Genomic DNA, 60,948 nt, shown 5'->3' on the forward strand with positions numbered 1-60,948 from the left:
GACAGGCTTGATCTGCTAGGAGGGGGTATCGAAGGCGAAGCCAAGGTCGATATCATCCTCAATACTCTCCCCAAGACTTTTGAGCATTTCCGTCTCAATGTCGTTATGAGCAAGGCCAACTATACTCTTAATGAGTTGTTGAATGCTCTAGTTTCGGCAGAGGGAGTCATGGGCACGCGCAATGGGAAAGAGGTCCTTGTTGCTGCCAAAGGATCTACTTCTTCGTCGAAAGGCGGGAAAAAGAAGTGGAAAGGTCCAAAGGGCAAGCATGACCATGAGGCTAGTGGGAGCGGTAAAGCCAAAGTTGATAGCCCTAGCGGCGGCGTGAACAAGCCGACAGCCAAGGGAAAGTGCTTCAAGTGCGGGAAGGTTGGGCATTGAAAGAAAGATTGTCCAGTGCTCAAGGCAAAGGGACAAGGTACGTCACAAGTTTTAGTAACAGAAACATGTTTAGCTTCGTTTTCTACTCATTCGTGGGTAGTGGATACGGGGGCAACTGACCATGTTTGTTACACCTTGCAGGGGTTCAACCCAACAAGGGAGCTGGCAAGTGATGAGATCACCATCTCCATGGGCAATGCATCGAAGGTCGCAGCTGTTGCTATTGGAGATTTATCTTTATGTTTTGGTGATGACATTTTAGTTTTGAGAGATATTTTATATGTGCCGGAGTTTCGGCGGAACATAATTTCTGTTTCAAAGTTGTTTTTGAATGGATATTCTGTTACTTTTGATGGGGGTGTCTCTATCATGAGAGATAACAAGATTATTTGTTCTGGAATTTTGAACAACTCTCTCTATACTATTACATGTCCAATGAATAACTCTGTCCATGTTGCATCTACATCACAAATTCTTCCAAATCCAAATAAGAGAAAATATTATTCTCATGAACAATATACACATACTTGGCACCTAAGATTAGGCCACATCAATCTAAATAGGATCCAAAGGCTCGTTTCAAATGGAATCTTGAAAGATTTTCAAGCTGTGCCATTTAGAACCTGCGAATCCTGTATAGAGGGAAAGATGACGGCAAGGCCTTTTAAGGCAAAGGGGAATAGGGCCTCGGATGTGTTAGAATTGGTTCACTCTGACTTGTGTGGACCAATGTCCACTAGAGCTCGTGGAGGGTATGAGTACTTCGTTACTTTCATTGACGATTACTCAAGATATGGGTATATTTACCTACTTCAACGCAAGTCTGAATGCTTTGAGAAATTTAAAGAATTCAAGGCGGAAGAGTGGAGAAGAGTAGGGGTAAATCTATCAAGTCATTGCGGTCTGATCGCGGTGGCGAATACCTCGGGAACGAGTTCAAGCAATACTTGTCAGATTCTGGGATTACATCCCAATTGACTGCACCGGGTACTCCCCAACAGAACGGTGTAGCAGAGAGAAGAAACAGAACTCTTATGGAAATGGTACGATCTATGATGAGCTATGCATCATTGCCTATCTCGTTTTGGGGATATGCCTTGGAAACAGCGGTTTATTTGCTGAATCAGGTACCGTCCAAATCGGTTCCTAAAACTCCTATCGAGTTATGGTCAGGGCGTCAGCCCAGCTTGTACCATATAAAGATATGGGGTTGTCCTGCATACGTGCTAGACAAGGAAGCGAAGAAATTGGAACCTAGATGCGAATTAATGCTGTTTATAGGATATCCTAAGGGAACGAGAGGTGGTTATTTTTATAATCCTAAGGATCAGAAAGTGGTTGTTAGCACCAACGCACGATTCTTAGAACAGGATTATATAGATAACCACAAGTCTAAGTCCGAGATTGTTCTTCAAGAAATCGAAGGCAATGGACAGGCGATTCCATCACCCCAGCCAAGTGTGCAAGTGAATGCACCACAGGACACTGCACAAACCATTGTCACAGCTGTACCACCACCGCTTCGTCGTAGTGGGAGGGTTGTAGTTCAACCCGATCGATTTATGTTCTTGGGAGAATCTTCGGATCTACTTCCTGTTGATGAACAAAAGGATGTCGACCCTGATAACTATAGACAAGCGATGAAAGATCAAGATGCAGATTCTTGGTACGAGGCCATGGTTTCTGAGATAGAATCCATGGGTGCTATGGATGTATACGAGAAAACCGAACTACCAGATGGCTTTTTAGCTATAGGTAGTAGGTGGGTATACAAGAGAAAGAGAGATTCGGATGGCGAAGTCGCAGCTTTTAAAGCTAGACTGGTGGCGAAAGGTTATACCCAGGAACAGGGTATAGATTATGATGAGACCTTTTCGCCGGTTGCCATGCTCAAGTCTATCCGAATACTCCTTGCCATAGCAGCCCACATGAACCTTGAGATTTGGCAAATGGATGTCAAGACCGCTTTCCTAAACGGTTTCCTTGAAGAAGGAAAGGACATCTATATGCAGCAACCTGAAGGGTTTGTGAAGAAGGGCGAAGAGCATCTTGTGTGGAAGCTTAAGAAGTCCATTTATGGACTTAAGCAAGCTTCGAGGTCATGGAACAAACGTTTTGACGAGGTCATTAAATCCTATGGATTTACTCGTTGTGAGAACGAAAGTTGCGTGTACCGTTTAGATGCCAATGGTGACGTGGTTTTCCTTGCACTTTATGTAGATGATATCCTCCTCATTGGCAACAATGTTGAGCTATTATCGGACATAAAGAAGTGGTTATCCGAACAGTTTCAAATGAAAGACTTAGGAGATGCAGCGTACATCCTGGGGATCAAGGTCGTTCGTGATCGCCAGAAAAGGATGTTGAGCTTATCTCAAGCGTCTTACATTGATACTGTGATTGCTCGTTTTAGCATGCAAAATGCCAAGAAAGGCTTGCTACCTTTTAGACATGGCATTCCTCTGTCTAAGGACATGTGTCCTAAGACGCCTAGTGAGGTTGAGGAGATGAGGAAGATACCCTATGCTTCCGCCGTAGGTAGCCTCATGTATGCAATGCTATGCACGAGACCTGATATCTGCTATGTCGTTGGCATGGTTGCAAGATATCAGTCGAACCCTGGACTGCGGTAAAGCATATTCTCAAGTACCTGAAACGGACTCGAGATTATAGGCTAGTTTACCAGTCAGACAGTCTATTTCCTTTGGGTTACACCGATTCGGATTTCCAGGCTGACCGGGATGAGAAGAGATCTACCTCTGGTTATGTGTTTACCTTGGGAGGTGGAGCCGTATCGTGGCGGAGTGCAAAGCAAAAGTGCATTGCAGACTCCACCATGGAAGCCGAGTATGTAGCTGCTTCGGAAGCTGCTAAAGAGGCTGTATGGTTCCGGAACTACCTCTTGGATCTAGGAGTGGTCCCTAATTTGCCTAAGAGTATCATAATTTATTGTGATAACTCGGGTGCAGTGGCAAATTCTAAGGAACCCAGGAGCCACAAGGCGTCAAAACACATAGAGAGAAAGTACCACATCATACGAGAAATCGTAAACAGAGGAGATGTGCTAGTAGAAAAGATTGATACATTGGAGAACTTAGCTGATCCTTTCACGAAAAGCTTACCGCAAAAGACCTATGAGAAGCATGCTCGAGGGATGGGATTGCGGTTGATGCCACCCACTTAGAGAAAAACTTTCAGTATAAGTGGGAGAGATGAAAGGAAGTTTTTGTAATAGCTAGTATTTAGACACATTGTATACTAAAAGTTTTGCTTTAGTATAAGTGGGAGATTGTTGGATTTGTATACTGAAAGCAAGAACTTTATGCTTGTATACAATGATTCCTGTTATTCACTATTCTTATCTCCTATCTGATTGTGTTCATGATTGCATATGTATGTTCTTTATCTCTGTATAAGTAGATTATATGGTGTGTTGTAGATCACAGAAGACCATATAATTGGAATAACCTTAAGAGATATAATATGATCACAGCCGAAATAACTCTAGGACAAGTTATTGGTTTAGGCTGCAGTATAGATGGAAGTAGTTTGTCTTGGCTACTTGTCTATACTGGTACGTCATTACGTATTGATAGGACCACAGTTTGAGATGTATTCTTCTATCTGACTTAAGTGAAGAATCAAGATCTCGGTGACTTATAAATCTTAATACTAATAAGTATTCAGATATATATGTTAACTCGTATATCACTTTAACTTACTATGGGTGAAAGTTATATACTAACTCGAGTACTCTGTATCTTGGGTGATAGCGGTTAATATATGATATTTGATTATCTGTATTAGTACCCGTATCCGGTATAGGATAATGACATCCCCTTAAGGAGCTCAATAAGGTTTATTACGCTAAACCCTGCAGGTTGATTAAGTTCAGGCGTAATAATAAAGATTGAGTGGTACTGCTTAAGGAATTATTAAGAGATTAATTAATTTAAGCTGTCAGAGCTCTAATTAATTAATGGATGTCGGATATTTTAAATACGGAGATTTAATAAGTCTAAATACAAGCCCCGACTCATCACCGGCAATAAAGGGGTAAGTCAGTATCGGTTCTCTAGTGGAATGAACTGATATTTATAAATTAATTATGGTCTGGGCTGACCATAGATAAATTAATTTATTTGAGGCCCATCTTTATTCCTTGTATCTGGTCCCTGGGCTGGCCCAATGTCTCCTAGCCCAAGTAGGGCAGAAATCGCCTATCACAAAGAAAGAAGCGCCCCATACGTATTTAATTCTCTATTAAAATACAGCTGTCAGCTCTCAGGAAAATACACTGATAAAATTAGGGTTTTTGAGAGCAGAGGAGGCGCAGAAAAACGTGAGAAGCTTTTCTGTCTTGGGAATTTCCATAGCTCGTTGTCCATCCAACGTTGGGAATTGAGCGGGATACAGTCGAGAAGATCAGAGCTGGAGTCTGAATCATTCGACGCGATCATCAATCATCTGTGCATCCAATTCTCAAGTAAGTATCTCCTAACACCTAAGTGCAGCTGTTAAATTCATAGGAGCATGTTAGGAATTAATCGTTGTATGATGAATTAATAATAATCCAAGAAACGATCATCGGGCAATCGAGTATTAATTCAATTTAATATTCCTTCACATATAGCACTCAAAAACATTCAAGTACAACATAATACTCATCATACCCAATCTCAACTCTTCTCTTACATCTTTAGACTCAAAATTCAAGGAAAACGTTTCAACGAACGCATCATTCAAATTCTCTTCTCATTTTCATGCTCGAAATTACTCAAATACCCAAACATGATCTTTTACACCATATAACTCATTATACATATATGGATTCCCTTTTTCTCATGTAAACTAAACTCTAGTGAAAACTCATGTATCAACATAAATCTCTTAATAAAATATGACAAATGTTCACAAAATGGTCATAGAGAAATTAGACCTCATTTTACCAAACATCAAACTCACATCATACAAGAACTCAAAAACTCATACAAACTAAACTAAGTCAAAATTTTACTTAGCCTACAATAGACCAAATCAAACATAATTAGACCCTAATTTCATGCTCAATTACATATATCTTAAGCCAATTCACTTAATAAACACATAGACAAAAAAAGTCCTAATTTTTACTAAACTAAACTCTTTGAAATTTATAAACACATATGAATCTTTAACCCATTCATAGATCTATCATTTTTAACCAATTTATCTCACATATAAACCATCAATTACAAATTAGAGCATAGATACACATATCCCTAATTTTATTAAACTAACTCATATCAAAATCATCAATTGACCTCATATACTCAATTTACTCCATCAATCATCATCATATACATCTCATGGACTCATCTATATCATCAATTCATAATTTAAATCATTGACTCAAGAGTTCCCATTTTTGGGTAAACTAAACTCCATCGAACTTTCACATCTCAAGGCACATACTTCACAACACACATCAATCATCAACAAACATCATATAAATCTCATTTTTCACCCCAAATCAAGAAAAGAAAAAGAAAAAATTTTGAAGGGGTGAAGACCCACTTTTTCGAAAATTTTGGAAAAAGGGAGGGGGTGATTTTCTTGCTTCAATCTTTCAAGAATACACACATACAACATCATTTAAGTTATTTCTATGGATTACATGATCCCTTACCCAACTTTACACCAAAACTTCACACTTTCTCACTCTAGCTTTGAAGCCATCCTTCAATGATTCTCTTGAATTCAAGTGGCTAGGAGGTGTTTATGGAAGATTTAAGGGTGGATTGATGTGTTTGGTATGATTTTTGAAAGCTCCGAAGGTCTCTCCAATGGTTGATAATGGAGGAAAGTGAGAGGTGAGGGAGAAGAGGTGGTGGTCGAAAATGGTGTGTAGGAGAAGTGAGAGAATTGTTTTGAGAGATATGAATTGATTTGGATGATCTTATGAAGATTTTAAATCTTAAGGAATATTTGGGCATTAATTGCCTTGATCTCTCTCTCTCTAATCTCTACACTCTCTCAATAATCTCTACACTTGGCAATTTGTGGTATTTAGTCACATGCTTGAGAAATTAAAATAATAGTGTGAGAAGGGTGATTAAATAATAATCACAATAATTATGGAAATATTACTCATTAATAAAATACCATAGCATAATTATTCATGTGACCAAATAAAATAATTATAGCACTAATATTAGTGCACTCACTAAATTATAATATTCCTCTTCGTAGGAAAAATAATTTTAAAAAAAATATTATGCTCGGAAAAATTTCCATAAACCGGCATCATTCGATTTCTCGGTAAAAATAAACCACACTTGCTTTGGAAACTTAATCAAAATTCCAAATGCTAAAGTCTCAAATAAAAATCATAATAACTTAGTCATAATGACACACGTAATAGAAATCACATAATCAATCAGTCACGTAAGTTCACATAATATCACGTCAAAGCAGTCGGCAACACAAACAAACTAGACGTCTCTCTGACCGACTCTTTTCATCAAGGTTCTCACTCTTTCCTTCATCGACTTTATGTCAAACTCATTATTCCTATTTTCTTAATAGGATAGTCAATCTCTGATAACTCGGTATCCGGTAATTCTATTCCCGGTAGTCGGAAATAAAATAAAATCTCAGCTCAATTCAATCAGCATCTCTAACTCAACTAATTTCTCAAATCTCATCACTCTAACTCCATCATTGGTTTATTCACTCGTGACTCTATTTAAAAGACAAACTGTCTTATCTGGTCATAAAAAAAAAAAAGTCTCGCATCTCGTCATCTCAGTACTCTTTATAGTGTTAAAACACTATCTCACAACATAGGGAAAAGTACGGGGTGTTACATTGTATCTGGTGTTTGAAGGTTTGAGGCCACCTGGTGCCTTCAGTGATGTTGATTTATCTTATGTTTGAACAACCTAGGCTGCATATATGGTTTCACAATGCATTAAGTGCTTTTCATTCATTCAAAATAGTCAAAATATTTCCTTTACAAAATGTAGTCACTGGTTTGCACACTAAAACATGCCATTGTTCTATAGGCATCTGTTTTTTTAAAAAAATAAAACTACTAGCCCTATATTCCTAACTGTAGGAATTCATTTAGTTGCCCTTGCTGTGGAAAAGGATATACCAACTTCTCCAACATCTTTGTCACCAAATACATTGGTGTATTTTCATACATGTAGTTAATGCACTCTTCCACCAATTCCATAGGCACTTCCAAATCCCTTGGCAGTTGGTTTGCTCTCATTAGTGCATCTTTCCCGATGTGTGGGATCTTGTATGCATTATGACCTCTTTGTTTCATTATCTCCACCATACATGACTGCAAGCTTAGAAATACTTTGTTTAATGTATGGGGAGATAATTGTGTATAAGATTCCTCAGCTGCCTTAACAAGATCGTCACAGTTGTAACACGCCAATTAGGCTTGAATGCTCTGAATAGCTCTAAACCATCCCAAGTCGTTCACATTTGTGCCCGGACTGTTTGGGTGTTGATGAACTATTTTATATCGAATCCTTGCACAGTGACTGCAGCCCTAAAATCAGGGTCTGAGTCCTGAATATGGGGTTTACCATTATCTTGCTGAATGTAGATTAGTTTACTTGCAATGAAGACCACTTTGCTATTATTGTTGGTACAATCTGTTTTGAAACTATAAAATGAAAGAATACTTTAAAATTCATTGCATATTACACTAGATGGCACTTCCACAAGGCATACATACTATAGTGTCTTGCCATACCTTGTTTATGAAGCAGTCCTTCATAACTTCCTTAGTGATTGACTGAATTGGCTTGCTTTCTAGTGTGCCGACTGGTCTGTTCTTGTTGTTCCTTTTGGCAGGAACTTGTTCCATAAATGAGAAGATTTCAATCTTCCCATCAAATATGCATTCCCCCATGTTCTGAAAATATTGGCCTACAAACGGCACATCTTACTCTTGCTGAAGGATATAGTCCACTGCAGATCGTTTCTCGGATATCATAATTCACCATACAACGATTAATTCCTAACATGTTCCTATGAATTTAAGTGCTGCACATTGGAGTTAGAATCACTTACTTGTGAATTGGATGCAGAGGCTATTGACGGCTGAATCGAATGACTCCAGTTCTGACCTTCTGAACTACATCCCGCTCAATTCCCAACGTTGGATGGACAACGAACTATGAGAACTCCCACAGAGAATTCGACCACCTTGAAATCGGCGCCCCCTACTGCTCTCTAAAACCTTAATTTTTGTGTGTATTATTCTGAGAGCAGATAGTTGTATTTATAGACAAAATACAGTCCTAGGGCCCCAATAACTGTAATAGGTGTCCCTTACTCCTCACTGGGCTCAGGAGACTTTGAGCCAGTCCAGGGATCAGATACAAGGAATAAAGATGGGCCTCTAATGAATTAATTCGTATGATCAGCCCAGATCAAAATTAATTCATAAGTATTAATTCATTCCACTAAAGAATCAATACTGACTTACCCATTTATTACCGATAATGAGTCGGGGCTTGTATTTAGACTTATTAAATATCCATATTTAAACTATCTGACATCCATTAATTAATTAAAGCTTTGACAGCTTAAATTGATTGATCTCTTTGTAATCCTTAAGCAGTACCACTAAAACCTTATTATTGCGCCTGAACTTAATCAACCTGCAGGGTTTAACGCAATAAACCTTATTGAGCTCCTTAAGGGGATGTCATTATCCTATACCGGATACGGGTACTAATACAAATAATCAAATATCATATATTGACTGCTATCACCCAAGATACATAGTACTCAAGTTAATATATAACTCTCACCCATAGTAAATCAAAGTGATACACGAATCAACATATATATCTGAAATCTTATTAGTATTAAGATTTTATTAAGTCACCGAGATCTTGATTATTCACTTATGTCAGATAGAAGAATACATCTCACTGTGATCCTATCAATACATTATGACGTACCAGTATAGACAAATAGTCAAGACAAACTATTTCCATCTATACTGCAGCCTAGACCAACAACTCGTCCTAGAGTCATCTCGGTTGTGATCTATTTATATCTCTTAAGTTTATTCCAATTATATGACCTTCTGTGATCTGTTAATCACCATATAATATACTTATATAGAGATAAAGGACATGCATATGCAATCATGAACACAATCAGATAGGACATAAAATAGTGAACACATGAATCATTGTATACAAGCGTAAAACGTTCTTGCTTTCAGTATACAAATCCAACAATCTCCCACTTATATTAAAGCAAACTTTTAGTATACAACACTATCACTTCTCCCACTTATACTGAAAGTTTCCTAAGTGGGTGGCATCAACTGCAATCCCATCCCTCGAGCATGCTTCTCGTAGGCCTTCTGCGGTAAGCTCTTTGTGAAAGGATCAGCTAAGTTCTCCAAGGTATTGATCTTCTCAACTATCACATATCCTCTTTGTACGATTTCTCGTATAATGTGGTCTTTCTCTCTATGTGTTTGGTCGCCTTGTGGGTCCTGGGTTCCTTAGAATTTGCCACTGCACCCGAGTTATCACAATAAATTATGATACTCTTAGGCAAATTAGGTACCACTCCTAGATCCAAGAGATAGTTCCGAAACCATACAGCCTCTTTAGCAGCTTCGGAAGCAGCTACATACTCGGCTTCCATGGTGGAGTCTGCAATGCACTTTTGCTTTGCACTCCGCCATGATACGGCTCCACCTCCCAAGGTAAACACATAACCAGAGGTAGATCTCTTCTCATCCCGGTTAGCCTGGAAATCCAAATCGGTCTAACCCAAAGGAGTTAGACTGTCTGACTGGTAAACTAGCCTATAGTCTCGAGTTCTTTTTAGGTACTTGAGAATATGCTTTACCGCAATCCAGTGTCCTGGTCCAGGTTTTGACTGATATCTCGCAACCATGCCAACGACATAGCAAATATCAGGTCTCGTGCAAAGCATCGCATACATGAGGCTACCTACAGCGGAAGCTTATGGTACCTTCCTCATTTCCTCAACCTCACAACACATGTCCTTAGACAGAGGAATGCCATGTCTGAAAGGTAGCAATCCTTTCTTGGCAGTTTGCATGCTAAAACGAGCAATCACAGTATCAATGTAGGATGCTTGAGATAAGCTCAACATCCTTTTATGGCGATCACGAACAACCTTGATCCCCAGGATGTACGCTGCATCTCCTAAGTCCTTCATCTGAAACTGTTCGGATAACCACTTCTTTATGTCCGATAATAGCGCCACATTGTTGCCAATAAGGAGGATATCATCTGCATAAAGTGTAAGAAAAACCACGTCACCATTGGCATCTAAGTAGTACACGCAACTTTCGTTCTCACAACGAGTAAATCCATAGGATTTAATGACCTCGTCAAAACGTTTGTTCCATGACCTCGAAGCTTGCTTAAGTCCATAAATGGACTTCTTTAGCTTCCACACAAGATGCTCTTCGCCCTTCTTCACAAACCCTTCGGGTTGCTGCATATAGATGTCCCTTCCTTCTTCAAGGAAATCGTTTAAGAAAGCGGTCTTGACATCCATTTGCCAAACCTCAAGGTTCATGTGGGCTGCTATGGCAAGGAGTATTCGGATGGACTTAAGCATGGCAACCGGCGAAAAGGTCTTATCATAATCTATACCTTGTTCCTGGGTATAACCTTTCGCCATCAGTCTAGCTTTAAAAGCTGCGACTTCGCCATCCGAATCTCTCTTTCTCTTGTATACCCACCTACTACCTATGGCCAAATAGCCATCTGGTAATTCAGTTTTCTCATATACCTCCATAGCAGTCATGGATTCTATTTCAGAAACCATTGCTTCTCGAGACGATTTATGGTATTTCGTATTTAAGTTAATTTCTTTGCCTCGTTTAAATTATGCTTTACTTTCAATTATGCAATTTCGTTTCTGCCTAGTTAGATTAGAAGCTTTTAATTAAAGTTATTTAAATTCAACTCGCTTAGTTAATTCCTTTATTTTATGCTTTTAATTATGCCTAGGTTTAATGGTTTATTTATGCTTAAGTATTTATGCTTTGTTCTTTTCTGCCTAGTTAATGATTCTTTCTCGCCTAGTTAATTTTAAGATTAAGTTTTTAGTTAAGTTTAAATTACACGCATTAGTTAATGATTCTTTTTCGCCTAAATAATTCTTTAGTTTAAGTTTCTAGTTAAGTTTAAATTCCAAGCTTTAGTTAATTTTACAGATTTCAATCCGATCTTTACTGCTTTCTGATGATACAATTAGAAGCCCTTTAAGATCTTCCTTGAGAAACGACATTGGGTTAACTTACCACTGCTAAAAAAAATACCTCTAGATTAACTTGCAATAGGACAATGACACTCTTCTGCCTCCGGCATTTAGTTAGATAATCTTTTCTGCTTCCGGCACTTAGTTAATCTTAGGCATCAAAATTACTTTACGGTTTTTATTGCTTTCATAGTTCTTTAAGTTTTCCAGATTTCATTCTAGTTAGATTTCAATTCAGTTTTAGTTAGTTCTTCGTTTTGAGTTGTAATCAAGTGTCAGATTCAATTCTCGCGAAGATTTCGGTATTTTATTAATTACGTTTATTTATTTGCTTTTACTTGAATTATGTCTTACTTTCAATTATGCAATTTAGTTTATGTCAATTAGAGTAGAAGCTTTAATTTAAGTTATTTAAATTCTTTTAATTTTTATTATTTTTTATAATAATTTATAAATTTTTTTAGAGGTGTTTTAGGTTAAAAACAATTAAGCATAAATCAATTCAGCAGCAGCAACCCGAAAAACTTCACAGCCAGCCTTGGCAAGCTCATCAGGCTCTAGCTATTACTGTTCTCCACAGTGGCAGGACGGTGGATAACAAAGTAGAAATACCCAACGCTGACAACCACGCGCCAGCTCTGCCAAGTTCAGCGCTGCCCAGTTAAGCCCTCCCAAGTTCAGCGCTGCCCTGTCCAGCCCTGCCAAGTTCAGCGTTGCCCAGTCCAGCCCTGCCCAGTCCAGCTCTGCCAAGTTCAGCGCTGCCCAGTCCAGCCCTGCCAAGTTCAGCGCTGCCCAGTCCAGCCCTGCCAAGTTTAGCGCTGCCCAGTCAAGCTCTGCCAAGTTCAGCACTGCCCAGTCCAGCCTTGCCAATTCCAGTCCTGCCCAGTCCAACCCTGCAGAGCCCAGCTCTGACGAGCCCAGCCTGACGAACCCAGCTCTGACGAGCCCAGCTCTGACGAATCCAGCCCTGACGAGCCCAGCTCTGATGAGCCCCTGCCAGGAAGAGAAGGCAGAACAGTGGATGCAGCCGAAAATGTGGAGGAGCAAAACTGTGGAAGTCTTCAAAGCTAGCCGACGTCCCAGCCCACCTCTGCCACCGATGATTGTTGATCCAACCCAACAACTACCGAAGCAAGGAGATCTAGGTAGCTTAATTTTTTGTATTGGTTTGGGTGGAGCTGGGGAGGTCTCGGGCATGTTAGACTTAGGTGCGACAATCAATTTGATGTTGTTTGATATTTTTTAGAAGTTGGGCAGGAACGAAGATGAGCTGATGTCGCAGCCCGATTCCGACACTAGTAATAGCGGGAACTGAGTATCGATACGACTAATAAAAGAAAGGGGGAAGATAGAAAGAATACATAGATCAACAGCGGAAGCTCATAAAGAAACATGCTAAAGAAAGATCTTCATAGTTCATCAAAGGGTATATTCGTCAACATCGTCATAACTCGATAAATATCGGGAATCTCAACATGAAAAGCAAAACAAGTATAGCTCGATTTTTATATTGAGTCAAAATATTCAGAGTGTGATAACAAAAGGTGAACCGACTATATGTATGAAGACATATAATCGTGAGTAAAATGCTCGATTTAATACAACATAACTTCATATCGCAACTCTATCGACAAAACAGACATACGATAGAGAAAGAAAACGTCAACTCGAAACATTCCCTACCAGCACCGCACCATACTCCCCCTCCGCTTATCCTGCACGTTTAGAAATACATGCAGGGCGTGAGTACATAAATACTCAGTGGACATATCGCCGAAAAACAAAGCTGCTCATAGAGCTATAAATTGAACTTGCCACACTTCAGCAATACACATGAATTATATCTTAAAGGAACCTGTGCAAGCAGTTAAAACTCAACATCATTAATAAATGAATGAAATGACTCAAATGACTACAGTCAAAACTCAGCAAGTAAGTACCACATCTACAACTCATCATCATCTCAACTCAGGTACTGAGAAGTAGGCCTCCTTCTCAAGCACCGTGACCGGCCGATTCGCTCAACGGCTCACAGTCACCTCAGTGTACACTAGCCCTGGCAGGATAGCTATCAACTGCCTAGGACCCGATCGTCTCATCTCAACAGTAGAGGGTAAACATACAAGCTCAACATCATCATAAAAAATATTGGCAAGTCAATAATTCTCAAACATCATCATAATCTCAAAACATCAAAACATCTCATCATCGTTTAAAACAGTTTAGAAAAACTCTTAAACTGTATACTCAAAATAATGCCCACCTGAAGACCTTACTCAAAATCTCCCGTCAAAGTGGAGTTACTTACTACCTTGCTCTGCTCGTGTCTTCAGGGATCATCATCATCATTGAAGGTTCATCATGTCATAAAATGAATCTCGATTAGAAACTCATTGACAAATTCTCAAACCTTAACTCATGCTCTATCTCATATTCTATCTCCTTACTCATCTCTACATAAACTCTCCACTCATCACACATCCTTTAGTTCAAGGATAGGTTTCAAGAAAATCATGGCTCTAAGTTTCGATTTATCTCTCATATAAGGCTCGTCTAATCTCATTCAAACACATAGGCAACACAATCACATAAGGCACATAAGCAATCACAATCAAACATCATCAAAACATGCTCTGTTTATACACTGACTCAACTTCAAAATTTAAACTGTTCTGACTCCGACATCTCCTGGACTCGAGAATTATACCAAACGAAATATCTATGAGTCTAGTTTCATTTAAAAAAAAGTAGAGTCGAAAACTCCAAGTGGTTTGAGAGATATGACATTTTTACCACAATCTACCATTTCTGGCAGTTTTGTGCAACCGAAAGTTACAATTTTGGAAAAATAGTAAACGTTGTCAAAATGGGCTCCACTTTGGTGGATATCTAGCTAACACCATAACGTTGATACAATAAAAAGTTAGAAAGCTAGATCACATAGGAAGCTACTGAAATAAATGACTCTTTCCCCTGTTCTCTGCAATTCTCAGTAATAATGCACAGTTTAGGTTTTGCATTTTAAAGAAATATCAAACGAAGTTGAAATGGCTTGAAATTTTACCAGGGTACTCAAGACTCATGCAGGGACTTGCTATAACATTTTCAAAGCTATTAGACATCGAAAAACCATTGATCACAGTAGGTCAGTAGGCCTACGAAATTTCTCCAATTTGAACTCAAAAATCATATATCTCAAAAACATCTCTATCTTAAATATAACATCATAATTCTCAACAACAAACTCATACCAAACTCATTTCATCACTTTAATCTAAATCATCACTTAACATCATAGCATGCTCAAGAACTCATATAACCACTCAAATCTTCAAATCAACTCAAGAACTCATATTCGTTATCAATCATCTCTAATCATCATTTTAATCCATCAACTATCATAACTACAATCTCCTAGGCTCATTTTCTACTCGAATCCTCACTTTCTTCATGAACTTCAACTTGAATTAGGAGTTGTTTTAATACTCTAATCATCTATATACATGCTCATAAAGCTTAGATATAAGTAGATTCATGTGTTTAGAAGCTTACTCTTATGTTTTGTGTAGAGAAAAGTATAACTCCATCTTCATGATTCCTAGCTCAAACCTTCGTCCAGCTTTTGTTCTATGGATATACGAGTGTTTTCAGCTTGGTTTAATCGGTGGTTATGGGATACAAGTAGCTTACAAAGCTTTTTACTAGCTCATCAATGGCGTTGGATAATGACAGTCGAGAGAGGAGAGAGAGGAGAGAGAGGAAAGGGACGTCTGTTATGGGGATGAAAGAGAAAGGTGTTATTTATATAACCCCATTTACTTAGCCATCAAGTATTGGATAATTAACACATGCTTAATTATCCACTTGCATAAAAATATCTTGTCCGTTAACAATGTTTATCCACTTGCTTTGACTCCTCTCTCTCAAAAGTAGGTTCCGCACCAGAGCAGAGAAATGCTCGCCAGAAGAATGCATTCTCTGTCAGGGCAGAGGAATGACTTCCCCTCTGTCTGGGCAGAGGAATGGCTTCGCCTCTGGCATAGCAGAGGACTGACTTCCCCTCTGTCTGGGCAGACGAATGCCTTCGCTTCTGGCATAGCAGAGGATTGACTTCACCTCTGTCTGGGCAGACGAATGCCTTCGCCTCTGGCATAGCAGAGGACTTACTTCGCCTCTGTCTGGGCAGACGAATGCCTTCGCCTCTGGCATAGCAGAGGACTGACCTCGCCTCTGTCTGGGCAGACGAATGCCTTCGCCTCTGGCATAGCAGAGGACTGACCTCGCCTCTGTCTGGGCAGACGAATGAGCTCCCCTCTGGCAGGGCAGAGAAATGAGCTCCCCTCTGGCCTCGTCCCTGCTGGACTCGTCACCTCTGGACTTGTCCCTGCTGGACTTGTCACCTCTGGTCTCGTCCCCGCTGGACTCGTCACCTCTGGCGACTCGACTCCTCTGGAAGGTCAGAGGAGTCTCCTCCCCTCTGGAAGGTCAGATCTCGCTTCCCGAGCAGAGCTCGCAAGCCAGAGCAAAACTCCCAGGCCATAGCAGAACTCCAAGGCCAGATTTTTTAACTTTAACAACGTTCATCCATTATCTCTATACATCCTTATTTCCTCAATGCATTTCATTCATAGTTCTTCATCGAAAAAAAAATACAATAGCTCAAACTATTGGAATATCTCATCTCATCATAAACTTATTTATATATATATATATATCTCAGTAAAATATTTCTCATAAAATACTGATATGCAAAAATAATAATAGCTGTATGCTATTTCCCGATTTAAAAATAATCTCGTTCTCCAAAATCTCGAATATAATCCGTGTTAACATAACACAAAACAAATCATACTCATATCATCATAACAAGTAGTCACGCAGACAATCACTCAAACCATCTCAGGTAAAACACGGATACAATTCTTATTAAAGCAATCAACAATCATCTCTCAATTAGATCATTTCTCAGATCGACTCTCCCTTCTATAGGGTTTCTCACTCACTTATCTCAACTCTATTCTTAATCAGATGTTCTTATTAACCATAGGACAATTAATCTCACAGATACCACTGTATCCGTCATCGGGAAAAATAAATTATGCTCTTTTCTCAATTCAATCAGTATCTCTATCTGAACTCGTTTTCTCAAACTGCTCACTCTCTATCCTCATCATTGATTCTATCAGACTCATATCTCCATCTAGAAGAATAATTCGTCTCATCAAAATAATGTAACTCTAATACTCAATATCTCTATTTATCATCATTACTCCATCTCATTTTATTTATAATCTCATATCTCAGTACCGCAGTACTCTCTGTAGTGTCTCGACACTACTACTACTCATAAAAGTACGGGGTGTTACATCCTACCCCCCTTAAAAAAAAATTTCGTCCCGAAATTTGAGTGATTCACTTTCGGGAAAAAGCTCGGGATATTTCTCTTTCATCTTCTCTTCAAGTTTCCATGTTGCTCCCTCTTGCCATGATGTCTCCATTGGATGTTTTCCAAAGGAATTGACTTGTTTCTCAGTTGCTGGATCTTCCGGTCCAGAATATCATCGGGCCTCTCTTCGTAGCTCAAGTCCGACTCTAGGGACACTTCTACTTGATGAATGACGTGTCTTGGATCAAACACGTATTTAATTAAATGTGAAACATGGAAAACATTATGAACGTTCGCGGAGCTCGGAGGCAACGCAAGTCTATAGGCAATAGGGCCTACTTTCTCAAGTATATTGTAGGGTCTAATACATATCTCAGTTTGAGTTTGCCTCTAACTCCAAAACGATGTACTCCTCTGGGTGGGGAAACTTTAAGAAAGACTTTGTCTCCTACATCAAAATGAATCTCTGTTCGCCTAGTGTCTGCATAAGACTTTTGGCGATCTTGTGCTTCGTTAACTATCGGTTGAATCTGTCGCACAATGGCGATTATTTCTTAAATGGCTTCTGATCCAAGCACTTCCTCGTTCTCCAACGTCATCCCAAATAAAGTGGGGATCTACATTCTCGTCCATACAAGGCTTTGTATGAAGCCATGATAATAGTCAATTGAAACTATTATTATAAGCAAACTCGATCAGGGGCAAAACTTGCTCCCATTGACTTCCTCTATCTAGCACAACAATTCTAATTACGTCTTCTAATACTTGTATAGTCCTTTCGGACTGTCCATCCGTCTGCGGATGAAAGGCTGTACTAAAATTCAGTTTAGTACCTAATTCTTTTTACATGCTCGTCCAGAAACGTGAATTAAATCTGGAATCTCGATTCGATGTGATCATCATCCGTACTCCATGCAGTCGCACTATCTCTTGTTTCATTCCTTTTCACCAAAATTTCGTTTTTAAGTCTTGGTACATTTTCATACCTCCTGGGTGTGCTGTATAAGGGATGTCATGAGCTTCACTCATGATTTCATTTTTCAACTCTTCTCTATCAGGCACACACGTTCTTCCATCAAATAATATGGCTTTGTCTGTCGTTTATTGATAATTCTCCATCTTTCCATCCTCTCTTTGAGTTGTGATTATCCTTGACCGTAGGTCAGATGTAACGTTCAGTGTAGCAATCACTATTTCCGTCGTTTGAGGTGGTATCACTACCTCCAATCTCAATCTCTCGAATTCTTTGATCAAGTTTTCTTATTGAGTAAGGAAAAATCTTAACTCTCCTTGATTCTTTCTACTCAACGCATCAGCGACAACGTTAGCTTTTCTGGGGTGATAATTTATCCCGCAATCGTAATCTTACACCAACTCTAGCCATCTTCTCTGTCGCATGTTCAGATCTTTTTGCTCAAAGAAGTACTCGAGACTTTTGTGATCGGTGTATATCTCACTCCGTACTCCATAAAGGTGGTGTCTCTAAACCTTTGAAGCATGCACTACGACTGCTAACTCTAAATCATGCTTCGGATAATTCATCTTATGCGGCCTGAGTTATCGTGAGACATATGCAATAACTCTTCCATCTTGCATCAGTACACCTCCCAGTCCATTCCTCGATGCGTCTGTATAGACTGCATACTCTTTGTTCTTCTTTGGAATAGCTAAAACTGGGGCAGTGGTAATTCTCTTCTTCAGCTCTTGAAAACTCAACTCACACTCGTTCGTCTACTCAAATTTAACTTCTTTCTTTAGCAGGTGCATCAATGGCTTAGCGATTTTCGAAAAGCCCTCAATAATTCTTCGGTAATACCCTGCTAATCCCAGAAAATTATGGATTTCAAGCGGTGTAGTTGGTGCTCTCCATCCTATCGCTTGAACTTTTGCTGGGTTTACTTCGATTCCTCTCGCAGAAACGACATGGCCAAGGAAATTGATTTCTTTAAGCCAAAACTCACATTCGCTGAACTTAGCATATAGCTTTTCAGCTCTCCATCTCTCTAACACGATTCTCAAATGCTCTTCGTGTTCTCATTTACTCTTTGAGTAAATCAGAATGTCATCTATGAACACTAACACGAACTTGTTCAAGTATTCGTGATAGACTCGGTTCATGAGATCCATGAACACTGCAGGGGCATTCATCAATCCAAAAGGCATGACTATGAATTCATAGTGCCCGTATCTTGTACGAAATGCCGTCTTCGGAATATCTTCCGATCTTATCTTCAGCTTATGATACCTCGTTCTCAAGTCAATCTTTGAAAAAGTGCTCGCTCCTTGGAGTTGATCGAATAAATCGTCGATCCGAGGTAACGGATACTTATTCATCAGTGTCACCTTATTCAACTCGCGGTAGTCAATGCATAACCTCAAACTACCGTCCTTCTTTTTGACAAAGAGAACAGGTGCTCCCCACGGGGAAAACACTAGGTCGAATGAAGTCCAAATCTAAAAATTCCTGAAGTTGCAGCCTCAACTCTTGCAACTCTATCGGGGCCATTCTATATGGTGCCTTTGACGTCGGTGCGGCCCCGGGCTCAAGATCAATCGTAAACTCGAGCTATCGATCTGGGGGTAATCCTGGTAAAGCTTTTAGGAAAAACATCTTTGTATTCTCGCACGACTGGCACGTCATCTATGTTTGTTTTGGACTCCTCAGTCTAATTCAGGCATACAACATACTCGGTTGTATCCTTTTTCTACAAAAGCTTTCAGGCTTGAAGCGCCGAAATTATTGGCGGCTTTCTCTATTTTCTCTCAACGCCAATAAACGAAGTAGGCTCTTGTCCTGGAAATTGAAACAATATTCGTCCCTCCTTGCATTGTATCGTCACATGGTTCTCCTCTAACCAATCCATTCCCAAAATATTACCTATGTTCCACATAGACATCATCCTTAGGTTTTTAGCCTTAAGCTTAATCGATTCTAGCTCGAATTCCAAGTCAGGACATACGAGTGAGATCGTAGTGGTTCTGTCTATAGGAGTCATCAATCTTAGATGGTGCGGAGCAGGCTCTATGTTCAAATCTATAGTATCAACACAAGTATGGGAAAATAAAAGAATGGGGTGCTCCCGTGTCAAACAGTATTACTATGGGTACACCTTCCAACTCACCAATACCTGCTAGATTTCCTCAATTCTTGTCCTGAGTCTTCCTCTCAAACGCAAACACTCTCTGATGATGGGGTTGATTCGCCTGCGGGGCTGGCGGCTGCCTTCCTGACTGACGTGGTCGATAGGCTGGCTGTTGTCGCTGTGGCGGCGATAGCGGTAGGACTCCTTCCATCGCTTTAAGCTGCGGTTGGTACTGGTTCAGCCTTCCTCCGCCTCCACTTTGCTGACGATTTGGACACTGATTGGAGTAGTGTCCGATCCTTCCGCAGGTAGCTGTTCTGTCCCATCTTGTACTCTCCCATGTGTAGCTTGTTGCATTTCGGGCAAGGAAGTATTCCTCGCGATCCTTGTGGAGCTGCTACTGGTGCAGTCTGGCCAACGTAAGGCCGACTATCTCGGTTCTGATAGTGTGGCGGTGTATTCTGACTCTGCCACGGCTTCTTGGGACCTTGACTTCGATCGTCCCATTTTCTCTTGCCTTTCTGGCCTTGGCCAGAAAAAGATTGGCTTCCCGATTGAAAATTCGGGTTCGACAATTGCGTCGAAGCTTGACTCGTTTTCTCTGGCTGCATAGCCAATTCCATATCTAGCGCTCTGTTCAGCGCTTCAGCATAAGTTAGCGCACTCTGGCTTGCTAACACAACTCGTATCTCTTGCTTCAAACCAGAACAAAATAGTTCCGACATCTTTTCGTCCGTGTCCACTCGATATGGGGCATATCGAGCCAAATCGCAGAATTGCCGGTCATACTCGGCTACTGTCTTATTGCCTTGCTTCAAATTGGCAAAATCTGTTTCCTTCTTTTTCCGGTAACTCCGGGGTACATACTTCTCACACAGAGCTGCTTTGAACTAATCCCAAGTAAGGGCATCTAGTTGCTCTGGGGTCATGGTTCTCTATTTAGCTTCCCACCAGAAATCTGCAGATCCCTTGAGCTGATAGGACATGCATGTAAGACGCTCGTGATCATCACATCTCAAAAATCTAAAGATTCGTTCCATACTCCGGATCCACTCTTCCGTCTCAGCATGATCTCCAGATCCATTAAACACTGGTGGATTTTGTCTTAGGAAAAGTTCCTATATTCTCCTCTCTGGTGGTGGAGGAAGTGGTGGTGTAGGATTTCTCTGTTCCTCATCTTCTTCTCGGTTTCTGTTTCTCCTTCTCGGAGGCATACTATAAGGGTAAGAAAAATATATATATATTAGCTTCAAAGCTAATCTTTTCGTCATCGCAACATACAAGTTCTATTTTCTCAACTCAAATAGACGTCTCAACTCGGTTCTATATATATCATATAGAATTCTCATCTCAGTTCTCTATATCTCAACTCAATTCTATATTTCTCATATAGAATTCTCATAGTTCTCGTCATCTCTATCGTTCATCTAACATCATGCTTCAAATCATCAATCTCAAAACTCTGATGCATAAAGCTCTCTAGTCATCAACGTCATCTCTATATCATAGGGAAAATTGCCTCTCTTTTGAGGTCTTACACAAAAGCGAAGGTTCTTTGTACAAAACGCCCTATTACTATAATGATGCTTTCGCTATGCAAGCATCATAGGGACTAAGCGTCGTATATGTTCTATACTATGCTTCTAGCTATGTACATTGGCTATGCATCACTATATATATATGCATATACATCTCTAGATAGTCTCGGTCGTCATCTATCAATCTCCCATCTCGTCATCTTCATCGCCATCACCTGATGTCCTACTCCCAACATCATTAGTCGGTGCATCCTCACTCGGCTCCGACTCTTCATCCTTATACTCGTCTATGGTCCGATACACGCTATCGTCGCTCGGTTCATCCTCGACATCCGTGTCATACATCGGATAGTAAATCGGCACCTCGAAAATAGAAACCCATGCCGTCGTCTGCAACCTGATGCCGTTAAGGCTGGGTTTGTTCGCGTCCAACTGTCATATCCGGAGTCTCCTCGTCCGGATCCTCCTCATCGATGTCTGACCTCGCAGGTCGAGATCCTCCCTCTTGGGCGCCTCGATAAGGTGGATAGTGGAGCTGGTGCGTGTAAGGCTGTAAAGCCAAAACGTCGGAATCTAGCAATGGGGCAACTCTCGAATCGGATGGCCTTGATACCCGCTGAATCTGAGGTTCTGTAAAAACAATCGGCGGTGCTGACTTGATAGGTAGCACTTGCAAGGGTGCCATCACCGGGGTCAAATCCCATAAAGGTAAGTCGGCACTAGGATATGTGATCATCGCCAAATACGAAAACGGATCGTGCTCCACAACCGGTGAATACGTCTCGAAAACTATCGAATCTGAAACAACCTGCTCAGATATAATCGGTATCGCCTCACTAGGGGGTGGTGGTGCAACCGGGGAAGGCTCATCTGGCAGTGGGGGTGCAACCACTAACTCTCCACCCTGGACTGGCCCAGCGGGCACTTCGTACGGCGGTGCAGGGGGATCACCGAACGCAAAATAACGATGGCTGAGCGTCGCGATAAAACCGCTGAGATCACCATAACTCACTCCTCCCAACCACGTAGTGCCCACGAATAGGGGGACTAATGTTGTCACCCAAACTCCCCACGTGGGTGGTAACCGCGGAATCAGAAGGTCGATAACTTCCGCTCCATCGATTCCGTAGGAAATAACCTTCTGCCAGCGTCGATGGTAATGCTCTTAGAAACTCTCCTAGCGTATCGTCCTCATCTAGCTCGTACTCTCTAAACCAGCGTTTCCTTGATGCTTCAACAATACGCTGCATCCTAAAAACAAAAACATCGTTTTTCTCAAAAGTGGATACGAAACTTACTTGGTATTCCACCCCAATCATCAACATACTCTTTCTCATTTGGTACGGTGAGGCAACGGCTATACTAGCCTCAAAATGACTCCCAAATATTCCTCAACTCATGGTTCTCATCACGCTCAGATAGTTCCACCATCAAACATCACATAACTCATTTGTGGGTAGTTAAAACTCAGCATGAAAGCGGAAAAGAAAACATCAAAAGCTCTTACCTCGATAAGTCGGAGAAGATGGGGTGCTGGGGTTCTGTTTCGACTGACTCTCAAACCAGTTTAAGAACTCAAGTTAGACTAGTACTCAACTCGTAAATAAGAGCAAATAAAAGCTCAACTCAATCAAGCATTAGACTCAGAGCAGACGACCTGCTCTGATACCACTCTGTCGCAGCCCGATTCCGACACTAGTAATAGCGGGAACTGAGTATCGATACGACTAATAAAAGAAAGGGGGAAGATAGAAAGAATACATAGATCAACAGCGGAAGCTCATAAAGAAACATGCTAAAGAAAGATCTTCATAGTTCATCAAAGGGTATATTCGTCAACATCGTCATAACTCGATAAATATCGGGAATCTCAACATGAAAAGCAAAACAAGTATAGCTCGATTTTTATATTGAGTCAAAATATTCAGAGTGTGATAACAAAAGGTGAACCGACTATATGTATGAAGACATATAATCGTGAGTAAAATGCTCGATTTAATACAACATAACTTCATATCGCAACTCTATCGACAAAACAGACATACGATAGAGAAAGAAAACGTCAACTCGAAACATTCCCTACCAGCACCGCACCATACTCCCCCTCCGCTTATCCTGCACGTTTAGAAATACATGCAGGGCGTGAGTACATAAATACTCAGTGGACATATCGCCGAAAAACAAAGCTGCTCATAGAGCTATAAATTGAACTTGCCACACTTCAGCAATACACATGAATTATATCTTAAAGGAACCTGTGCAAGCAGTTAAAACTCAACATCATTAATAAATGAATGAAATGACTCAAATGACTACAGTCAAAACTCAGCAAGTAAGTACCACATCTACAACTCATCATCATCTCAACTCAGGTACTGAGAAGTAAGCCTCCTTCTCAAGCACCGTGACCGGCCGATTCGCTCAACGGCTCACAGTCACCTCAGTGTACACTAGCCCTGGCAGGATAGCTATCAACTGCCTAGGACCCGATCGTCTCATCTCAACAGTAGAGGGTAAACATACAAGCTCAACATCATCATAAAAAATATTGGCAAGTCAATAATTCTCAAACATCATCATAATCTCAAAACATCAAAACATCTCATCATCATTTAAAACAGTTTAGAAAAACTCTTAAACTGTATACTCAAAATAATGCCCACCTGAAGACCTTACTCAAAATCTCCCGTAAAAGTGGAGTTACTTACTACCTTGCTCTGCTCGTGTCTTCAGGGATCATCATCATCATTGAAGGTTCATCATGTCATAAAATGAATCTCGATTAGAAACTCATTGACAAATTCTCAAACCTTAACTCATGCTCTATCTCATATTCTATCTCCTTACTCATCTCTACATAAACTCTCCACTCATCACACATCCTTTAGTTCAAGGATAGGTTTCAAGAAAATCATGGCTCTAAGTTTCGATTTATCTCTCATATAAGGCTCGTCTAATCTCATTCAAACACATAGGCAACACAATCACATAAGGCACATAAGCAATCACAATCAAACATCATCAAAACATGCTCTGTTTATACACTGACTCAACTTCAAAATTTAAACTGTTCTGACTCCGACATCTCCTGGACTCGAGAATTATACCAAACGAAAGATCTATGAGTCTAGTTTCATTTAAAAAAAAGTAGAGTCGAAAACTCCAAGTGGTTTGAGAGATATGACATTTTTACCACAATCTACCATTTCTGGCAGTTTTGTGCAACCGAAAGTTACAATTTTGGAAAAATAGTAAACGTTGTCAAAATGGGCTCCACTTTGGTGGATATCTAGCTAACACCATAACGTTGATACAATAAAAAGTTAGAAAGCTAGATCACATAGGAAGCTACTGAAATAAATGACTCTTTCCCCTGTTCTCTGCAATTCTCAGTAATAATGCACAGTTTAGGTTTTGCATTTTAAAGAAATATCAAACGAAGTTGAAATGGCTTGAAATTTTACCAGGGTACTCAAGACTCATGCAGGGACTTGCTATAACATTTTCAAAGCTATTAGACATCGACAAACCATTGATCACAGTAGGTCAGTAGGCCTACGAAATTTCTCCAATTTGAACTCAAAAATCATATATCTCAAAAACATCTCTATCTTAAATATAACATCATAATTCTCAACAACAAACTCATACCAAACTCATTTCATCACTTTAATCTAAATCATCACTTAACATCATAGCATGCTCAAGAACTCATATAACCACTCAAATCTTCAAATCAACTCAAGAACTCATATTCGTTATCAATCATCTCTAATCATCATTTTAATCCATCAACTATCATAACTACAATCTCCTAGGCTCATTTTATACTCGAATCCTCACTTTCTTCATGAACTTCAACTTGAATTAGGAGTTGTTTTAATACTCTAATCATCTATATACATGCTCATAAAGCTTAGATATAAGTAGATTCATGTGTTTAGAAGCTTACTCTTATGTTTTGTGTAGAGAAAAGTATAACTCCATCTTCATGATTCCTAGCTCAAACCTTCGTCCAGCTTTTGTTCTATGGATATACGAGTGTTTTCAGCTTGGTTTAATCGGTGGTTATGGGATACAAGTAGCTTACAAAGCTTTTTACTAGCTCATCAATGGCGTTGGATAATGACAGTCGAGAGAGGAGAGAGAGGAGAGAGAGGAAAGGGACGTCTGTTATGGGGATGAAAGAGAAAGGTGTTATTTATATAACCCCATTTACTTAGCCATCAAGTATTGGATAATTAACACATGCTTAATTATCCACTTGCATAAAAATATCTTGTCCGTTAACAATGTTTATCCACTTGCTTTGACTCCTCTCTCTCAAAAGTAGGTTCCGCACCAGAGCAGAGAAATGCTCGCCAGAAGAATGCATTCTCTGTCAGGGCAGAGGAATGACTTCCCCTCTGTCTGGGCAGAGGAATGGCTTCGCCTCTGGCATAGCAGAGGACTGACTTCCCCTCTGTCTGGGCAGACGAATGCCTTCGCTTCTGGCATAGCAGAGGATTGACTTCACCTCTGTCTGGGCAGACGAATGCCTTCGCCTCTGGCATAGCAGAGGACTTACTTCGCCTCTGTCTGGGCAGACGAATGCCTTCGCCTCTGGCATAGCAGAGGACTGACCTCGCCTCTGTCTGGGCAGACGAATGCCTTCGCCTCTGGCATAGCAGAGGACTGACCTCGCCTCTGTCTGGGCAGACGAATGAGCTCCCCTCTGGCAGGGCAGAGAAATGAGCTCCCCTCTGGCCTCGTCCCTGCTGGACTCGTCACCTCTGGACTTGTCCCCGCTGGACTTGTCACCTCTGGTCTCGTCCCCGCTGGACTCGTCACCTCTGGCGACTCGACTCCTCTGGAAGGTCAGATCTCGCTTCCTCCCCTCTGGAAGGTCAGATCTCGCTTCCCGAGCAGAGCTCGCAAGCCAGAGCAAAACTCCCAGGCCATAGCAGAACTCCAAGGCCAGATTTTTTAACTTTAACAACGTTCATCCATTATCTCTATACATCCTTATTTCCTCAATGCATTTCATTCATAGTTCTTCATCGAAAAAAAAATACAATAGCTCAAACTATTGGAATATCTCATCTCATCATAAACTTATTTATATATATATATATCTCAGTAAAATATTTCTCATAAAATACTGATATGCAAAAATAATAATAGCTGTATGCTATTTCCCGATTTAAAAAGAATCTCGTTCTCCAAAATCTCGAATATAATCCGTGTTAACATAACACAAAACAAATCATACTCATATCATCATAACAAGTAGTCACGCAGACAATCACTCAAACCATCTCAGGTAAAACACGGATACAATTCTTATTAAAGCAATCAACAATCATCTCTCAATTAGATCATTTCTCAGATCGACTCTCCCTTCTATAGGGTTTCTCACTCACTTATCTCAACTCTATTCTTAATCAGATGTTCTTATTAACCATAGGACAATTAATCTCACAGATACCACTGTATCCGTCATCGGGAAAAATAAATTATGCTCTTTTCTCAATTCAATCAGTATCTCTATCTGAACTCGTTTTCTCAAACTGCTCACTCTCTATCCTCATCATTGATTCTATCAGACTCATATCTCCATCTAGAAGAATAATTCGTCTCATCAAAATAATGTAACTCTAATACTCAATATCTCTATTTATCATCATTACTCCATCTCATTTTATTTATAATCTCATATCTCAGTACCGCAGTACTCTCTGTAGTGTCTCGACACTACTACTACTCATAAAAGTACGGGGTGTTACAGCTGAAGTGCACTAATATGAGACTTCAGCTAGCTGACGGTGCTATAAGCAGTCCACGTAGACTTTTGGAGGATGTCGAAGTCACAGTGAGAGGAATCAAAGTGCTGATAGATTTTGTGGTGCTCGATGCAGGGAAAGGCATTAGAGGAGAGAACGACCATCTTGTTCTGCTTGGCCGGCCTTTTATGGCTACTACCCAGACTCACATTGATGTGGGATCTAGAACTTTAAGTATGGCCGGGTCAGGTAGATCGGTAACGTTTTCTATTTTCGATAAGAAGCCTGCTAATTCCACCTCTTTATTGCATATATGTTCTTATGTTGAGATTTCTGACCCTGTGGAAGAAGTGGAAATTTTCAGTGCTGATAATCTTTTGCCAGCTCTGACTAGTCCGCCAGCTCTGACCATTCCGCCAGCTCTGACCAGCCTGCCAGCTCTGACCATTCCGCCAGCTCTGACCAGCCTGCCAGCTCTGACCATTCTGCCAGCTCTGACCATCCCGCCAGCTCTGACCAGTCCGCCAGTTCTGACCAGTCCGCCAGCTCTGACGAGCCTGCCAGCTCTGACGAGGATGCCAGCTCTGGTGAGCACTTGCCAAAATTATGTTGAGGAGAAATTGATGACCACATGCCTGAAAGAGGGCGAAATAATACAGGAGTTTCTTGATAACCTACTGGATGAGGAGGCCATTGAAGATAAATTTTTGGACAAGTTGCAACTCGAAATTAATGCAGTCCAAGAACTACCGACTCATTTGAAAGAGGACGCAGCCGTTAAAGAAGAAGTTCTGGACGTGCTGCAATACAATGATGGTGTCGTGCAAGGATTACAGAGTGTACTACTCATGGAGGAGAAGAAATAGGAGAACTTGCGATCTGGCTCCTGGGTCGAGAGAATGTTGAACGTGATCAGCTCTGTTTGCTCATTAAGAGGACCCGCAACTGAAATGGAGGAGGACGTGTTTTCACAAGGATTAATTCAGCTGACGTTTCATAGTGATTTTGGCTAAGGGTTTCTCTAAGTCGGGCTGGCGACTTTAAAACTAGCGCTGCATGGGAGGCAACCCATGTTTTTTTTCTTAGTTTGCTTTTCGTTTCTTTTTGTTCTGTTGTTTCTTTGCTTTCTTGTGTGTTTCTTCTTTTGATGCCTTTGGTTTGGAGTGTTCTTGGTTATGTTAGGCAGGAGAGCCCTTTTCCAGCGCTGAACTTACACTTTGGCGTTGAATTTCCACTCTGAAATGCCAGCGCTGAAGAGAGCCACCAGCTCTGACACTTCCGCCAGCTCTGACGCTGCCGCCAACGCTGACATTTCCACTCTGCCACAAACCCTACTTTTCGCCGCCTCTCACCGTGCTTCTGTTTTTCATTGCCAATGATCAGGGACGTATTCTAACTCTTTTTATTTTGTGCCCTGAGGACATGGCATACTTTAAGTGTGTGGGGGGGTGTCTTGTTTTGTTGCATGCTTTCGATTGGGCGATTGGTCCCTCTATTCTTAGCTTGCTCTTGGATTTGTGGAAGAGAAGATAGTTTTTGATGTGATATTCAGGTTAGTGTGTTGTTTGGTGGTTATTCTTGTTTTGCTTTTGATATATATTTTTTGATTGTGTAAAGAATTATGAGTTTTGTTGCAACACTGTAGTAAGCAAGAAAAACGTGATTTATCCGGTAGATGCTAGAGGGAGTGTTTTCATTGTGATTGCCTACGATCGTGTCCTTATTTGTGAAATGTTTTAAATGCTGGACGAATTGCCAGCTCTGAAAAGGCCAGCTCTGAACTGGCCAACTCTGAAAACGATAGCTCTGAGTCTCTGCTCCTCTAGTTTAACTATGAGCATGGGAAACCACGTGAGAAGACTTTGGATTGCATTCAAATGGTTTTATTTCATGAATTATGGCTCAACTGTCGAAATTTAAGTGATTAAGCACATAAAGTGTGAAAAATGGAGATATTGATTATAATGGCGATCACATTAGGGAATTCACTTCTAGCAGAGAATTGGGTCTGATCGAATTACTTGCATTACTGCTCTGTTGCTTTGTAAACTTTAAGTTACTTGCATGATCTGAAAGATATATATGTGTTGAATAGAAAATTTTGAATTGACTTGTTGAATGTTTTGATGGAAATAATCATCGTGAAACGCTCTCTTCCTTAGATTCATACTGATTTTGCTTGAGGACAAGCAAAAGGCTAAGTGTGGGCCTAAAAGATAAAGTTGTGACAGCAAAGGAAACTTTAGGATTGGAAAGAGTGCTCGGCAAGTAACATTAGTGCTGGCGAGTCATGGCAGCTCTGTAAATCAGCTCTGTAGAAGTAGTCAGCTCTGGATAAGGAGATTGTCGACTCTGGAATTCAGCTCTGGCGTGGGGTTGTTAGCTCTGGAACAATGTTGGCTCTGGCGAGTAAAGTCAGCTCTGGAGTCGTATCTCTGAAGAAGTAGGCGGCTCTGGAAAGTTATGGCAGAGCTGGTAGTCAGCTCTGGAACAGTCTTGGCAGCTCTGGCGAGTCATGGCAGAGCTGGAAATCAGCTCTAAAAATCAGCTCTGGAGCGTCAGCTCTGGAATTATATCAGCTCTGAAAATCAGCTCTGGAATTATATCAGCTCTGTAGATTTAGCTCTGCACACATGAATTCCAGCTCTGGCAAAGAAAGTTTGGAAAGTCCGCTCTAGTAACTGAGCTTCAGCTCTATCGAGTTCTAGCTCTGCTCTGGAGATGATCAGATCTGGACATGGTCAGCTCTGCAGAAAGTCAGCTCTGCACAAGTCAGCTCTGCTCTGGCGCGGGCTTATCAGCTCTGGGAACCAGTTTGCGCCAGAATACGCAATTCTAATCCAAAATCTCCAGAATATCATTCTTTCTCATATTATATCAAAATCTCCTGCAAAGCGTAAAACAAACTCATAAACGCACCAAATTCTAGAATATTTAACTCAAACATGGCACAATCAAACCCCCATAATAAGAACAATTAAGCATAAATTAGCGTCGTACCAAGAATCTGCATCTAAATCTTCCATCGCTTGTCTAAAGTTGTCAGGGTCGATATCCTTTTGTTCATTAACAGGGACAAGATTCGAAGATTCCCCTAAGAACATAAATCGATCGGGTTGGACGATAACCGTCCCGCTACGACGAAGCAGTGGTGGTACATCTGTGACAATGGTTTGTGCAGTGTCCTGTGGTGCATTCACTTGCACACTTGGCTGGGGTGATGGAATCGCCTGTCCATTGCCTTCGATTTCTTGAAGGACAATCTCAGACTTAGACTTGTGTTTATCTATATAATCCTGTTCCCAGAATCGTGCGTTGGTGCTAACAACCACTTTCTGATCCTTAGGATTATAGAAATAATCACTTTTTGTTTCCCTTGGATATCCTACAAACAGCTTTACTTCACATCTAGGCTCCAATTTCTTTGCCTCCTTGTCAAGCACGTATGCAGGACAACCCCATACCTTTATATGATGCAAGCTGGGCTTTCGCCCTGACCATAATTCGGTAGGAGTTTTAGGCACAGATTTGGACGGCACTAGATTCAGAAAGTAAGCCGCTGTTTCCAAGGCAAATCCCCAAAATGAAATAGGCAACGATGTATAACTCATCATTGATCGTACCATTTCCAAAAGAGTTATGTTTCTTCTCTCCACTACACCATTCTGTTTGGGAGTACCCGGTGAGTCAATTGGGACGTAATCCCAGAATCTGACAAGTATTGCTTAAATTCATTTCCGAGGTATTCGCCACCACGATCAGACCGCAATGACTTGATAGATTTACCCAATCTCTTCCCCACTTACGCCTTGAATTCTTTGAATTTCTCAAAGCATTCAGACTTGTGGTGAAGTAAGTAAATATATCCATATCTTGAGTAATCGTCAATGAAAATGACGAAGTACTCATACCCTCCACGAGCTTTTGTGGACATCGGTCCACACAAGTCAGAGTGAATCAATTCTAACATATGCGAGGCCCTATTCCCCTTTGCCTTAAAAGGCCTTGCCGTCATCTTTCCTTCTATACAAGATTCGCAGGTTCTAAATGGAACAGCTTGAAAATCTTTCAAATTTTCATTCGACACGAGCTTTTGGATCTTGTTTAGATTGATGTGGCCTAACCTTAGGTGCCAAGCATGTGTATATTGTTCATGAGAAAAACATTTCCTCTTATTTGGATTTGGACAAATTTGTGATGTAGATGCAACATGGACAGAACTATAATTTGGACATGTAATAGTATAGAGAGAGTTGTTCAAAATTCTGGAACAAATAATCATGTTATTTTTCATGATAGAAACACCTCTATCAAAAGTAACAGAATATCCATCCAAAAACAATTTTAAAACAGAAATGATGTTCCGCCGAAACTCCGGCACATACAAAATATCTCTCAAAACTAAAATGTCATCACCAAAACATGAAGATAAATCTCCAACTGCAACAGTTGCAACCTTCGCCGCATTGCCCATGGAGATGGTGATCTCATCACTTGCCAGGTTCCTTGTCGGCTTGAAGTCCTGCAAGGTGTAACAAACATGGTCAGTCGCCCCCGTATCCACTACCCAAGAATGAGTAGAAAACGAAGATAAACATGTCTCAGTTACTAAAACTTGTGACGTACCTTGTCCCTTTGCCTTTAGCACCGGACAATCTTTCTTCCAGTGCCCAGTCTTGCCACACTTGAAGCACTTTTCCTTCTTCGTTGGCTTTTTCACACCGTCGGTAGGACCGCCCGCTCCGCTACTCCCACTAGCTAGCTTGCCTCCCTTGCCCTTCGGACCTTTCCACTTCTTTTTTTCGCCTTTCGACGAAGAAGTAGATCCCTTGGCAGCGACAAACACCTCTTTCCCTTTGCCCATGACTCCATCTGCCATAACTAGAGTATTCAACAACTCATTAAGAGAATAGTTAACCTTGCTCATAATGGCATCGAGACGGAAGTTCTCAAAAGACTTGGGGGGAGTATTTAGGATGATATCGACTTTGACTTCTCCTTCGATACCTCCTCCTAGCAACTCGAGCCTATCAAAAAGATTTGTCATATGCATGACATGCTCGTGTACAGAATTGCCCTCACTCATCTTACATGCTAAGATTTCCCTCATTATGTTAAAGCGAGCAGATCTCTCAGACTCCCCCAAACACCTCAGTGAGGTTCAACATGATGTCAGTCGCGTCATTCATGACCTGATGTTGGATTTGCAAGGTTTGTGACATAGTCGTCATCATATAGCACTTGGCCATATTATTCTACTTGTGCCACCTTTTATGCGCCTCTCGTTCTTCATCAGTCGACTCATCAGTAAGGGCTGCGGGACGTGGAGTAGTGAGCACAAAATTGTGCTCCTCAGCGACAAGAATATACATAAGATGGCGTTTCCACTCAACATAATTCGGACAGGTGAGAGGATTGTTTGCAAGAATCGAGATGATAGGAGACATAGACATATCTGAAAGTAAACAATTTAAACATGTAAGAACATGAAGCACATAATTCGTAACAATAATATTATAACCTTTTGATAAAAACAATATTAATGAAACCTCCAACTGCCCAAGGAATCTCACGAGTAAGTCACGATCGTGTGGACGTTGACACATGAACCCCTCAACCAGACTATTCACCTAGTCATTTAATTGTCATTCATGTCAACTTAACCTTTTGACAAAAGAAATTAATGGTTGGACCTTAACTACACCATATCATATTCAAGAAGGGACTCTGATGGAGAGTTGTGCATTGTACTTGAAACGATATCTAAGCAGCGACCACAATTTAACCTTGACAATTAAATTCTCGAAATTGACATACTCACTAGGACCATGTCGCTTTCAATTTAATCTCTTGGTTATCTTATTTAAATCCATCCTCTAAAGAACTTATGAAAATCATACGAGCAAGCCACGATTGTGTGGACGTTTACCGCATAAATCCCACTACTTAAATGGATTTAAATATTTTTAATAGAAATCTCAATTTGACAAACTCGTGAAATCAAACATGAAGTAAGCCACGATCGTGTGGACGTTTACTCACACTCTCAATCACTTTGTCTTGAGACCGCTTGTGGAGGTCTAAAATAATTTTTAAGCACTATAAAAATTATTGGAAAAAACAGCTTAGTCTTTTTATTTCAAAAGGTTTGATCATGCTCAACACATAATCCTAAACATGCTCTTCTAGAACGCAACACGTAAAACATGCTCGCGGAATTCTAAAACATGCTTAAGAAAATGATAAACCTAGCATGCTTGTCTAAGCGCAGTTAATAAACACATATTAACAAGCAAAGACAAAAACAACATGCAAAGAGCATAACGGATTAACCCCACGACATGCAAAGAACATAATAAAAGAAATAAAGTTCTTCGTGACCCATTCGTGGAATCTCAATTCTAATCTATTACATTTAAAACAGAAAAGAAATACTCAAAAATGAAAATTCGGCCCGAAATAGCTCCATCAGGCCCGTCTTTGAAACTAGGGTTTGGGAACCCCTAAAATTTATCTCGAGATTCGTGCGGCACCTAGGGTTTGGCTCCCCTAGGCAGCGCCACCACAAACACTCGGCAGCAGCAGCAGCAGCAGCATGCGGCGGCGGCGCGCGGCTCGACGGCCCATGCCTGCCGCGCGTCCTCGGCGTCCTCGGCAGCCCCCTGCCGGCAGCCTCGCCTCGGTAGCTCGGCAGGCCTCGACAACCCTGGGCAGATCGCAGTCGGCGCTCAGCAATCCAGCCCGTCTCGGGTGCACCTGCCATGCGTGCGCGAGCGCGGCACCCAGGCAGATCCGCGCAGCCCCAGGCGCCCAGCCCGTTGATAACACTCATGTTTCCATTATTTTTAGTGTTCATATGATGTAAATTTTATAGGAAATTGAGTGTTGGATGATTGTTTTGTGCTTAAATTGATTTATCTTGTGAAATATGTTACTTGGTCGTACTTTGATGATTTTTTCAGAAATATTGAGTTCGAATTTGAAAACGTTTTCTGAAATAGAAGTTGTAGAACGTCTCGATACGAGTTCGTGAGCGCAAACGGATCGTAAATCGGAGTTCGGACAAGAAAGTTATGGCCAAAACAAGAAAGTCGCGCACAACAGTGAATAGTGTTGACGGAAATTTCCGAATTTTCGGCAATTTTCGGGTTTTTTATATTTTATCAGTATTTTCGAGTTTTATACTGTATTTATCTCCTGTGCCTATATATAGGTCCTTTTCCTGACCTAATAGACACATCTTTTCACATCTCTTTACCTCTTTTCTCCATCTTTTCAGTTTTAGATTTAGACTTTTATTGTTTTCATAGATTATTAGCTTTATTTTTCTACAAGATTCAAGCTGTCATTCAACATTCTTCCGGGTTTTATCTATTTTATTTATTTTAATTGCTTTCTTTTTATTTATGCTTTTGATTTATTTTAGTATGTCTGGCTAGTTCGTTAATCTGAACCTAGAGTTTGTACATAGCTGATTAATTATGTGTGTATGATTTATTGATATCAATTTGCCCTCCAACTTGTGATTCATGATTCCTGGTGCTTAATTTCTTGTGAATTATTTGGCCAATAATTTGAAGGAATATTAAATTGAATTAATACTCGATTGCCCGATGATCGTTTCTTGGATTATTATTAATTCATCATACAACGATTAAAACCTAATATGCTCCTATGAATTTAACAGCTGCACACAAGTGTTAGGAAAACTTACTTGAGAATCGGATGCACAAACTGTTGATGATCGCGTCGAAAGAATCTGACTCCAGCTCTGATCTTCTCGACTGTATCCCGCTCAATTCCCAACGTTGGATGGACAACGAGCTATGGAAATTCCCAAGACAGAAAGACCATACACGTTTCTGCGCCTCCCTCTGCTCTCAAAAACCCTAATTTTTATCAGTGTATTTTTCTGAGAGCTGACAGCTGTATTTAATAATACAGAAAAGAGGAGGAGGCGCCACTTTACATGTGAGGGCCGAAAATTCTGTCTTCTTGGGCTAAGAGACATTGGGCCAGCCCAGGGACCAGATACAAGGAATAAAGATGGGCCTCAAATAAATTAATTTATCCATGGTCAGCCCAGACCATAATTAATTTATAAATATCAGTTCATTCCACTAGAGAACCGATACTGACTTACCCCTTTATTGCCGGTGATGAGTCGGGGCTTGTATTTAGACTTATTAAATCTCCGTATTTAAAATATCTGACATCCATTAATTAATTAGAGCTCTGACAGCTTAAATTAATTAATCTCTTAATAATTCCTTAAGTAGTACCACTCAAACTTTATTATTACGCCTGAACTTAATCTGTCACAGCCCACTATCCCAATGACGGGTTAACCGGGGTTATGACTTGGGTGAACAATAAGAAATGGAAATTTAAAAGGGATTTACTAAATAACCAACATTAATAACAACAAACTAGTGGTATAACAGCCCACTATCCCAATGACGGGTTAACCGGGGTTATGACTTGGGTGAACAATAAGAAATGGAAATTTAAAAGGGATTTACTAAATAACCAACATTAATAACAACAAACTAGTGGTATATATATATATATATATAACCACTTGGGTAATTAACAAATGAGCCAGCCATAACGACTAAACCCCAAATGAAATTTAAACAAAATGAAGGAGTAATAAGTTCCACAATACGATAACAAATTCAGAGTGTTTGCAGCGGAAAAACGTGTGAGTTATGCATATGGAGATGCATACTCAAGGTTTCATTACATAAACATCAAAAGGGAAATCCGCTCAACACCAATCCATTCCATCGCCTGCTCAACCTGCACATTTAGAAATACATGCAGGGCTGAGTATAAAAATACTCAGTGACATAAGCCGAAAATACAACATGCATACATATATAAATTGAACTGCCATAACAGTAACACACAGGGGTTTTCATAAATGACCTGCGCTTACTAAAACATTTCGTTCATTTTCATAAAGGTGGATGCATCCCATTTTCAGTCTATATGATCCATATCTGTCCTTTCTGTCACGCGCCGGGAAGGAGGCCTCCTTACCACGGACGCCAAGACCGGTCGCAAGCGACTCGCGGTCTCCATGAGTGTACACGTTAACCCTAGCTAGCGACCTTTGTCTAGCATAGGATCCCAATTGGATTTCCTTTAAAGTTGGCGAACCAACACAGATAGGATACATATAAAAACATAAACATTTTGGCAGTCAATCATTTCATAAACATTTCATTTTCATAACATTTTCATTTTCATAAAGGGCATTGAACATATAAGCATTTTATAAGAACTGAATAAATAGTCAAAACATATCATGCATATATATTCGCATATGAGGCCTACGTCACGCAGGGGATCTCTATATACGTAATAATAAAATAATGCCCACCTCAATTGTTCTTAAAGCTGGCGTGGAATCGTTTCTTCTTCTGCTTCACTTTCTGTCGCCCGGACCTTCATTGATGAAGAGTCGATAAGTTCGTGAAGAAATTGTCATAAGACAAAGTCTAATTCTACGTGCCTAGGGTATCTTTTAAAGTTTTAGGGTTCTAGCAGCATCCATATTAATCTCGTTTCATTCAATCAATAAAATGTAATCACTTATCATGTAACTATCATATAGGTTCAAACCCAATTGTTCGAACATCAACATGTACATAATCCATAACTTCCTTCTACACCCGTCATTTAGTCAAGTACTCCATCAATTAAGAACAAGCTATATATTATTACTCTGAAAATTTAATCATTATAAATCATGCTTTCTCATACTTCGCACATTTTCATCACATAAATAAATAAATCATTTATAAACACATGCTTAGTAATTTAATATCTCAATTAAATCCCAAGCTCATTTGATAAAGTAAATCATATACTTAATCATTCTATAACACAATTCCACATTTTTTTATCATGTAAATAAATAGTCTCAATATTTATTAAAACATGAAGCCATTCTAATAGGACATTTTAATTCTATTATAATGGAATTACTCATAAAATAATTTAATCCTTTTTCTTTAAAAAGAAACCATATTTATAATATTCTATACATTTTTTTTATGTAAATAAATAAGAAATTCCATTATTCATTTATAAATAATAAAACATTTTAAAATCCATTGAGATGAAATAAAACATTTTAACCATTTAAAATCCATACTCAAAAAGCCTTGAAATATTATAAAAATGAGGGTTTAATCCCATTTTTTTTTTTAGCAAGAAGGCCCAGCAGTATATATAAAAAAAAAAAATCGGCCCATTTTTATTTAAAATTTTCGGCCCAAGCTAATTAAAATAAATCGGCCCACACTCAAGTCCACTGAAAATTAAAATAAATTGCCCAGCATAAAAAAAATTCGGCCCACTGATTTAAATATTTTCGGCCCACTCTCTCTCTTTTTTTAAAAAAAAATTTCGGCCCACTCTAAACTTAACCCTAATACATACAACATATACCACACACACAAAACACATAACACACGCACACACACAGCACGCCTTTCACTCTCCCTCTCTCTCCCTCTCGGTCTGCCTCCCTCTCCCTCGCCGGACGTCAGCGGCGCCGTCAGCAGCGAGCGCCGCTTCGCCGGCCGCTTCTCTTCCCTTCCCCTATTCTCTCTTTCCCTTTTGGTTCTTCCCTTTTCGTCCGTCTCTATCTCTCGGAAACAACCACACGCCGCCTCCTACATGTGCTACCCCGCCTCCTCCGCCGTGACAGAACACGGCCACCTCTCTCAGCCCCTGTCATCTACTGGTCGTCTTCTTCACCGGCCGTCCGAACTCGCCGTGGAGAAGCCGAGCATCGTTTCTCACAGGTAAGCCCTAAATCTCTTTCTTTCCTCCTCTTTTCTTTTCTTAAAACTAGATCTGAGTTTCCCCCATTTTATCCTCTTTTCCGGCCGAGCAGGACCAGCCCGGTGCTCCCACCGCCGTATCGCCGTCACCGGAGAAGATAAGTCCTCTCTTCCCTCTCTTCTTCTCTTACCCCTTTTCTCCGTTTCTCTCTCTCTTTTTTTTTTTAAACTGAAACTCTAATAATCTTTCTCCTCTCCCAATTTCTGACAGAAAAGGAAAAGGCGGCTCGGCGGCACCGTTGCCGTCGCCGGCCCTGAGCAGCCGCCGGCTGTCTCACTCCCTCCCCTGACTCGGACACACAAGGACAGGAGACTCATCCCCCCAAATTCCAGTCACACGCACAAAAGCAAAATTAGGGTTTTATTAATCTGTTCTTTCAATCATTCATTTACAAAAACTGATCTGTACTTGTAATAGATAGAAATATAATGATTATGAGTGCGTGTGTTGATGTTCTTGATGGTTCGAATTTTACAGTAAGTGTATGGAGGAAATAGGAGGTAACCTTGATATGAGTAGGAAATGAGGAAAATCTTCTTTCTGAATTCACCAAAATTGGATCTGCGAATTTATTCAGCCAAGCTTAACAATGAAATTTTGGATCTGAAAACTATGAAAGAATTGGAAGAATTAATGGACGTTTATTACCTCTTTCTTGTTTTGGGAAATCTTGGAAACTGATTTGGAAAGCTGGAATCAGTGAATTATAATTCAAGCATAAGAACGTATAGCTTGGATCAGAATGTTAGGAGGAATGGGAGGAATGTTGGCTGCTGATTTTGATTAAATAAAAGCTAATTGCATGTTGAGATGTTAAAGGTGTAGAAGATGGCTGGCAAAAGAAGGTGTAAAGAGTGTTTAGTGGAATGATGAGTGTGTGGAATAATGAGTGTTTAGTGGAATGATGAGTGTTTAGTGGGATGGTTGGCATATGATGAGTGTTTAGTGGGATGGTTGGCATATGATGAGTGTTTCCAACACCATCAATTTATTTAAGAGTAAGATGGATGTGGAAATGTGTAGGTGCTAGATGAATGTGATGAATAAAATCCTTATTCTGTATTTGTAATACTAATTTCGGGTTCTCATATAACGAAGCTTCGTTATAACTCTCTATAAATTACATATTTTATAACTCGTTTTATAAGTCGAAAATTAATTACGACTTCAAGTAAATAATAGAAATACTATTTCTATCGTATATAAATTAAATAACATGACTCTGCTAAGTCAGTTATAATCCGAAATAATAATTATTGACTACTCAATAATCTTTTAAATCTCAAACGGATTCAAATAATAATAATAAGAATTTAGCACATCAAAACACATATATAACAATTAAATCACATCAGATTAATCAAATCAGTTTTATTATTAATGGATGCCGAACCCTAATTATTAAATCTTTAATCAGTGATTAAAAACTGGGATATGACATACTATCCCCCTTAAAATAAATTTCGTCCCGAAATTTGTACCTCAGGAAATAATTCTGGGTATTTCTCCTTCATGGTAGACTCGAGTTCCCATGTCGCCTCTTCTTGATCATGGTGCTTCCAAAGGACTTTTACTAAGGGTATCGACTTATTCCTTAGTACTTGAACCTTCCGATCTAGAATAGATTCGGGTCTCTCTTCATAGCTCATATCTGGGCTTAGGATAACGTCGTCCCTTTGGATCACGTGTTTTGGATCATAAACATATTTTCTCAACTGTGACACATGAAACACATTATGCACATTCCCAAGGCTTGGCGGCAACGCCAGCCTGTAAGCTACCGGGCCCACCCTTTCTAGGATCTCATAGGGTCCTATAAAACGGGGTCTAAGCTTACCCTTTACGCCAAATCTTGTAATCCCTTTAGAGGGAGAAATTTTCAAAAAGACTTTATCCCCACACTCAAACTGCAAGTCGGTTCGACGTTTGTCGGCATAAGACTTCTGTCTATCTTGGGCTTCTTTAATACGCTGTCGAATCTGACGGACGATCTCGATCATCTCGCCTACTGTATCTGGCCCCAAGATTCTTCTTTCGCCGACTTCATCCCAGTAAAGCGGCGATCTACATTTCTTCCCGTATAACGCCTCATAAGGTGCCATGGCGATAGTTGCTTGATAGTTGTTGTTGTAAGCAAATTCGATTAGTGGCAACACACGCTCCCAATCTTCTCCTCTATCTAGCACGACAGTCCTTAACATATCTTCTAGCGTTTGAATTGTCCTTTCGGACTGACCGTCTGTCTGCGGGTGGAAAGCTGTGCTGAAATTCAACCTTGTTCCCAATTCCTTCTGCAAGCTTATCCAGAATCTGGAGGTAAACTTAGAATCTCTGTCGGACGTGATTGTCTTCGGCACCCCATGTAAACGCACGATCTCCTTGATGTAGAGTTGGGCTAACTTATCTGATCTATACGTGATAGGGATAGGCAGAAAGTGTGCACTCTTTGTGAGTCTGTCTACAATGACCCATATTACCGTGTTACCTCGTCTTGTTTTTGGCAATCCTGTAACAAAGTCCATTGCAATATCGTCCCATTTCCATTCTGGAATCTCCAAAGGTTGTAGCTCGCCGTAAGGTCGTTGGTGTAAAGCCTTTACTTGCTGGCAAACTAGACACTTTTCGACGAATAAAGCCACGTCTCGTTTCATTCCTTCCCACCAGAAATTCTCTTTTAGATCTTGATACATCTTAGTGCTTCCCGGGTGGGCGACATAAGGAGTGTCATGGGCTTCGCTCATGATCTTGTTTTTGAGTTCATCGTCATGAGGGATGCATATTCTCTTCTCAAAGAAAATAGCATTGTCGGCTTCTTCGTGATAGTTCTTGAGATTTCCTTCTCTTATCTTAGCTCGTAATTTCTCCAATTTATCATCCTTCCTTTGAGCTTCTACCACCAATTTCCTCAAATTCGGTATAATCGCGACCACCCCCGCTATTGTAGCAGGTGGGTTTATCACCTCTAATTTCATCCTATCAAAATCTCGTATGAGCTCTTCTTCCTTTGTAAGGATGTATCCCAGTTTCAATGGGACCTTGCGGCTCAATGCGTCGGCTACTACATTGGCCTTCCCCGGGTGATAATTTATACCACAGTCATAATCTTTTACTAATTCGAGCCACCTTCGCTGTCTCATGTTGAGATCCTTTTGCTCGAAAAAGTATTTTAGACTTTTGTGATCGGTGTAAATCTCACACCTGACACCATATAGATGATGTCTCCAAATTTTTAGTGCGTGCACTACCGCCGCTAGTTCAAGATCATGGGTCGGATAATTCAATTCGTGTGGCCTAAGTTGCCGCGATGCATATGCAATCACTTTGCCTTCCTGCATCAAAACGCATCCTAGTCCGTTCTTTGATGCATCCGTGTAGACCACATACTCCTTGTCTGGTTCCGGAATTGTTAGCACTGGCGCTGTAGTTAGCTTTTCCTTGAGCAGCTGAAAACTTTCTTCACACTCGTTAGTCCATGTGTATTTAATTCCCTTTCGGAGCAATTGCGTCATCGGCCTTGCTATCTTGGAAAATCCCTCAATGAATCTTCGATAGTAGCCAGCCAATCCCAAGAAACTTCTGATCTCGTTTGGGGTAGTTGGCGACTTCCATCCTTGTACTGCTTCCACTTTGGCGGGGTCCACCTTAATACCTTCTGAAGATACAATATGTCCCAGAAATGTAACTTCTTTGAGCCAAAACTCACATTTGTTGAATTTGGCAAAAAGGCGTTCATCCCTAAGAGTTTGCAAAACAGTTCTCAGATGTTCCCTGTGTTCTTGTTCATTCTTGGAGTAAATGAGGATATCATCAATAAACACCAAGACGAATTTATCCAAATAAGGATGAAATACTCTGTTCATGAGGTCCATGAACACAGCTGGTGCATTTGTTAGTCCGAACGGCACAACTACGAACTCGTAGTGACCATATCTTGTTCGGAAAGCCGTTTTGGGTATATCTTCATGTCTAACCTTTAACTGATGATACCCAGACTTCAAATCGATTTTGGAGAAAACACTCGCACCCTTGAGTTGGTCGAATAAATCATCAATTCTGGGCAATGGATACTTGTTCTTAAGCGTTAGCTTGTTCAGCTCTCGATAATCGATGCACAATCTCAAGGTTCCATCTTTCTTCTTGACAAACAGCACCGGCGCTCCCCATGGGGACACACTAGGCCTGATGAAGCCTAGGTCCAGCAACTCTTGTAACTGGATTTTCAACTCTTCCAATTCCTTCGGGCCCATTCTGTACGGTGCTTTTGATACCGGCGCCGCTCCTGTCTCTAGATCGATGGTGAATTCTACTTGTCTGTCAGGTGGTAATCCTGGCAAATTTTCTGGGAAAACATCTTGAAAATCCCGCACGATCTCTACATCTTCCATTGTCTTTTCGGTCTCAATTCCCCCGTTCAGGTATACGAGGAAGGCTTGGCAGTCTTTCTTGTTCATCATCTTCCTTGCCTGTAAAGCTGAAATAGTCGGCACTCTGTTCCTCCTGCATATTCCGTGGAAACTCAAAGCGTCCCTTCCTGGAAAGTTGAAACCGATTTTCCGCTCTTGGCACAATATCGTGGCATAGTTCTCCGCTAGCCAGTCCATTCCCAGGATTATATCAACGTCCTCCATCGATATAACATGCAAGTTGTTTGCTATAACCTTAAACGATCCTATGGTCAGTTCTAGGTTCGAGCAAGCATGTGTTACTACTGCTATTCCTCCTATTGGTGAAGAAATTCTCAAGTCCTGATTAGTCTTTTCAGGTTGGAGCTTTAAAGTTTTTACACATACACTTGCAATAAGAGAATGCGAGGCACCCGTGTCGAACAGAAGTATAACAGGTGTGTCAAGTAATGTGCCCATACCTACCAAATTCCCTTGGTTGTTTCCTTGTTTATTCTTGTGCAAGGCATAGGCTCTTGCCTGTGGAATTTGCGGTGGACGTGCCGCAGGTCGATACTGCTGCTGTGGTGGTGGGTAGAGTAACTGTTGGCCTTGGATAGCCCTGAGTGGTTGTACTTGGCCCGGCTGATTCGGCCATCTCATTCCTCCTTGTGGTTTTCCTTGACAGTCTCTGGCAAAATGGCCCTTCTGGCCACACTTAAAGCAGGTATTGCTGCCAGCCAAGCATATGCCGTGATGTGACTTGGAGCATTTGGGACACAAAGGTGCCCTGAGCTGGCCCTGATTGTTTCCAGCTGATCCTGGATTGACTGGTCGTCCTTGCCATTGCCCTTGTGGCATCATGTTTCCTTGCCATGGCCTCTTGTTATCTTGGTTGTTGTAGTAACCCCTATTATTGTTGTTGTTGCCATCCCATTTTCTCTTCCCACGATCGTTGTTTCCCGAAGCTTGAGTCTGGGTTGGGCGGTCTTCAGGCATGGCTGCTTCAACATCCAGGGCTCTGCTAAGTGCCTCAGAGTGGGTGAGATTACCATGACCAGCAAGCGCCATCTTGATCTCATGCCTAAGGCCTGAACGAAACTTCTCGGCCATCTTTTCATCAGTGTCGATCAGATGAGGGGCATAGCGAGACATGTCGCAGAAAGCGCGATCGTATTCCGTCACGGACATCTTGTTTTGTTTCAGATTGAAAAACTCCGTCTCTTTCTTCTTTCTGTAGCTCTTGGGAATGTATTTATCGTAGATCTCCGTCTTGAAGTCTTCCCAAGTCAGGTTTTCCAATTGTTCGAGGGTCATTGCCCTCTTCTTGGTTTCCCACCAAAAATCTGCCGACCCAGTTAGTTGGAATGCAACACAAGAGAGTCTCTCTTGGTCAGAACAGTAAAGAAAGTCGAAAATCCTTTCCATTGCTCTAATCCAGATTTCGGCATCAGTCGGGTTGCCGGTCCCGTTGAATGTTGGCGGGCTCTGTTTAAGAAAAAGTTCCTCAACCCTTCGTGGGGGTTCGTTTGCGGTTCCCACATTGTTTCTTGGGGCTCTTCTGGGAGGCATTCTGTGCTTCAAAAATAAAAGATCCTCAGTATATTCCTTACCTCAATTCATAACATATTCCTCTTGATTTAATCATGAAAGCATCATAACAAAACATCTAAATCCTTATTGATCACAAGAGGGTACTAGGACAACTCAACAGTTATAAGGCTCAATTCTTGAACGGTATCAAAACAAAGTGGTGCAGAAAAATTTGTTGAGAAACTCAAACGAATAACCAGATGGTAGAAAGGAGTAACTACTAGGTCGAACAAAATGATCTAGAGTAAAAACTCATCTGGCTTTTCAACCGAAAGTTGAAACACATGGGTTTTCAACCCAAAATACGTCTACTGATATTTGGATCATGTGGACTGGCTAGGTCCAACATCATCACCTTCCAGTCACACGGGAGACATCATCCCGAACTTAGAGAGCCGTGGACAACTATTCATAATAATAAAACTCAAGTTCGTACTGGCAAACCAAAAGCTTAATTTAAAGTTCTATGTCCTATTGAACCCAAACCCCCACGTATAACATGTACACAAATATATACATATATATAGGCAAAGCATACTGTTCTTAAAATCTATCGTGTACTAAAAGTCGATTCGGTGTTCCATCGCGTGTGAACATTTGAACGTAGAGACTATGCTCAAACCCTTGATGCAGCGTTTGCCTTGAATTCGTCTTGTATCATCATCCCGTGTTTTTCCTTCAACGTGTACATGTCTTTTCATTCCTCTTTGTAGTTCAAAAGAACCATTGTTTTCTTGTGGGAGCTGAAATGCTCTAAGTTCTCTTTCATTCTTCTACATCATCACTTTAAGAATCTAGATTGTAGAGATATCCTACTAATCCAGCAGTCTATGTTATTTTAGAATAGTGATCATGCAACTTATAGCAATCTATGTTTTCTGGGGAAAGCATGTGTCAATTCTCTATCATTCTTCTCTTATCATAACATCATAACCGGGGTTATGACTTGGGTGAACAATAAGAAATGGAAATTTAAAAGGGATTTACTAAATAACCAACATTAATAACAACAAACTAGTGGTATATATATATATATATAACCACTTGGGTAATTAACAAATGAGCCAGCCATAACGACTAAACCCCAAATGAAATTTAAACAAAATGAAGGAGTAATAAGTTCCACAATACGATAACAAATTCAGAGTGTTTGCAGCGGAAAAACGTGTGAGTTATGCATATGGAGATGCATACTCAAGGTTTCATTACATAAACATCAAAAGGGAAATCCGCTCAACACCAATCCATTCCATCGCCTGCTCAACCTGCACATTTAGAAATACATGCAGGGCTGAGTATAAAAATACTCAGTGACATAAGCCGAAAATACAACATGCATACATATATAAATTGAACTGCCATAACAGTAACACACAGGGGTTTTCATAAATGACCTGCGCTTACTAAAACATTTCGTTCATTTTCATAAAGGTGGATGCATCCCATTTTCAGTCTATATGATCCATATCTGTCCTTTCTGTCACGCGCCGGGAAGGAGGCCTCCTTACCACGGACGCCAAGACCGGTCGCAAGCGACTCGCGGTCTCCATGAGTGTACACGTTAACCCTAGCTAGCGACCTTTGTCTAGCATAGGATCCCAATTGGATTTCCTTTAAAGTTGGCGAACCAACACAGATAGGATACATATAAAAACATAAACATTTTGGCAGTCAATCATTTCATAAACATTTCATTTTCATAACATTTTCATTTTCATAAAGGGCATTGAACATATAAGCATTTTATAAGAACTGAATAAATAGTCAAAACATATCATGCATATATATTCGCATATGAGGCCTACGTCACGCAGGGGATCTCTATATACGTAATAATAAAATAATGCCCACCTCAATTGTTCTTAAAGCTGGCGTGGAATCGTTTCTTCTTCTGCTTCACTTTCTGTCGCCCGGACCTTCATTGATGAAGAGTCGATAAGTTCGTGAAGAAATTGTCATAAGACAAAGTCTAATTCTACGTGCCTAGGGTATCTTTTAAAGTTTTAGGGTTCTAGCAGCATCCATATTAATCTCGTTTCATTCAATCAATAAAATGTAATCACTTATCATGTAACTATCATATAGGTTCAAACCCAATTGTTCGAACATCAACATGTACATAATCCATAACTTCCTTCTACACCCGTCATTTAGTCAAGTACTCCATCAATTAAGAACAAGCTATATATTATTACTCTGAAAATTTAATCATTATAAATCATGCTTTCTCATACTTCGCACATTTTCATCACTTAAATAAATAAATCATTTATAAACACATGCTTAGTAATTTAATATCTCAATTAAATCCCAAGCTCATTTGATAAAGTAAATCATATACTTAATCATTCTATAACACAATTCCACATTTTTTTATCATGTAAATAAATAGTCTCAATATTTATTAAAACATGAAGCCATTCTAATAGGACATTTTAATTCCATTATAATGGAATTACTCATAAAATAATTTAATCCTTTTTCTTTAAAAAGAAACCATATTTATAATATTCTATACATTTTTTTTTATGTAAATAAATAAGAAATTCCATTATTCATTTATAAATAATAAAACATTTTAAAATCCATTGAGATGAAATAAAACATTTTAACCATTTAAAATCCATACTCAAAAAGCCTTGAAATATTATAAAAATGAGGGTTTAATCCCAATTTTTTTTTTAGCAAGAAGGCCCAGCAGTATATATAAAAAAAAAAAATCGGCCCATTTTTATTTAAAATTTTCGGCCCAAGCTAATTAAAATAAATCGGCCCACACTCAAGTCCACTGAAAATTAAAATAAATTGCCCAGCATAAAAAAAATTCGGCCCACTGATTTAAATATTTTCGGCCCACTCTCTCTCTTTTTTTAAAAAAAAATTTCGGCCCACTCTAAACTTAACCCTAATACATACAACATATACCACACACACAAAACACATAACACACGCACACACACAGCACGCCTTTCACTCTCCCTCTCTCTCCCTCTCGGTCTGCCTCCCTCTCCCTCGCCGGACGTCAGCGGCGCCGTCAGCAGCGAGCGCCGCTTCGCCGGCCGCTTCTCTTCCCTTCCCCTATTCTCTCTTTCCCTTTTGGTTCTTCCCTTTTCGTCCGTCTCTATCTCTCGGAAACAACCACACGCCGCCTCCTACATGTGCTACCCCGCCTCCTCCGCCGTGACAGAACACGGCCACCTCTCTCAGCCCCTGTCATCTACTGGTCGTCTTCTTCACCGGCCGTCCGAACTCGCCGTGGAGAAGCCGAGCATCGTTTCTCACAGGTAAGCCCTAAATCTCTTTCTTTCCTCCTCTTTTCTTTTCTTAAAACTAGATCTGAGTTTCCCCCATTTTATCCTCTTTTCCGGCCGAGCAGGACCCGCCCGGTGCTCCCACCGCCGTATCGCCGTCACCGGAGAAGATAAGTCCTCTCTTCCCTCTCTTCTTCTCTTACCCCTTTTCTCCGTTTCTCTCTCTCTCTCTTTTTTTTAAACTGAAACTCTAATAATCTTTCTCCTCTCCCAATTTCTGACAGAAAAGGAAAAGGCGGCTCGGCGGCACCGTTGCCGTCGCCGGCCCTGAGCAGCCGCCGGCTGTCTCACTCCCTCCCCTGACTCGGACACACAAGGACAGGAGACTCATCCCCCCAAATTCCAGTCACACGCACAAAAGCAAAATTAGGGTTTTATTAATCTGTTCTTTCAATCATTCATTTACAAAAACTGATCTGTACTTGTAATAGATAGAAATATAATGATTATGAGTGCGTGTGTTGATGTTCTTGATGGTTCGAATTTTACAGTAAGTGTATGGAGGAAATAGGAGGTAACCTTGATATGAGTAGGAAATGAGGAAAATCTTCTTTCTGAATTCACCAAAATTGGATCTGCGAATTTATTCAGCCAAGCTTAACAATGAAATTTTGGATCTGAAAACTATGAAAGAATTGGAAGAATTAATGGACGTTTATTACCTCTTTCTTGTTTTGGGAAATCTTGGAAACTGATTTGGAAAGCTGGAATCAGTGAATTATAATTCAAGCATAAGAACGTATAGCTTGGATCAGAATGTTAGGAGGAATGGGAGGAATGTTGGCTGCTGATTTTGATTAAATAAAAGCTAATTGCATGTTGAGATGTTAAAGGTGTAGAAGATGGCTGGCAAAAGAAGGTGTAAAGAGTGTTTAGTGGAATGATGAGTGTGTGGAATAATGAGTGTTTAGTGGAATGATGAGTGTTTAGTGGGATGGTTGGCATATGATGAGTGTTTAGTGGGATGGTTGGCATATGATGAGTGTTTCCAACACCATCAATTTATTTAAGAGTAAGATGGATGTGGAAATGTGTAGGTGCTAGATGAATGTGATGAATAAAATCCTTATTCTGTATTTGTAATACTAATTTCGGGTTCTCATATAACGAAGCTTCGTTATAACTCTCTATAAATTACATATTTTATAACTCGTTTTATAAGTCGAAAATTAATTACGACTTCAAGTAAATAATAGAAATACTATTTCTATCGTATATAAATTAAATAACATGACTCTGCTAAGTCAGTTATAATCCGAAATAATAATTATTGACTACTCAATAATCTTTTAAATCTCAAACGGATTCAAATAATAATAATAAGAATTTAGCACATCAAAACACATATATAACAATTAAATCACATCAGATTAATCAAATCAGTTTTATTATTAATGGATGCCGAACCCTAATTATTAAATCTTTAATCAGTGATTAAAAACTGGGATATGACATAATCAACCTGCAGGGTTTAGCGTAATAAACCTTATTGAGCTCCTTAAGGGGATGTCATTATCCTATACCGGATACGGGTACTAATACAGATAATCAGATATCATATATTAACCGCTATCACCCAAGATACAGAGTACTCGAGTTAGTATATAACTTTCACCCATAGTAAGTCAAAGTGATATACGAATTAATATATATATCTGAATACTTATTAGTATTAAGATTTATAAGTCACCGAGATCTTGATTCTTCACTTAAGTCAGATAGAAGAATACATCTCAAACTGTGGTCCTATCAATACGTAATGACGTACCAGTATAGACAAGTAGTCAAGACAAACTACTTCCATCTATACTGCAGCCTAAACCAATAACTTGTCCTAGAGTTATTTCGACTGTAATCATATTATATCTCTTAAGGTTTATTCCAATTATACGATCTTCTGTGATACACCGTATAACCGTATAATCTACTTATATAGAGATAAAGAACATACATATGCAATCATGAACACAATCAGACAGGAGATTGAAAACAGTGAACACAGGAATCATTATATACAAGCATAAAAGTTCTTGCTTTCAGTATATAAATCCAACAATCTCCCACTTATACTAAAGCAAAACTTTTAGTATACAATGTGTCTAAATACTAGCTATTACAAAAACTTCACTTCATCTCTCCCACTTATACTGAAAGTTTTTTCTCTAAGTGGGTGGCATCAACCGCAATCCCATCCCTCGAGCATGCTTCTCATATGTCTTTTGCGGTAAGCTTTTCGTGAAAGGATCAGCTAGGTTCTCCAATGTATCAATCTTTTCTACTAGCACATCTCCTCTGTTTACGATTTCTCGTATGATGTGGTACTTTTTCTCTATGTGTTTTGACGCCTTGTGGCTCCTGGGTTCCTTAGAATTTGCCACTGCACCCGAGTTATCACAATAAATTATGATACTCTTAGGCAAATTAGGGACCACTCCTAGATCCAAGAGGTAGTTCCGGAACCATACAGCCTCCTTAGCAGCTTCCGAAGCAGCTACATACTCGGCTTCCATGGTGGAGTCTGCAATGCACTTCTGCTTTGCACTCCGCCACGATACGGCTCCACCTCCTAAGGTAAACACATAATTAGAGGTAGATCTCTTCTCATCCCGGTCAGCCTGGAAATCCGAATCGGTGTAACCCAAAGGAAATAGACTGTCTGACTGGTAAACTAGCCTATAATCTCGAGTCCTCTTAAGGTACTTGAGAATATGTTTTACCGCAGTCCAGTGTCCTGGTCCAGGGTTCGACTGATATCTTGCAACCATGCCAACGACATAGCAAATATCAGGTCTCGTGCATAGCATCGCATACATGAGGCTACCTACGGCGGAAGCATAGGGTATCTTCCTCATCTCCTCAACCTCACTAGGCGTCTTAGGACACATGTCCTTAGACAGAGGAATGCCATGTCTAAAAGGTAGCAAGCCTTTCTTGGCATTTTGCATGCTAAAACGAGCAATCACAGTATCAATGTAAGACGCTTGAGATAAGCTCAACATCCTTTTCTGGCGATCACGAACGACCTTGATCCCCAGGATGTACGCTGTATCTCCTAAGTCTTTCATTTGAAATTGTTCGGATAACCATTTCTTTATGTCTGATAATAGCTCAACATTGTTGCCAATGAGGAGGATATCATCTACATAAAGTGCAAGGAAAACCACGTCACCATTGGCATCTAAACGGTACACGCAACTTTCGTTCTCACAACGAGTAAATCCGTAGGATTTAATGACCTTGTCAGAACGTTTGTTCCATGACCTCGAAGCTTGCTTAAGTCCATAAATGGACTTCTTAAGCTTCCACACAAGATGCTCTTCGCCCTTCTTCACAAACCCTTCAGGTTGCTGCATATAGATGTCCCTTCCTTCTTCAAGGAAACCGTTTAGGAAAGCGATCTTGACATCCATTTGCCAAATCTCAAGGTTCATGTGGGCTGCTATGGCAAGGAGTATTCGGATAGACTTCAGCATGGCAACCGGCGAGAAGGTCTCATCATAATCTATACCCTGTTCCTGGGTATAACCTTTCGCCACCAATCTAGCTTTAAAAGCTGCGACTTCGCCATCCGAATCTCTCTTTCTCTTGTATACCCACCTACTATCTATAGCTAAAAAGCCATCTGGTAGTTCTGTCGCAGCCCGATTCCGACACTAGTAATAGCGGGGATCGAGTATCGATACGACTATTTTAAAGGAATAAAAGACAAGATGTATAGGTCAAACATCAAGCGGAAGCTCACATCAAAAGGTGTTAAGGAAATCATCATAAATGAATCCAAGGGTAAAATCGTCAACATCGTTATATCTTTTTGATTATCAGGAATTTCACGAACAAAAACAAAACGGGTATAGCTCATTTTTCATAATGAAGAATAATATGCAGAGTATCGCAGCAAAAGGCGAATCGATTATATGTATGAAGACATATAACCGTGAGTGTATTGCTTGATTGGAAATTCAAAGAAAAATGCTCTCTCTCGCTAGGGCCTCTCTCTCGCTAGGGTTTTCTTCTGCCGCCTTCTAGGCGGCGACTTTCTCTCTCTGTTTGGCCGGCCGGCTTTGGTTTTCTCCGGTCGGTATGACGTCCTCTTCTGTTCTCTCGGCTTTCCCTCCGCTGGGAATCAACAACTCGAATTGGTTCCCTCCCTTGCGTTCTACTCCCAATGGCAACGCACGGTTAGGGTTGGTTTCAGACTCACTTAGGGTTACTCCACCTTCAACCCTCCTGGTTCCTCCGTCGTCTGGTGCAGGATTCCTTTGGAACGACGGTTTGCCGCCGGCGTCTCTAGAAAATAATTCTAGGGTTTCACACTCCTTCAACCCCTCATCCTGCACTGTGGGTTTTCTCTTTGCGGATTCTTCATCCGCGCTTCATGGAGTCTCCTCCGGGTTGCCGGAAGCGGTGTTTGACTGGAGTGCTTTCATAGCCAAGGCCAACGTTCATTCGCAACCTTCACAATTGGCGGCTGTTCCTAGGGTTTCTGCTTCGGAGACGGCGGCTACGGATTTTACGCGAAATCCCACTTCTTCTTTAGATTCCCTTATCGTGGCTTCTACTCCGGTTCATTTTGGGGAGGGTTCGGGAATCTCTATCTCCGGTAATACTCGCACGGCGAGTTCTCAGCCGCTGGAGTTCGCGATCTCTCAAGAGATGATTCAACGGGAAACTAGGGTTCTTCACGCTACTTCGGCACCACTGCAGCAGCCTCATGGTATTCCTCTTTACAGGAAGACGTTTGCGGAATCTCTGAAATCTTCTACTGATCGTCCGGCTGATGTTCCGGCGCACGATTATGCGGTGTTGAAGCCGACGTTAGTGGCAGACCGTCCTCGTCTCATTCTCTCTTCTGCTTTCCGTCAAAGACAAATTAGGTCTTTTCAACATGCCATCCATGGCCGGATTTTACTCAAGAAAGGTCAGGCGCCTAGGTTCGCTGCCGACCTCTACTCGGAGCTCTCTGACCTTTGGAAATCGTCGGCGAACTGGGAAGTGATTCCTCTCGGGAAGGGATATTTTACGCTAAAATTTTCTACACATTCTGACTTTGCCGCTGCTTTTGCTAAGAACACTTGGAGACTCCGATCCGGAATCCTCTTCCTTCAAGCTTGGACTCCGAATTTCAATCCGCACAAGCTGGATTCCTCCTTGGCTCAGGTTTGGGTGCGGATATTCAACTTACCTCACGAGCTCTGGCATCCTGAGGTCATTACGGGTATTGCTCGCCAGGTAGGTACTCTTTTACTTATTGATGGTTTGTCGGCTAGGGCATCTGTGGGTAACTTTGCCAGGATCCTTGTGGAAATTAATGTGGCTCTGGAACACCCTTCGTTCCTTGATGTTCAATATGATGAAAACACTTATGAGATTGAGTTTCGATATGAGGATATGCCTACTTTTTGCTGTGTTTGCTCTTCTTTTGGTCATTCTACAGACAATTGCCGGAAGATGAACCCGGAGGCTGATTCTGATGGCACGGAGTTGCCCCCGCCTCACTGGGATCAGGTCACAGGTAGACAAGGTGGTCATGGTAGACGGCGCAGGGGTCGTTCCAGACGGAAACGTGCCAGGAACAGGACTGCGACGCCCTCTTTAGCTCCGTCGGAGGGCAGGAATGTTGGTATGCCCACTGCTTCGCTGGGTACTAAGGCGGGCCATCCCTTGTCGCAGGAGTCCCCTCCGGAGGACTCTCCTCGCACCCCTATTACTGTTTCTTCGGGTATCTCCACGTCTAATTCCTTTGAGGTTCTTGAGGATGGACTGGAAACGGAGGTTGGGAAAGGACCAAATGATATGAGTATCATCAAGGATTCTTCTGGGTTTCAGGTGGATGGTTCCCCTGATATTGTGTGCTCCTTAAAAAAGAGTATTGAAACGGCCTCGGCGGAGGGTGGTCTCTCTGAGGGCAGTCTCTTTGGCTCGGAGGGTCTCTCTGGGGTGGCCTCTCTGGCTCGGCGGGTGTTCTCTCTGGCACGGCGGGTGGTCTCTCTGGCTCTGGCTCGGCGGGTGTTTTCTCTGACTCGGACCCGTTGGAGGGTTCCTCTTCCCAGCCAATGAGCTCGCAACCGGCTCAGTTGGCGGTCTCTGGTACTCTGGCTTCCGGTTTGCATCGTCCCCTGGGCCCCCCTTCTCCACATCCTAAGAAGGTTCTGGCTGCTCGTCCTCCCCTCCCTTTAGGCCGTGGTGGGAGAGGTGGGCGGAATCAACCAGCGGCTGACCCGGGAAGATATAGTTATGTCTCTTTTCGGAGTCCTTCCACGCCAGGAGGAGGCATCTCTATCGTTCCGCCGCAGATGAAAGGGGGGCTCAACACTCGGATAACTGCGCGGCGGGGATGCTCCCCGGAACCTGCGGTTTTCTTGGAGAAAGTTGCTGTTGCTTAATCCGCTGGCGCTGTGATTCAGAACTTCACCATTGAGTCCCCAAGCTCGGGAGCTCTACAGAGTATGTCTGATGTTGCTACTAAGTCCTCTAAGACTAGATGGGGGGATGCGGTTTCGGACTTTGATGGAGATCCCCTTCAGGTGGATGGCTCTCTTTCTGTTTCTCAATGAATGTGCTGAGTTGGAATATCCGAGGCATCTCCTCGTCTATGCCTCTTCTCTCCCAGTACTGTAGCACTCATAGACCGAGCCTTCTTGGTGTTCTCGAGCCCAAGTCTCGGTTTTCTAGCATCCCGAATTCTTATTGGCGTTCTTTACATCTTTCCCCGGTTCATCAGAACGATCGTGGTTCACGGCGTTCTAATATTTGGGTTTTTGTTGACCCTGCTTTGTCCCCGGCGGTGGTCTTCTCCTCTGATCAGGTTGTGATTCTTCGCTGCTCCATTATGGGAATTTTTTGCACGTTTGCTTTCAATCACGCTTCTTGTGATTACATTGAGCGTCGTCAGCTCTGGCGGGATGCGGGCCCTTTCATGGTGGGTGCTTGTCTTATGATTGGGGATTTCAACGCGGTTTTGGGCGCTCACGAACGTCGGGGTCGTAGAACCCCTGCTTCTAGACCTTGCTCAGAGTTTTGCTCCTTCATTGAGGATCATGACTTAATTCAATCGGACTCGTCTGGCCCTTTCTTCACTTGGACCGATCGGCGTAGGTTCCCTTTCCCGATTGAGTCGGTTCTGGATAGAGCCCTTTTCTCTCAGGATTTCTTTGATATTTGGTACTCTGCCTCGGCGTTGGTTCTCCCCAGGCTGGGGTCCGATCACTCTCCTATTCTTTTGAAGTGCCAGGATACGGCCTCCCCCCCTGCCGGTCGTCGGTTTCGTTTCTTGAATATGTGGTGCTCTCATGAGGGCTTTCTGGATCAGGTTCGTGCTTCTTGGTCCTCGCCTCTTGATTATGCTTGTCCTATGGTCCGCGTGATGAAAAAGCTGAAACGCCTTCGTCCGATCCTCAAGGCCTGGAACAGAGAGACCTTTGGGAACTATAATACTGCCTTTGCAGATCTACAGCAGGATCTGAGCCTTCTTCAAGAGAATATTGATGAGCAAGGCTATACGGAGGATCTCTTTGATCAGGAAGTTAGTTTGCAGGCGCGCCTTAGCACTATTCTTCTGAGGAAATCTGAGCACCTTCGACAGCAAAGTCGGGTCTCGTGGCTTTCCGATGGGGATCGTAATACTCGCTTCTTCCACTCTATGGTGAAATGGCGTCGGGCTAGTCAATCCATCAAGAAGCTCAGTATTGATGGCGTCACTTCAGACGATCCGACCGCTATGGCGGCTCACGTGGTTAGCTTCTATGAGGATCTCTTCATGGAGCCGAGCTCTGGGGCAGTGGACAGATCCTGGATCGCTGGTTACATTCCCCATTCTATCACTGCGGCTCACGCTGCTCGGCTTACCTCGCTTCCTTCTGCGGAGGATGTTCGAGAGGTGGTCTTCTCGATGGATGGGAACAGCGCTCCTGGTCCGGACGGTTTCAATGGTGCTTTCTTCCAACACTCTTGGGAGGTGGGGGGGAAGATGTGGTCGACGCTGTTAGACGCTTCTTCTCGCTTGGATATATTCCCCATGGTCTTAACTCCAATCTTTTTTGCCTTCTTCCTAAGAAGGCGGATGCGGTTCTGGTTTCGGATTACCGGCCTATTGTCCTGGGTAACTTCTTCTTCAAAGTCATCACCAAAATTCTGGCTTCTCGTCTCAATTTGGTGGCGGCTGAGATCGTTTCAGTCAATCAGTTCGGTTTTATTTCTGGACGTTCTATTCAGGAGTGTATTCTGCTGGCTTCTGAAGGGGTCAACTGCATGGAACGTTCGATTCAGGGGAGGAATTTGGCACTCAAAGTGGACATCCGGAAGGCCTTTGATACCTTGAGCTGGGAGTTCGTCGACGTCGTCTTGGATTGCTTCGGGTTCCCTCTTACTTTTCGCCACTGGATCAGCACTATCTTCCAGTCGGCTAAGATTTCCGTCCTTTTTAACGGTGAGCAGCATGGGTTTTTCAGTTGCTCCCGGGGGGTTCGTCAGGGGGACCCCCTCTCTCCGATTTTGTTTGCTCTGGCGGAGGAGGTTTTGAGTCGCCTTCTTTTGGATGCTGCGGATAGGGGCTTTATTAGTCGTATGAGGATGTCCCGCTCGGTGCTTTTTCCGTCTCATCTCCTGTACGCTGATGACGTGCTCTTATTTTGTAAAGCTGACAAGCGCAGTTGTCGGATGATTGATTCTATCCTGCAGCTTTATGCTAACGTTTCCGGGCAACACTGCAATAAGATCAAGTCCACCGTTTTTTTCGGCAAAGGGGTTTCTCTTCGGTCCCGCCGCCGGCTTCAACGTGATTTGGGCTTCTCCCCGGGCTCCTTGCCTTTTTCTTATTTAGGGGTCCCTGTTTTCGCGGGCCGGGCTTCTTCTGTGCGTCTGGCGGGTATCTGGGACCGCATTATTGCTCATTTTCCCAAGTGGCAAGGCATGCAGCTTTCTATGGCCGGTCGCCTCTGTCTGGTTACTTCCGTCATCCAGAGTGCCGCAGTGCACAGCATGTCAATTTATAAGTGGCCGGCTAAGCTCCTTCATGACTTGGATCGCGCTTGTCGATCCTTTATTTGGACGGGCAGCACCTCTTCGAAGCCTAGATCTTCGGTGGCTTGGAATAGGGTTTGTGCGCCGAAGGAACAGGGAGGGTTGAATGTCAAGTCGTTCACTCACATCAGTCAGGGTTTCATGCTTAGGTTGGGGTGGTTGCTGCTCACTTCTGATTCCTTTGGCTTTCGCCTCTTCAGAGAGCGTTATCTTGATTCCTGTCTGCGGCCTCGGTTGCCTTGGTTTTCCTCCACGATTTGGCTGGGCTCGAGGGAGTCCATTCGTACTTTGATCAGAGACACGCACTGTTCTATTGGCCCCGGCTCCTCTGTTATGTTCTGGTTTGATAATTGGCTTGGTTACAGGCTGGTTGATCGAATTGGGATTTCTGAGGCTGATTATCATCTTCTCATGCAGCCGGTTTCAGATTATTATTTTGATGACACTTGGCACTTCACTCTGGATTTCGTGCAGGCCTTTCCGGATATTGCTGTTGACATTGTGTCAACTCCCATCAGCGGGGGGGAGGATCGTCGTGCTTGGATTCACTCTCACTTTGGTGATGTCTCCTCCGCGATAGCCACTGACCATGTTCGTCCCTCCTTCCCAAAGGTTACCTGGGGCAAGTGGATTTGGGCCCAGTTTATTCCGATGCGTCGTTCTATTATGACCTGGAGGGTTATTCTGGGCAGGCTCCCTACGGCCAGCGCTTTGCGTCGTTCGGGTTACTGCGGTCCGGGTTGGTGCCCTTTGTGTAAGAATGCGAACGAAGATATATGTCACCTTTTTTGGGAGTGCGAGGTTGCTAGACAAGTTTGGGGTTCCCTCTTTTCCTGGTTCAGGATGGACGGCTCTGGTTCTCAGGAGATTGGAAGCTTCATCATTTGGGCCATGAACAGGACTGTGAGCAGGCAGGTGAATAACCTCTGGCGGGTGGGTGTTATGTCTACTATTTGGAGTATTTGGAATCTGAGGAACATGGCTATTTTCAATGACGCTCCGGTGTCTGCTATGGCCTTAGCTGTGCAGATTAAAGCTTTCATTCTCGAAGCCTCTCGCATCAGCCTGGGGGAGATGGCGAACTCTGTGGACGATCTTCTTGTTCTTCATGGTCTTGGGGTCCCGGGTCGACCTCGTCGGCCTACTTCCTACATCTATGTGTTTTGGCTTCCTCCTCCTCAGCCTTGGCGGAAGATTAATATTGATGGTTCGGTGCATGGCTCCCCTCCCCTTATCCACACTGGTGGGGTTATGCGTGACGCCTCGTCTGTCTTAGGTTGCTTCCATTTCTCTGCTGGCCGTGGTTGGGCGTTTGAAGCCGAGCTTCTTGCCCTCATCATTACCCTGGAGCAGATCATCGCTCAGAACTGGGATTTCGTGTGGATTGAGACGGACTGCACCTACATGGTTGATCTCCTCCGTTCGCGCTCCCACACGGTCCCGTGGAGATTCTTCAGTCGTTGGCGGAAGGTACTTTCTTCCATTGCTGATTTGCACATTATTATCACTCACATTTACAGGGAAGGAAATAGGGTTGCTGACTTCATGGCCTCTTCGGTGACGGAGGAGGGTATTTGGCCGTTTGCGATCCCGGAGATTCTTCATTTGGTGAGAGATGACAGAAGAGGTCTTCCTTACATTCGTATCGCCCCCTAAGTGCGATGGGTTGTACAGGGAAGTTTCTGTCTTTTTCACGCTTTTTGCTGTTTTTTGTTTTCGGTTCTTGGGCTGTTGTTTGCGGGCTTTGCTCCTGGGATCCCTGGGTCCGCTGGTCTTGGGTGGTGATCTCTTCTTTACGTCCCGCTGAGCTTCTTCACTGCTTTGGTTTTGCCCTGGCTTCCGAGGCTCTGGCTTGTGTTGGGTTCTGGTGGCTGATCTTGGCCTTAAGCTCGGTGCATGTCTGGGGTGTGATCCGGTTTTTACGTTTTGGGAAGGCAACGGATGGATGAGCTTCTTTGATGGGATTTGTCCGGTTGATGTTTGCAGGAGTGTCTTCATGGCATGCTGGTTTCTCTGGTTTGTTGGCTGTTCTCTTGGTCTCTGCTCCGATGTCAATCAAACCGTTATGAGCATGGGAAACCCCGCGGGAAGTCTTTGGTGTTCCCAACTACTTCATCCCGTGAAGCTGGCCTCCTTCAGGCCTCTGCTCCTATGATGGTGGTATTGTTATGAGCATGGGAAACCTCGCGGGTCTCCTTTGGTTACCCCAATTACTTCATCCCGTGAAGATTGGCCTTCTAATGTTTATTTTTAAATTTGTATTTTTGGTTGAGTTTCTTAACGGCTTCGCTTTAGGAGACTCACTGCTTGCGGGGAATCGGGTCTGACCGGATTGGTCGCTTCTTTTGATGTTGCCTCCCCAGACTTTCCTTCGTTCTCATCCTCGGTCTGCAGTGCTTGAGGCAGGTCTGTTTCGGGCTTGTTTTGGTGGGGGAGCCTCGTGAAGCCTTTGCTTTCCGGGGCCGGTTTGGTGGTTTGATGGAACGTTTGAGGTGCTGATCCACCCTTGACCTTTGTCCCTGGGGGGAAGGGTTGGTTTTTCGCTTTGTCGTTCTTCCTTACTTCGTTGTTCTGTTGTGTTTTGGTTTGTTCGGTTTGCTGCTGTTTTGCTTCTTGTTTGGCAGGTTGGCTTGGGCACGCGTCTGGCGCTTTGACTCCTCTGGCGCCTTGACTCCCCTGGCGCCTTGGCTCCTCTGGCGCCTCGACTCCTCTGGCGCCTTGTCTCCTCTGGCGCCTCGACTCCGCTGGCGCCTAGAATCCTCTGACGCCTTGCCCCCTCTGGCGCCTTGACTCCTCTGGCGCCTTGTTTACTTTGGCGCCCCGTTTCCCTTGGCGACTAGACTCCTCTGGTGCCTTGACTCCTCTGGCGCTTCGTCTCCTCTGGCGCCTTGACTCCTCTGGATAGAGCCCCGTTTTTGTTCGTTTTTGTTGTTTTCCTTCTCCTTTGCTTGGTTTTTTGTCTTCTTTTTGTCTTGTTTTTTTTCGGACTATCCTTGTTTGCGCCTGTGCTCTCAAGGGTTTTTGTTTTCTTCAATAAAATTTCTATTTCAGCAGAGTGTATTGCTTGATTTTCAAAGGAAATTAAGTATCTTAAACATCAAACTCTATTTAACATAACTTCATATCAAAACTCTATCGACAAAACAGACATACGATAGAGAAAGAAAACGTCAACCCGAAACATTCTCCACCAGCACCGCACCATACTCCCCCTCCGCTTATCCTGCACGTTTAGAAATACATGCAGGGCGTGAGTACATAAATACTCAGTGGACATATCGCCGAAAAACAAAGCTGCTCATAGAGCTATAAATTGAACTTGCCACAATTCAGCAATACACAGGAATTATATCTTAAAAGAACCTGTGCAAGCAGTTTTAACCATAAACATCATAATTAAGTGTCTGCAGACAAGTACTCGACATGTATGTACCGCATCTACAACTCATCATTATAATTAAGGTACTGAGAAGTAGGCCTCCCTCTCAAGTACCGTGACCGGCCGACCCGAAGATGGCTCACAGTCACCTCTGTGCACAAAATCCCGCTTGTGGCAGGACCGAATTCGTCTCATCTCATCAGTAGAGGGTAAACATACAAGCTCAACATTATCATAAAAATATTGGCAAGTCAATAATTCTCAAACATCATCATAATCTCAAAACATCAAAACATCTCATAATTTCATCATTATTTAAAAACAGTTTAGAAAAGCTCTTAAACTGTATACTTAAAATAATGCCCACCTGAAGACCTTACTCAAAATCTCCCGTCAAAGTAGAGTTACTTACTTCCTTGCTCTTCTCGTGTCTTCAGGGATCATCATCATCATCGAAAGTTCATGTCATAAAATGAATCTCGATTAGAAACTCATTGGCTAACTCTCAAGCCTTAACTCATGCTCTATCTCATATTCTATCTCATTACTCAACTCTATATAACTCTCCACTCATCTCACATTCTTAAGTTCAAGGATAGGTTTCAAGAAAATCATGGCTCTAAGTCTCGATTTATCTCTCATATAAGGTTCGTCTAATCTCATTCAAACACATAGGCAACACAATCACATAAGGCACATAAGAAATCACAAACAAACATCATCAAAACATGCTCTGTTTTTACACTGACTCAACTTCAAAATTTAAACTGTTCTGACTCCGACATCTCCTGGACTCGAGACTCATACCAAAAGAAATATCTTCGAGTCTAGTTTCATTTAAAAAAACGTAGAGTTGAAAACTCCAAGTGATTTGAGAGATATGACGTTTTTACCATGATCTACCATTTCTGGTAGTTTTGTGCAACCGAAGGTTACAATTTTTCAAAAATAGTAAACATTGTCAAACTGGGCTCATCTTCG

General features: G+C 41.7%; 2 protein-coding genes and 2 long non-coding RNA genes across 4 annotated transcripts; 2 read left to right on the top strand and 2 right to left on the bottom strand.

Moving 5' to 3' along the window:
* Positions 1–35,963: 35,963 nt before the first annotated feature.
* LOC130989093 (uncharacterized) lies at positions 35,964–39,500 on the bottom strand. The gene is made up of 3 exons (XR_009090464.1): positions 38,790–39,500; positions 36,813–36,877; positions 35,964–36,226 (listed from the first exon to the last, which is right to left on the bottom strand). It is a non-coding gene; the product is annotated as an uncharacterized LOC130989093 (long non-coding RNA).
* On the top strand, positions 37,912–38,758 carry LOC130989094 (uncharacterized). Its single transcript, XR_009090465.1, has 2 exons — positions 37,912–38,244; positions 38,337–38,758. It is a non-coding gene; the product is annotated as an uncharacterized LOC130989094 (long non-coding RNA).
* A 3,300-nt stretch (positions 39,501–42,800) lies between the features above and the next one.
* LOC130990767 (uncharacterized) lies at positions 42,801–48,804 on the bottom strand. Its single transcript, XM_057914999.1, has 5 exons — positions 48,233–48,804; positions 48,090–48,145; positions 46,111–46,175; positions 42,943–44,239; positions 42,801–42,872 (listed from the first exon to the last, which is right to left on the bottom strand). The coding sequence occupies exons 4-5, from the start codon at positions 44,236–44,238 to the stop codon at positions 42,801–42,803; spliced, it is 1,368 nt and encodes a 455-aa protein (XP_057770982.1). The 5' UTR covers position 44,239; positions 46,111–46,175; positions 48,090–48,145; positions 48,233–48,804.
* Positions 48,805–54,120: 5,316 nt separating this feature from the next.
* LOC130990768 (uncharacterized) lies at positions 54,121–58,244 on the top strand. The gene is made up of 2 exons (XM_057915000.1): positions 54,121–55,524; positions 55,626–58,244. Exons 1-2 carry the CDS (start codon positions 54,121–54,123, stop codon positions 58,242–58,244), a joined length of 4,023 nt encoding a protein of 1,340 aa, XP_057770983.1.
* Positions 58,245–60,948: the final 2,704 nt, after the last annotated feature.

The sequence above is a fragment of the Salvia miltiorrhiza genome, chromosome 6 (assembly GCF_028751815.1).
Source record: "Salvia miltiorrhiza cultivar Shanhuang (shh) chromosome 6, IMPLAD_Smil_shh, whole genome shotgun sequence".
Taxonomy (NCBI): domain Eukaryota; kingdom Viridiplantae; phylum Streptophyta; class Magnoliopsida; order Lamiales; family Lamiaceae; genus Salvia; species Salvia miltiorrhiza.

What these genes read in the sequence shown, in the direction of transcription:
- LOC130990767 (XM_057914999.1), bottom strand. Translation starts at nt 44,238, where the DNA reads ATGCCTCCCAGAAGAGCCCCAAGAAACAATGTGGGAACCGCAAACGAA. An exon ending in TGACCATAGGATCGTTTAAG is followed by an intron (nt 42,873 to 42,942) that starts GTTATAGCAAAC and finishes TGGACTGGCTAG; the next exon opens with CGGAGAACTATGCCACGATA.
- LOC130990768 (XM_057915000.1), top strand. Translation starts at nt 54,121, where the DNA reads ATGAATGTGCTGAGTTGGAATATCCGAGGCATCTCCTCGTCTATGCCT. An exon ending in TCTTCCAACACTCTTGGGAG is followed by an intron (nt 55,525 to 55,625) that starts GTGGGGGGGAAG and finishes CTTCCTAAGAAG; the next exon opens with GCGGATGCGGTTCTGGTTTC.